Here is a 72,089-nt window from a genome sequence, read left to right on the forward strand (position 1 = left end):
GGAGCAATTAAAATACTCAGAGTTTCCTCCTCAAACAAACACATAAAGCAGCACGACTCAAGCACTGTTAAGGTCTTTTATTAGACAATGTCCTAAAGCAGGATATCTAAGTGAATATGCAGAAGACAAGCAACCTCTCTTAGACTCATAATTTATACCCTAGCAGTTGCCTATGGACTCTTTTTAAAGCCTGTTAGGATCAGAAAACATTGAGCAATAGAAGTAATTTCAGAGGTGCAATTTTGAAAACGCCCTAAAGGCTTGCCTATACGTAGAATACTGATGTCTATATTAATGTAGAAAAAAATAGGTTTTGAAATGGACCCCTTTAATACCTATAGGCATGATATCTAATGAGATTGAGGCAATTTGAAAGAACTTGTTTCATTAAATACTTAATACTTAATAAAACCAATTAACAAATGAACTAAGCGTGATCAAGTTGATTTATTAAACTAAATTAGATAAACAGACAGAATTGCAAGTAGGGCTCCCTATAGTCATGATATCTAAGCGTAACACTGATTTTAACGATTTGCAGGTATGGAAACATACATAAATACTCTTTGTAACTGAATTTGGACCAGGTTCTATAGGCATGACATCTATTATTAAACCGATTTTAAGACATGATTGTTTGGAACCTATAAGCATGGTTTCTAAACATGACATAATATAAAACCTTATAAACCTGGTTTCTACTTGATGAGACACTCGAATTTAAGCAGGAAGTCCTAAGAGCATGATTTCTATTTTAAAAACAATCAGATTTAAATGTAATGTCCTAGGAGCATGATTTCTACTTAGTAGAGCAAATAGATTTAAAAAGCAAAGTCCTATGAGCATGATTTCTACCCGAATTACCCCATAAAATATGTATCTACCCACCCTTTTTTACTAAATACCCCAATATCTGTTTACAAATTATTACAAGCCAATGAATGAATTACATAAGTAAAAATAAAAAATCAAGAAGCTATTTTATAGGGAGCCTTCAATCAGGCCCAGATTTTCCAAAGCCTCTAATGGCCTCATATGCCTCAGTTCCATGGACAAATCATAGCCTAGGTGCATCAAAGTTCCCTAAGGATTTCAAGGATCCTGGACATTTCTTACACCTAGACTTAGTAACCAAAGATTGAATAAGTGCAGTGTGGAAAGGCCAGCCTCAGTATGCCAAAATTCAGAGGGTTCTCAAAAGTATCCCAAGGCAGTACACATACTAGAGGGGACATAACTTATTGACTAAGAGTATAGTGAAAAGTGATGGACACAAGTTGAAAGGTTTTAGTAAGAAACTGTATTTATCAAAAGTCTTTTTGAAAGTAAAGCAACAGAGATTGTTTGAAAAAGAGATTGGAATAGTTAACAAAGTTCAAACACCTTAGGATAGGTTCATACACAGCCAGGAGTCACAGCATCAAGGCATGTTTGGTAGTCACAAATAGTGGTAAAGGCGGTTTGGGAATAGGACACACATAGTTAAGCAAAGGCCTGGGAATTAGTAGTCATGCCCAGAAGTAGCTAACTAGACATAGTCACAAATTTAGACATAAAAAACAGATTCACATGCAAAGGGGATAGGGATTTGGGAGATCCATGGTGGTAAACATATAACAAGTAAGAGATGATTAGTGTAGACATGCTCAGAGACAAACAGAAGGGGAATTAAACTGATCTCAAGGGGAGGGGAAGACATGATAACATGCTAATAATGTAACCCTCAACAATAAGTTTTACAACAAAACCACAAATAGAAGCAAACCAGAAATAAGAGGAACCGAAACAATAAGAGAGAATCATATTATTGTTGGAACTTTGAATTGAAACTAGGACATACCAGTGAAGATGATAGTAAGCAGAGTGAAATAATAAGAGAACACAAATGATTAGACTTGGCTTGCAGCCGGCTAACTCAGAGCAGTAGCAAGTAGCACAAGTGAGAGAGCAAAAATTTTTAAGTATGAGAGATAGTTTTTGAACCAAGTGTTTGTGTCTGTGCTAATGAAAGACTAAGGTTTATATAGTTTGAAAGCAGGTAGTAAATAAAGTAAAAATCACAGTCCATTAGTGATTAAGGAACTTGAGATCAATTAGTTAGGAAATCAAGGTAAGTCCCCTTTAATTGAGGAGTTAACTTTGAACCGTAATAGACATATGACAAATAAGGAAAGAAATCTTGTAAGGCTGGACATGCCAATCATGGAAATATTTTCTGCATAGTACAAGAATACAATATGTAATAGAGGCCAGGTTCAGCACACATAAATCAAGGAAAGACTTGAGCAATCAATTAACAGCATAATTGACCATCGAATAAGGTCAGAAAAATGTTATACAAGGTAAACATCAGTAGAATAATCATAAAAGATCAATCACAAAGATTTAGGGATGCAAAAATAGGAGGTAACACTGATTTAGCAGCACTTTATAAGAACAAACACATAGTAAGCAAAATCAAAACCTTAAGAGGTCGAGTAGGGAAATAATCACACATAAATTTAGGGATTCATGTCGAGCATAGTCTGAATTAGTAAGCTAAGCATGATACAGGTAGGAGAAGTGAAGAATTAGAAACATTGGTGAACCAAATAGGCAAAACCACACAATAGGTAGGGATAACCACAACTAAGAACCATAACAAACAAACGTAGGGCAAAGAATCACAGAATCATAGAAACATACAGATTATTGAACATATTATCAAAACAAAACTCAGAACCCCCAGGTTGAGGCTAAGAAATTAGGGTTTTCAACATAGACGAGTTGAAAAAGGAGTAAAAGCATAGAATAGTTCGAGATATGTAGAGAATAGAAGTTAAAACATGAAGAATCGATTTAAACAAAGTAAAATAACTTGAAATCACTGATTTTTGCAAGAGAAATTCAAGAACAGTGTAAAACATAAAATGAGCAGACTTGAATCGTTTAAAAATAGCCCAGATCTAGGAGGTGTAAACAAAAATTGGGGTTTCAGAAGAAACCCAAATAGAAACGGAAGAACCTGTTATAAACTACAAAGATCGTAACAAATGTAGCATGATTTTGCTCAAAATCACACAGGAGAAGCTATGAACAGCCAAAGAAGTAACCCTAGATGCAAGTCGGCATGGACCAGGGCCCTTGAAGGCCTAAGAGATGACGAGCAAGGTGATGAAGGAACCATTGGAGTCGTGGGGTTGAAAGGTGGTCACCGGAGAGGATCGGAGAAGGAGGCGGCGGTTGAAGAGGGATTAGGGTTAGGTTGAGAGAAGAGAGGAGACCAGAGGATTCAAAGGCGGCGGGGGTTTGGAAATGAGGTAGGGTTAGGTGGTTTTTTGAATTAAAAAAGGAAAGGGATCGTGTCGACTGTTGATTTGGGAGATCAACGGTCAAGATTTGACCGGGTAGATGGGTTTCGGGTTTAGGTAGGTGTATATAGAGTCTGGGTCGGGTTAATTGGGTATGAAATTGGGCTAGAGAGTAGGTTCAATTTGGGCTACAATTGAAAGCCAAATCTGCCTATAATTTAAATAGCCATTTTTCCTACTTAATTTATAATAAATAATAAGAAATTTTTGAAAATAAATTGATGTGGAAAAATGATTAAAATATATAATTATCATTTTAAAAATATAGGGACCAATATTAAGCATATGAAATGTAATTATACTCTAAATGGGCTAACATTGCAATTATATGCAATTTAGCTTAAAAAATTCTAAAATGCAATTATAAATATGCATAAAAAATATATTAACCAAATTTTGGTATATGTATAGAAATTATATGAATAAATCATCATAACAATAATTTGGGAAATAATTATTAGGGATTTTATGAATAAAAGGGGAGAAAATAAGTCAATTTAAACCATTAAAATTATGGGAAAAATTTTAAAAACCCTGTACATGCTTATATATGCATATATATGGTATTTCAAAGGTATTTTGCATATAAAAAATATATAAGGAAAAATTGGGTATCAACAACTGCCTCTCTTTACCCGAGAAGGATGGAAGAGTTTTCGGGTAAAGAAATGATGGCCAATTTTGACCGGATTGGGATGTATTGAAAGACGGATGCCGAACTCAGGTTCTCGAGTTTCTTACATATCCCTGGTTTTACAAGAATTAGGCCATGTGTAGTTCTGGATTCACCCGCGGAGTAGGCCGATGAAATTATTGCAAGAACGAACACGAGATGCGAAAGCGTCTATGGTGAGCGGTTAAAGCTCGAGACGGTTGGAGGGAACTGGAGCAAGATTGCTCCTGCTAGGATATTGATTGCTTAATGGTTACCTACAGATAAAAGATGCTACAAACATGTATTTTGCGAAAATTTAAACATGATGCAAATTCACTTCGGACCGTGAAGGTTGTCTTCGGGCGGTTAAAGATGACGTCCTTGGACCATGATGTCTTGGTCTATGAATTGTTTAATGAGGGATTCGCAGACCATGAAATGGTGTTCTCGGACCATGAAAATGGTACCTCCAAACCATGACGCCTTTGAATAATGATATGCAAGTTTGAGAAATCCTCAGGCCATGGCATGGTGTCTTCCGGCTATGAGAATGATTCCTTTAGACTATGATGTCTTCAGATAGATTGGCGATATTTCATCCCATGATATGCAATAATATGATGCAACAAGACAAGGCTTAGTCTTGTGAAATGGAGGGCATGGCTTTGCCCGATTGAAAAGCAAGTAGATAGTAGTAGAAATAGAGCAATATCTGTGTAAGGAGGGACAGTGCTTAGTCCCGTTCAAGTGGGGAGGCAAGGATTAGCCTTATGCAAATGGGGATGCAAGGATTAGCCTCGTGCAAATATGGAGTCAAGGACTAGACTCATGCAAATATGGAGGTAAGGATTAGCCTCATGCGAATATAGAGTCAGAGATTAGACTCATGCAAATATGGAGTCAAGGATTAGACTCATGCAACGTGGAGTCAGATATTAGACTCATGCAAATGCGAAGCAAGGGATTAGACTCATGCAAGATTTGAGACAGAGCTTAGTCTCATGCAAAGAGAAGGTAGTGCTTAGCCTTATGCAAATATGGAGGTAGAGCTTAACCTCATGCAAAGAGAAGGCAGTGTTTCGCCTTATGCAAATATGGAGTCAGGGATTAGACTCATGCAAGGATTAGACTCATTCAAACGTGGAGTCAGAGATTAGACTCATGCAAACGTGGAATTAAAGATTAGACTCATGCAAATATGGAGTCAGATATTAGTCTCATGCAAAAATGGAGTCAAGGACTAGACTCATGCAAGTATGGAGTCAAGGATTAGACTCATGCAAGCGTGGAGTCAGAGATTGGACTCATGCAAATATGGAGGCAAAGATTAGCCTCATGCAAGTATGGGGGACATGGATTAGTCCCATGCAAAGTGCGAGTAGTAGATAAGAGTAGTGTATTTCTTAGCTAGAGATGTATTCGATGTCTGATGGGTTGATGGATAGTGAATTGTCTTTATGTACACATGTTTTGCGAATGCTACCGTTACGGCAAATGTGCCTGCATTCAAAGAAAAATCGTAAGTTTTATAAGGGGAGGTTAGTTCGTGCTCCTGTCTGCTGGCTTTGCTTTGCTCTGTTCTGAAAGCCTTTCGATTCCCCTGGGTGACACCTGGCTGTTATGGAAATAGAATTTTCGAAAAATATGCAATCATTGATAAAATAGAATCATTTTGGAAGCGTTTTGATATATCAAGTAATTTTTTATGAACTAGCGACTGTGACACATTTCAAAGGCATTGCAGCTCTCTTGTGTTGGAATTTTGAGGGTCCTCCTCAAAATTTTGCCCCAGTTTGATAGATAATTTTTAACTATTTGAGGATGGCGGACCCTGCTGAATCTTCTTCGGAATTTTGAGAATCCTTCTCAAAATTTTGCCCCAGTTCTTGACTAATTACTGACTTCCTGGCATGTGATGGCGCTGGCTGGACTTGCTCCAGAATTTTGAGGACCTTCCTGAAAATTCTGCCCCAGTTTTTGATTTTTGGGGGAAATGAAAAATTTTACTATGATATGATCGAACCCATAACGCTGCCTATGTATCCCTTCTTAAACGAGAATCAAGTCAGCGTAGTTCAATTACATCAAAAAGAAAGGTGAAATAATCTACGCATAGCATATCTTGACTGCGTCTGAATTGATTGGTTTTGGCCAGATTTCTCCATCCATTTCTGCAAGTATGAGTGCTCCTCCTGTCAGGACCTTGTGAACCATGTATGTACCTTGCCAGTTGGGAGAGAATTTCCCTTTGGCTTCATCTTGATGCGGGAAGATTTTCTTCAATACCAGTTGCCCTGGTGCGAACTGTCTTGGTTTGACTCTTTTGTTGAAAGCTCTAGACATTCTACTCTAGTAAAGTTGGACGTGACATACTGCGTTCATCCTCTTTTATCGATAAGGGACAATTGTTTATAGCGGCTTCTTATCCATTCTGCATCGTTGAGTTCAGCTTCCTGTATGACTCTTAAAGAAGAAATCTCCACCTTGGCTAGGATGATAGACTCGGTACCATAAACCAGCATGTAGGGGGTTGCCCCGGTTGATGTGCGAACTGTGGTGCGATACCCTAACAGACCAAAGGGTAACTTCTCATGCCACTATTTGTGATTCTCTACCATTTTCCTTAGTATGTTCTTAACGTTATTGTTGGTGGCTTCTATGGATCCATTCATTTGAGGTCTGTAGGCGGTGGAATTCTTGTGCTTGATTTGAAAGTTTCACATATAGCTTTCATTATATCACTATTGGGGCTGGTAGCATTATCAGTAATATTGGACTCAGGAACTCCGAATCACCAGACAATATGATCCTTGACAAAATCTGCGATGACTTTCTCGGCTACAGCTTTGTAAGATGCAGCTTCTACATATTCTGTGAAGTAATCAATGGCTACCAGAATAAACCACTGTCCATTCGAAACGGTATGCTCAATCAGACCGATAACATCCATTCCCTAGGTGGCGAATGGCCAAGGTAAGCTTTTTGCATTGAGCTTGTTTGGCGGCACTTTTATCATGTCGGCATGCACTTGGCATTGAATGCATTTGCGGACATACTGAATGCAATCTGTCTCCATGGTCATCCAAAAATAACCGACTCTGAGTATCCTCTTATCCATAACAAAACCATTCATATGTGGACCACATGTCCCAATATGCACATCCTCAAGTAGCTTAGAAGCTTCATTTGCGTCGACAAACCTTAGTAAACCCAAATCTGGAGTTCTTCTGTACAAGTTTCCTCCTCTATGGAAGAAGTGATTTGACAATCTCCGGAGTGTGCCTTTCTGATTGTGATTGGCATGCTCCGGGTATTCTACTTTTGGTAAGTACTCCTTGATGTCAGGGAACCAAGGTTTTCCATTTGCTTCTTCCTCAACATGAGCATAATATGCCGGCTGATTATAGATTCTCACCGGAATGGGATCAATATAGTTCTTATCTGGATGTTGTATCATTGATAACAAAGTGGCTAATGCGTCGGCAAACTCATTCTGAATTCTGGGACATGTAAAAATTCTATCTTTGTGAACCTCTTTCTCAATTCTTGCACATGGTGCAATTATGGAAATATCTTGGAATTCTTGGTGGCCCACTCTCCTTATACCTGGAGCACAAGAAAATCTACGTCACTGATCACCAACAACTCCTTAACGTTCATCTCGATTGTCATGTTGAGCCCTAGTATATATGCTTCGTACTCTGCCATGTTGTTGGTGCAGGGAAATCTGAGTTTAGCAGATACGGGATAATGCTGACCCATTTTTGATACCAAAACTGCTTCAATGCCTACTCCTTTGAAATTTGCGGCTCCGTCAAAGAACAACCTCCAACCGTCATATGCTTCAGTAATGGCTTCTCCTACGAATGATATTTCTTCATCAGGAAAATACGTTTTCAACTGTTCGTATTCTCCTCCCACCGAATTTTCAGTGAGGTGATCTATCAATGCTTGTCCCTTAACAGCCTTTTGAGTTACCTAAACGATGTCGAACTCATTCAGTAGTATCTACCATTTAGCCAACTTCCTAGTAGGCATAGGCTTCTGAAATATGTACTTCAGAGGATCCATCCTGGATATGAGGTATGTAGTGTAGGCACAGAAATAATGCCTCAATTTCTGGGCTGTCCAGGTCAAAGCACAGCAAGTGCTTTGAAGCAGAGAATATTGTGCTTTGTAAGGTGTGAATTTCTTACTCCGATAATAATGGCTTTCTCCTTTCTTCATGTCTCATCATGTTGTCCCAAAACACATTCGAAGGCCCCATCTAACACGGATAGATAAAGTAGCAAAGGTCGTCTAGGTTCTGGAAGGACCAGAACTAGAGGTGTAGACAGGTATTCCTTGATCTTGTCAAAAGCTTTCTGACAATCCTCGGTCCAAATTTTCTTGGCATCTTTCCTGAGCATCTTGAAGATGGGTTCGCATATTACTGTGGACTGTGCTATGAATCGAGTGATGTAGTTGAGCCGTCCCAGGAAGCTCATCCTGTCCTTTTTGCTTTTAGGTGGTGGTAACTCCTGAATAGCTTTGACTTTAGTCAGATCTAGCTTGATCCCTTGGCGACTGACAATGAATCCCAATAACTTTCCTGCGGGAACCCCGAATGCACACTTTGCGGGGTTCAGCTTCAAATTATACCACCTGAGCCTATAGAAGAACTTCCTCAAGTCTGCTATGTGATCTGCGGCCCTTTTGTATTTGATAATGACGTCGTCCACATATACGTCTATTTCCTTATGCATCATATCATGGAGGATGGTTGTCATGGCCCTCATGTAAGTAGGCCCAGCATTCTTCAGACCGAATGGCATCATCTTGTAACAGTATATACCCCAAGGCGTAATAAAAGCTTTCTTCTCAGCATCTTCTTTATCTATCCAGATCTGGTGATAACCTGCAAAGCAATCTACGAAGGATTGGAGTTCATGCTTGGCACAGTTATCGATCAGGATATGTATATTTGACAATGGAAAAATAGTCCTTAGGACTTGCTCTATTTAAATCCCGATAATCAACACATACCTTGACCTTCTTGTCTTTCTTCGGAACCGGAACAATGTTATCTAACCATGTTGGGTACTCAACCACCCTGAGAACTTTGGCTTTGATCTGCTTGGTAACTTCCTCCTTGATTTTCAAACTCATGTTTGGTTTAAATTTTCTGAGTTTTTGCTTTACTAGCGGGCACATGTGATCGATAGGTAACTTGTGAGCCACTATGGAAGTGTTTAAACCGGTTATGTCATCATATGACCGGGCAAAAATGTCCTCATACTCTTTTAGGAAATGAATGTACTCTTCTTTCTCTGTTGGCAACAAGTGAATGCTGATGTGGATCTCTTTGATGGTCTCGGTGTCTCCCAAATTTACTGCTTCTGTTTCGTCCAAGTTGGACTTAGGCTTGTTCTCAAAATTCTCAACTTCTCTGACAATTTCCTCGGGTATCTCATCTTCTTCCTCTGAGTCACTATTATCATGTTTCATTGCCTCGTTACATGTCACAGTCACTGGTTCATCAGAAAAAGTAATAATAACACTGTAGAAGGGAAAGGTATAAAAATAGTAATGAATAATGATAAAGGATAAATGTATTTGATTAAAACTAAGAAAATTGTTCAGACAGAGCTTGGCTCGACAAATTGAGCATTTATTTTGAAATAAATATATCTTAAAACAAAATTACTAGTAATCTAAAATGCCTAGAACGGCTATAGAAGTAAATTCTGCCAAGCTACCCAAGGACTCGGTGGGCTCGGGATGGTGTGGCGGTCCAGTTTCTGAGAACAACTCCATTTGCCACAGTTTGAATGGTAAGGCCTTCTTCCTCCTCCTCCTTAATTATGGCACAGCAATCCATGTCCTCGTCTTCCAAGAACAGATCCTTCAGCCCCGCTAGTGCTTCTTCTTCTGCAGTTCCCCATATTGTGTCAACCTGATGGAAAGCTTGTTCCAAATGTGGTACCGGTTGCTCGAGAGGGTAATACGGTCCATGCCATGGAGGTGACCAATCATTGTACTCTTGCCATGTATACTGGTATCCGAGCCCAAAGGTGGTACCATGATTTTTCAGCCGTATCGGCTTGGTGATACCTTGGAGGTTCTTTCCCAACCCTTTGCTGGGTTGATATCCGGACAATGCTAGTATGCTTTTTATTTTGTTACTCCACCACTTATCCTTCTCGAAGGCATTGACCCGTTCAATATGATGATAGGTTTCCCCTCCTAGCCTCCTTCTATGTCCAATGGTCGGGATGGTTTGACTAGTGTAGATGGGGTTACTCCCATCTCCATGAATGATTACCTCCTGACGGTTCCATTCGAATTTTATGGCTTGATGTAGTGTGGAGGGCACGACTCCAGCAGCATGGACCGATGTGCGGCCCAACAAAAGATTATATGAGGCTGGTATGTCAAGCACTTGGAATTCAATGTCGAATCAAGTTGGTCCCATCTGCAAGCAAAGGTTGATTTTGTCACCACCCAAATTGATGGGCAGCGACGGGCACCCGGTACCTTACTCAATCGAGTACCAACGTAATGTATCTTTCTTATTACATTATCATATACACATGATATACAGGCCAAATAGGCCAACATAATTATTTATAACTCAAGACATAGGCCGACAAGGCCGTACAATCTTTCACATACACGATATATGTCTACAAGCCTCTAAGAGTAAATAAATGTCATAAAGGTCGGGACAGAGTCCTGCCATACCAAACAATATATGTCTAAATCATACCAGTCAAACAAGCAACTTCGAAGCAAATGGAGCGCACCAACATCTTCCACTGAGCTGATAGCCTAGTTGGAGGGCTCTCGACCTATCTATTGGGACCTGCGGGCATAAAACGCAGCGTCCCCACGCTAAAGGGATGTCAGTACAAAAAATGTACCGAGTATCTAAGGCACATAAATAAGTACATAACAGACATGGAAGAAATATAAAGTATTTGACTTAACCTGTAAGTCTGAATAACTCTGTAAATCATGAAATACTTTTAGCATCATGCATATGCGTATGAATGTCATGTCGTGCATAGGTACATGTCTCATAACATCATCAGCCTCTGAGGGCATCCTATCATATCATATCGGCCATTGTGGGCAAAATCATCAATGTATACCAGCTGATTAGATGGTGGTGCATATATAACGCCATAACCTTTCCCATATCCCATATACATATATATATACATACATATATACGCATATCTAACGCCGTCTGAGTCATATTTCAGCCACTGTGGGCAACATCATCATCATATACCAGCTAATCAGGTGGTGGTGCGTATATAATGCCATAACCTTTCCCATATCTCATATAGATATATATATATATACGCGTATATAACATCATTTTGTCGTGTGTCAGTGCACATGAATGCAATGCATGAAAAGTACATTAATAAAATCTTTCGAAGCTTCATAAGACCATTTTGCCTTTGTGCAATAACATAAAGTAAACTCTTTTCAACTTTCGTATTTTTCCGAGACCCATGAACAGATGATAAAATATTACGACAAACGAAAATTCAAGAACATAGATATCTCTAATACTTCTATGAATAGAGTCATTCATGGAACTTGTGCATTTTGCACGTTTTATTCATATCGTACAAATCATACCAAAAGTAAGAAGGAATAGCCTTAATATACCTGTTCCTTGCATTATTTGCAAGAAATTAAGCTTCTGCTTGTTTGAATTTGAACGAAATTTCAAGGTTCTTGCTTCTGGGAATGACCACGTTAATTTGGTCTCATTTTTTATTCATAAGGAATTGTAAATTCACGTTTCATTAGCCATAAAATTTGATTCTTCAAGTGTTGTTTGAGAATGTAAAGTTTGAAAAGTCTAATGTTTCCTTTTTATCGATTAGGTAAATGTAGTATTTATACAAAGCCCCTAAGGAAATCATGAAAATGATGAAGGAAGATGATATGATATCACAAAGCCAAATCCAATTGTTTTGACCAAGAATTGGAGTGATGGGATGAGATCGATAAAAAAAGGAATTGTAAAAGTCTAATGTTTCCTTTCACTCTTTAATTCAAGACTTTGTTATGCAATGTCTTGGGAATGAAAAGGTTTTGTAATTTTGTGACACCTAATCAAGGAATGACTTACTCATTTCTTGATAATGTGGCTAGCTGCCACGTATTTGGGTGATGATAATTATTAAGTTTTTATCCACTTATTAGTTAATCGAGTAATGTCCCGTTACCCGGTAATTAACTAATTACCCGCATAATTTAAACAATTATCACAAATTACTTAAAATTCTATTTATTTTCAAAATACTTCATATATACTTTATATATTATACTACTGTGGTCATATAGTACCTTGCATGTACTAGTTTATAGTTATCGGGTATTATCGCTCGACCCGTATTTTATCCTAAATTGGCCACTTTCGACGAAACTCCTTTTCTTTAATTCGTGTACCCCTTTATCCTTCATAACACTTATTTATCGCTTGTTATAAATAGCGTAATACTTATGATCCCAAAATGAATCTCATTCCCGAATTTACGTCGATTAATCTTATGATGAAGCTTTAACGTACGACGATGCTTTAACGTACGGAAATGCGAAATATAATATCTCATTTTTGGACTTTCATCACTTTACTTATGGCATACTTTCACGCAGGAAAACCTGAAGTGTAACAGATTTCCCCGATCGTGGCCCTTTGGAACCCATCGAAAGCCTTCACATTCATGCTTCCGGTCCGTATTTCATGGAAACCTTTGTCCAACCTTTTTAGTGTATCCAGTGGACAAATATTTAGACTCGAACCTCCATCAACCAGGACCCAGGAAATGAGCTTGTCTTCAAATTGTACTGTAATATGCAATGCTCGATTGTGATTCAGACCTTCGGGCGGTAGCTCATCTTCGTGGAAGATAATTTATGGCTCTCTAGCACCTAACCGACCATGTTGGCTATTTCTCCGCCAGTGATATTATTGGGTACATAAGTCTCGCTTAGTACTTTCATTAGAGATTTCTTGTGTGTCTTTGAATCCTGTAATAGTGAGAGGATAGATATTTGAGCAGGGACTTTGTTCAGATGGTCAACAACAGAATACTCTTTTGCATGTATTTTCCTCCATAGGTCATCTGGCCCGATCTCAATGATAGGCTGTATAGCAGTGGCATCCTTACTTGATCCTCCCAAATGTTCAGGTGTATAGACTCTTCCAGTTCTAGTAATCAGCGTCAGGTTCATCTATCTTAGTCTTCCCTTTTTGCCGAGCCTCGGCAACATAATACCAAGGTATTGCTTTTGAATTGAATGGGGGTGTGGTTGACACCGTCACACTAAAAGGGGTGACCACTTCTACTTGAAATGTAGCGGAGGTGGCTGGGGCGAAGCTACTTCTACCTCAAATGGAACGGATACAGTTACCTCAACATCAATAGGTGCCTGAGTCTGAACCACGATAGGAGTAAGTGTAACTACAACCTTAAAGTCATCGCCTTCGGGATAAGCCCGATAGACTGCTCAAGGTCCCATTCCTCATTTGTTTCTATAACATGTACACCATCACCACTGTGATCAGGGAGGGAATTATTGGAGACATTAGGTTTGGCTTCCTTCGCTTGTATGACCTTGTTGTCAATGAGTGTCTCGATCTTATCCTTCAATGTTCAGCACTTAGTAGTGGTGTGCCCTTTCATACCGGAGTGGTATGCACAAATTTTGTTCGGATTTACCCATTGGGATAGATTTTCTAGTGCCACAATGGGAACATGAGTGACGTAACCTGCGGCCTTTAACCTTTCATACAATTGGTCGATGGGATCAGCAATGGCGGTGTATTGTCTGGGCAGTTTGCGATCGAAGTTGGGTCTTGGTCTTGAATAATTTTGGCGAGTTGGTGGTGATTGGAAGTGGGATATTTGGGAATTATAGGTGTGATGGACAGTGGCTGGTTGGGGTTATATAGGAGATAAAGGTTGATATGTAGGTGGTAATGCTTAGTATGTTAGTGGAGGTGTTTGATATGTGGGTGGAGGTGTTTGATATGTGAGTGGAGTTTTTGGGCCCTGGCCACCACTACTGCCCCGACATATCTCTTCTTCGATATGCCTCCTGATTGGAGTTCCTTATTCGTGGCTTGCAGTGCCTCGAAACTCGTTACCATCCCGCTCTTAATTCCTTCCTCGATCCTTTCCCTGAGCTTGATGATATCAGAGAATTTGTGACTTTCGATGACCATCAGTCTCTCATAATATTATGGATCATGTGCCCTGACGAAGAATTTATTCCTTTGTTCTTTATACAAAGCGGGTCTGACCTTGGTGGCTTCCGACCTCCAACGAGTAGCATATTCGCGGATAGTCTCAGTAGGTTTCTTCTTTAGATTCTGAATGTAGAAGAAATCCGGTGCATTCTCTATGTTAAACCTGGACCGGTCCATGAAATCCGACGCCATGCTTTCCCAATTGGACCATTTCTTGGGATTCTGGATGATATACCAAGACAAAGTGTCCCCAGTAAGGCTCCTCATAAAGAGCTTCATCCTAATATTTTCATCTTTTCCAACCCCGACAAGCTTGTCACAGTAGGTCCTTAGGTGAACCCTGGTATCACCTATACCATCGAACATTTCATACTTGAGAGGTTTGTACCCCTCTGGCAATTCCACATCGGGCTGTATGCACAGATCTTCATAGTTCAAATCTTCTATTCCTCTATCGCCTTCAACGCCTTGAAATCGGCATGTTAACTTCTTGAGTTCTTCGGCCATGTTCTTAATGAGCAGGTTCTTTTTGGAGGGTTCCAGTGCACAGGATATTGGTTGGGTAGAATGTGGTATGGTTTCCACATATATGGAGTTGCTCTGATGGGTGCCAGGAAATTGGGTATAGGGGTGGTCATTGGTGGAGTTTTGTGGATCGAGAACAAGTGGTGGTATGTTTTGGGGAGTACAGTAAGTGATGGTTGGTGGGTACTGAATTGGTTGATGATGTTGTGGTGGAGTTGGTATTGGCAATGGATTGATATTTTGGGGTGGAGTTGCGTATTGATTTGGTACGGTAGGATTTTTTCGCTGTTGGTTTTGTGTGTTTTGAAGAGGTGTTGGGTTCTTTGTGTTTTGTTGGTGGATATCAGGGACATAAGTGTTGCAACATAGCCGGAACAGGGCCCCGACATACCCATAATGTCTATAACAAAAATTGCATACCAAGACCAAGGCAAGTCCGGAGAAGGGATCTCGCCAATCACCGCTGATCTACTGTGGTGGGGGAGCTGTACCTGCCTGTCTATCAGGACCTGCAGCACGACATGCAGCGTCCACAAATAAAAGGACGTCAGTACGAATAAAGTACTGAGTATGTAAGGCAAGGAACCATAAATACGATCAGTAATGTAAGCAAGGATAGAGAATATACAACCTGTAACATCTTAGTACCTCTGAGGGCTACTTACATGAAATGCATGATACATATGTATAAATACATAAACCTTTAAAGCATTCGCCTCTGTGGGCATCATCATCATCATATCGTACCCGGCCATAATAGGCTCGGTAGAATCGTACCCGGCCACGTGGAGCTCGGTAAAACCCAACTGATCAGTGGTTGCACAATAGGTGCCGTACCCGGCCAACTATAGCGTGGCTCGGTAGAGTAAAATAGATACATATATATAATGCATGCTCGACTCATGGAATCACATTCTAAACCTTTCGGAGTGACGTAAGGTCGGTATCCTCTATACACGTTATTAGGACTAACTCTTCACTATGAACCTTATAAGATTTAGGAAGTACGAACAACATTGATAACATAAGAATAAGAGAAGTAACATTAACATCAATCGTTCCATAAGAGGGAAAACAATGTAAGTACTGCTAGCTTCTAAGAGTAGAGTATCTTGGAAGCTCGTTCATTACATTATGTACAATCGGAGTCGTGCAAAAGAAGGAAAGGGATAGCCTCACATACCTTGTATATACTGCCCCAATCTCAAGCTATGCAATTGTCAAAACTCCTTAGTCTACAATAAGAGAAACGATACTATCGTTATCATTTAAGCGTCATAACTATTATGTATCGACCACAACCTATTTTACGATGAAACGGACAGCACCTCCCCTATATATATGACCTCACACCATTCAAAACAATCACCAAACAGCCCAAACATCATCAATAATAAACATATTGAGCCTCCCGAAATAAACCACACACAACCTAATCACTCCATACATACGACGACCACCGTAGTCGTGTCAAACAACCTGGAAATGTTACGAATAACTATCAGCCCATAAACCTACATATATATGGTGTTTCTCCACACCCTTCCTCCTCCAAAACTCCACAAGATAGTAGTAAAATACGCAGCCCAACAACAACGCAAAACAGTCCACAAAACAATAACACTACTACCAAACCTTTCGATATATATCTCACAAGTTCTAGCTTCAATGGCTTAGCCGCAACTTGGATAATCTTAAATACATATAGAGTAAGAGGTTCCTTACCTTTATACAGAAAGAACAACTCCAATTTGACCTTAAATTTCCAAGAAATATCCCTCCAATGCTGCCACAACAACAAAAAAATGAAACTAGCGATCAATTAGTGTTTTTCGGCACTAGAATCACTTTAGAAGGCTTGAAATCACCTAGGATTAATATTAAGAACATTAGGGAGTATTTACAGAACATATACCCTTTAAAACAACCTCCCACACGAGTTGGAACGACACAAAAATGAGCAACAACAAGAAGAACAAGAGACTTACTAGCGCCACGGAATTCCCGACACTTGATTTGTGTTGTTTGCCCTTTTTTTGGGTCTTGAATCTTGAGAGAACCTTGAGAGGATGTTCCTAGGGTTCTAAGTTCTGAAAATAGTGAAAAGAAATGACTAAAAACGGGTTGTGGTCATCCTATATAAGTCCAAATATCTTAAACCGACTTAGTGGGCCCCATAGAGAGGTGCTTGGCGCAGTCTCGCGAAAACGCGAATATCTCTCTACTCCGAGATCGTATCGATGAACGGTTTAATGCGTTGGAAACTAGACTCATAGATCTTTAATTTGGTGGGTAGATCACCCCGTAATTCCTTGTAAATTATGAGAAAAGATTAGAAATATTTGACCTAATGTTTAAGTAAAATTATGAACCTAAGTTGCGACAACTTTTGTCGACTTTTGTTTCATAACTCGTTTGACTTCAAGACTTATGATACGGATATTATATGATTAAAATACCTTAATAAATGACCTCTTGAGTGTATTAAGCACCGCTAGATTACCTGAAAATACGAGTTACAACATCCTTGATTCGTTTAACTTCTAATATTGGTTAATCACCCTTATACACTCTTGTATCACTTAAGACCAATAGGATTGACTTCTTATCATCTCAAAGATAATTCCTTCTTGGATTTATGTTAACTAATATATGGCATGAACTAACACATGTGGATATGGGTTGTAACAGGTACCCTCAAGCGGACAACTTAAGGGGGAAGGCATGGAACCGTCGACTGCATCGTTGATCGACTGGTTTTACCGCAAATAAGCATTTCCAAATTTAAGGGTAGTAAATAGGAAGAGTGCATCCACTCATTAAAGTGTTGCTATAGGAGTTGAGACGCACGAGTGGAATATGATGCGGAGCATGATTTATGCAGCAATTAATAACATGTAGTCAAGTATTTTCACGTAGGAAAAAATAAATACAGTAATTAAATAATTGAAAGACAGTTGTAGGAAAAAGGAAATAAAGAGACAAGTTAGTTTCAGGGCAATAAAGGAAACATAAATGCTTCAAAAATAGACAGTTAAATTCAAATAAGGGAGTAGGGTACGGGATAAGCATGCTTGGACTAATTTGTAAAAGACAAGTTCATTATGGTAAGAGACTAAACATATCCCCAGTAGAGTCGCCATGCTGTCACGCCCCCTTTTTTCTTCCTTTTATACGGGGAAGAAGTTCGGGTTTTGACATTCACGGTGTGTAATGACTCATTTTCCTTTTGGGAATTGGGTATTTGAAGAATCACCACCTAACAGATTATGGTGCGTTAGGACACCTAGAGTGATTAACTCTTGGATTGGTTTGCATTACGAGAGATTAGGGTAAGGGCTCGAAGTATTCTCGAGGGGAAGGTGTTAAGCACCCCTTTTGGTCCACAACTGTGGGTCCCGACCAAACTTATATTCAAAAATTAGTCCATTACAAGTAAACAGTTGAATCAAATAGGTTGTAAGTAAAGCACGTTAGAACAACTCAAGTAGTAAGATAAAGGTTTGGACAAGTTGTAAAACAAAGGTTTAAGTAAAGAAGGAATTTGGTAAAGAGGGGTACTAGGTTGGTTATCCTATAGGATTACCCCACACAATGTCCGGTAAACACTCCTCAATGAGGGGCTACACGTGACATTAGCTAGTAGTCATCATATCCCATATCTACCTTTCCCATCCCCTTATTGGTCATGCAAAGCGAGTGTTTGGTCAACGATTTCTATTGTGTGCTGCTACCCGTCCCTTTTTAATAGTCCTGGAGGGAGTTAATACCTCTACCTACAGGTGGTTCTAGACGTACACTTAAGGTTTTAAAAGGCGAAAATTCTAAGGCGATAGTCAAAAGCATTTAGGACTTTCAAAACATAAAGGGAGCAATTAAAAGGCTCAGAGTTTCCTCCTCAAACAAACACATAAAGCAGCACGACTCAAGCACAGTTAAGGTCTTTTATTAGACAATGTCCTAAAGCAGGATATCTAAGTGAAAATGCAGAAGACAAGCAACCTCTCTTAGACTCAGAAGTATACCCTAGCAGTTGCCTATAGACTCTTTTTAATGCCTTTTAGGATCAGAAAACATTGAGCAATAGAAGCAGTTTCAGAGATGTAGTTTTGAAAACACCCTAAAGGCTTGCCTATACGCAGAATACTGATGTCTATATTAATGCAGAAACAAAGAAGGTTTTGAAATGGACCCCTTTAATACCTATAGGCATGTTATCTAATGAGATTGAGGCAGTTTGAAAGAACTTATTTCAGGAAATACTTAATACTTAATAAAACCAATTCACAAATGAACTAAGCATGATCAAGTTGATTTATTAGACTAAATTGGATTAACAGACAGAATTGCGAGTAGGGCTCCCTATAGGCATGATATCTAAGCATAACACTGATTTTAACAATTTGCAGGTACAGAAACATACAAAAATACTCATTGTAACTGAATTTGGACCAGGTCCTACAGGCATGACATCTATTATTAAACCGATTTTAAGACATGATTGTTTGGAACCTATAAGCATGGTTTCTAGACATGACAGAATATAAAACCTCATAGACCTGGTTTCTACTTAATGAGGCACTTGAATTTAAGTAGGAAGTCCTAAGAGCATGATTTCTATTGGAAAAAAATCAGATTTAAACGTAAAGTCCTAGGAGTATGATTTATACTTAGTAGAGCGAACAGATTTAAAAATCAAAGTCCTATGAGCATGATTTCTACCTGAATTACCCCATAAAACATGTATCTACACACCTTTTTTACTAAATACCCCAATATCTATTTACAAATTATTATAGGCCAATAAATGAAATACATAAGTAAAAAAAGAAAATCAAGAAGCTATTCTATAGGGAGCATTCAATCAGGCCCAGATTTCCTAAAGCCGTCAATGACCCATATGCCTCAGTTCCATAGACAAATCAGAGTCTAGGTGCATCAAAGTTCCCTAAGGATCTCAAGGATCCCAGACAGTTCTTATACCTAGACTTAGTAACCAAAGATTGAACAAGTGTAGTGTGGAAAGGCCGGCTTCAGTATGCCAGAGTTCAGAGGGTTCTCAAAAGGATCCCAAGGCAGTACACATACTAGAGGGCGCAAAACTTATTGACTAAGAGTATAGTGAAAAGTGATGGACACAAGTTGAAAGGTTTTAGTAAGAAACTGTATTTATCAAAAGTCTTTTTGAAAGTAAAGCAACAGAGATTGTTTGAAAAAGAGATTGGAATAGTTAACAAAGTTCAAACACCTTAGGATAGGTTCATACACAGCCAGGAGTCATAGCACCAAGGCAGGTTTTGGTAGTCACAAATAGGGCTAAAGGGGGTTTGGGAATACATAGGACACACATAGTTAAGCAAAGACCTGGGAATTAGTAGTGATGCCTAGAAGTAGCTAACTAGATATAGTCACAGAATCAGACATAAAGAACAGACTCACATGCAAAGGGGATAGGGATTTGGGAGATCCATAGTGGTAAAAATATAACAAGTAAGAGATGATTAGTGTATACATGCTCAGAGACAAACAAAAGGGTAAATATACTGATCTCAAGGGGAGGGGAAGACATGATAACATGCTAAATGTAACTCTCAACTACAAGTTTCACAAAAGAACCACAAATAGAAGCAAACCAGAAACAAGAGGAACTGAAATAATAAAAGAATCATATTGTTGTTGGAACTTTGAATTGAAACTAGGACATACCAGTAAAGAGGATAGTAAGCAGAGTGAAAGAATAAGAGAACACAAATGATTAGCCTTGGCTTGCAGCCGGCTAACTCAAAGCAGTAGCATGTAATACAAGTGAGAGAGCAGAAATTTTTAAGCATGCGAGAGAGTTTTTGAACCAAGTATTCGTGTCTGTGCTAATGAAAGACGAGGGTATATATAGTTTGAAAGCAGGTAGTAAATAAGGAAAAAATCACAATCCATTAGTGATTAAGGAACTTGAGATCAATCAGTCAGGAAATCAAGGTAAGTCCCCTTTAATTGAGGAGTTAACTTTGAACCGTAATAGACATATGCCAAATAAGGAAAGAAATCTTGTAAGGCTGGACATGCTAATCAAGGAAATATTTTCTGCATAGTACAAGAATACAATATGTAATATAGGCCAGGTTCAGCACACATAAATCAAGGAAAGACTTGAGCAATCAATTAACACCATAATTGACCATCGAATAAGGTCAGAAAAATGTTCTACAAGGTAAAAATCAATAGAATAATCATAAAATATCAATCACAAAGATTCAGGGATGCAAAAATAGGAGGTAAACACTGATTTAGCAGCACTTTATAAGAATAAACACATGGTAAGCAAAATCAGAACTCTAAGAGGTCGAGTAGGGCAAGAATCACACATAAATTTAGGGATTCATGTAGAGCATAGTCTGAATTACTAAGCTAAGCATGATACATGTAGGAGAAGTGAAGAATCAGAAACATTGGTGAACCAAATAGGCAAAATCACACAATAGGCAGGGATAACCACAACTAAGAACCATAACAAACAAACGTAGGGCAAAGAATCACAGAATCATAGAAACATACAGATTATTGAACATATTATCAAAACAAAACTCAGAACCCCCAGGTTGAGGCTAAGAAATTAGAGTTTTCAACATAGACAAGTTTAAAAAGGAGTAAAAGCATAGAAACGTTCGAGATATGCAGAGAATAGAAGTTAAAACATGAAGAATCGATTTAAACAAAGTGTAGAAGAAGTTTCGAAAAACCCTAATTTTAAAAGAAATAAAATAACTTGAAATCGCTGATTTTTGCAAGAGAAGTTCAAGAACAGTGTAAAGCATAATAGGAGTAGACTTGAATCATTTAAAAATAGCCTAGATCTAGGAGGTGTAAACAAAAATTGGGGTTTCAAAAGAAACCCAAATAGAAACAGAAGAACCTGTTATAAACTTCAAAGATCGTAACAAATGTAGTGTGATGTTGCTCAAAATCACACCGGGGAAGCCATGAACAGCCAAAGCAGTAACTCTAGATGCAAGTCGGTGTGGCCCAGGGCCCTTGAAGGCCTCAGAGATGATGAGCAAGATGATGGAGGAACCATTGGAGGCTTGGGGTTGAAAGGTGGTCACCGGAGAGAAGGAGAAGAAGGCGGTGGTTGAAGAGGGATTAGGGTTAGGTTGAGAGAAGAGAGGAGACTAGAGGATTCAAAGGCGGCGGGGGTTTGGAAAAGAGGTAGGGTTAAGTGGTCTTTTGAAATAAAAAAGGAAATGGGTCGTGTGGACCGTTGATCTGGGAGATCAACGATCAGGATTTGGCCGGGTAGATGGGTTTCGGGTTTGGGTAGGTGTATTTAGGGTCTGGGTTGGATTAATTGGGTATGAAATTGGGCTGGGGAGTAGGTTCAATTTTGGCTACAATTGAAAGCCAAATCTGGCTATAATTTAAATAGTCATTTTTTACTACTTAATTTATAATAAATAATAAGCAAATTTTGGAAAATAAATTAATGTGCCAAAATGATTTAAAATATATAATTATCATTTTAAAAATATAGGGACTAATTTTATGCACATGAAATGTAATTATACACTAAATGGGCTAACATTATAATTATATGCAATTTAGCTTTAAAAATACCAAAATGCAATTAAAAATGCATAAAAACATACTAACCACATTTTGGTATAAGTATAGAAATTAAATGAATAAATAATCATAACAATAATTTGGGAAATAATTATTGGGGATTTTATGAATAAAAGGGGAGAAAATAAATCAATTTAAACCCTTAAAATTATGGGAAAATTATAAAAACCTTGTGCATGTTTATATATGCATATATATGATATTTCAAAGGTATTTATGCATATAAACATATATAGAGAAAAATTCGGTATCAACAATAACTCTTGAATAGCTTTGACTTTAGACGGATCCAGTTCGATCCCTCGATGACTGACGATGAATCCCAGTAACTTTCCTGTGGGAACCCCGAATGAACACTTTGCGGGGTTCAATTTTAAATTGTACCTCCTTAGCCTGTCAAAGAACTTCCTCAAGTCTGCTATGTGATATGCGGCCCTCTTGGATTTGATAATGACATCGTCCACATACACCTCTATTTCTTTGTGTATCATATCATGGAAGATAGTTGTCATGGCTCTCATGTAAGTGGCGTCAGTGTTCTTCAAACCAAATGGCATCATCTTATAACAATATACACCCCATGGTGTAATAAAAGTTGTCTTCTCTGCATCTTCTTCATCCATCCAAATCTGGTGATAACCCGCGAAGCAATCTACAAAGGATTGGAGTTCATGCTTGGCGCAGTTATCGATCAGGATGTGTATGTTGGGCAGTGTAAAGTCGTCCTTGGGACTTGCCCTATTTAAATCCTGGTAGTCAACATATATCCTGACTTTCCCATCTTTTTTCGGAACTGGTACAATGTTAGCTAACCAGATTGGATATTCAACCACCCTGAGAACTTTGGCTTTGACCTGCTTGGTAACTTTCTCCTTGATTTTCATGCTCATGTCTGGCTTGAACTTTATGAGTTTCTGTTTTACTGGCGGACACATGGGATTAGTAGGCAACTTGTGAGCCACTATGAAAGTGCTCAAACCGGTCATGTCATCATATGACCATGCGAAAATATCCTCATATTCTTTTAGGAAACGAATGTACTCTTCCTTCTTTGTTGATGACAAGTAAATGCTGATGCAGGTCTCCTTACCGGTCTCGGCATCTCCGAAATTTACTACTTCGGTCTCGTCCAGATTGGACTTAGGCTTATTCACAAAATTTTCAACCTCCCTGGGAATTTCCTCAAGTATCTCATCTTCTTCCTCCGAATCACTATTCGCATGTTGCGTTGCCTCATTACATGTCACAATTACTGGTTCATCAGGAAAAGTAATAAAAATGTTGTAAAAAAGAAAATTGTAAAAATAATAGTGAATAACAAAGAAAAGATGCATTTGATTAAAACTTGAAAAATTGTTCAAACAAACTATGGCTCGATGAATCGAGCATTCATTTTGAAACAAGTAAAACTTAAAATGAAATTACAGGAAATCGTAAATGCCTAGAATGGCTTATAGAAGTAAATTCTGCCAAGCTACCCGGGACTCGGCGGGCTCAGGATGGTGTGGCGGTCCAGTTCCTGAGAACAACTCTTTTCTCCATAGTCTGAATAGTAAGGCCTTCTTCTTCCTCCTCCTCCTCCTCAATTATGGCACTACAGTCCATGTCTTCATCCGCCAAGAACAAATTCTTCAACCCAGCTAGGGATTCTTCTTCTGCGATCCCCTATATTGTGTCAGCCTAGTGAAAAACTTGTTCCAAACGTGGCACTGGTTGCTCAAGAGGGTAATACGGTTCACGCCATAGAGGCGACCAATCATTGTACTTTTGCCATGTATACTGGTATCCGAGACCAAAGGTGGTACCATAACTATTCAACTATATTGGTCTGGTGATACCTTGGAGGTTCTTTCCCAATCCTTTGTCGGGTTCATATCCAGACCATACTAGGATTCTTTCTATTTTGCTACTCCACCACTTATCCTTTTCGACGACATTGACCCGTTTGATCTGATGATAGGTTTCCCCTCCTAGCCTTCTTCTATGTCCAATGGCCAGGATGGTTTGACTAGTGTAGATGGGGTTATTTCCATCTCCGTGAATGATTACCTCCTGGCGGTTCCATTCAAACTTCACGGCTTGATGTAGTATGGAAGGCATGGCTCCAGTGGCATGGATCCATGGCCGGCCCAACAGAAGATTATATAAGGCTGGTATGTCAAGCACCTGAAATTCAACGTCAAACCAAGTTGGCCCCATCTGCAAGCAAAGGTTGAAACCCGTTGAAATCCTTCACATTCATGCTTCCTACCCATATCTCATGGAAACCTTTGTCCAACCTTTCTAGAGTGTCCAATAGACAAATATTTAGGCTTGAACTTCCATCAACCAGGACCCTATCAATGAACTTATCTTCAAATTGCACTGTAATATGCAATGCTCGATTATGATTCAGCCCCTCAGGTGGTACCTCATCCTCATGGAAGATGATCTTTATGACTTTCTAGTACTTGCCCAACCATGTTGGCCATTTCTCCGCCAGTGATGTTATTGGGTACATAAGCCTCGCTTAACACTTTCATTAAGGCGTTCTTGTGTGCGTCTGAATTCTACAATAGTGATAGGATAGATATCTGAGTAGGGAATTTGTTTATATGGTCGACAATAGTGTACTCCTTTGCCTGTACTTTCCTCAACAGGTAATCTGGCCCGGTCTCAATGATAGGCTGCCTAGTAGTGGCCTCCTTACTTGAACCTCCCAGGTGTTCAGGTGTATAGACTCTTCCGGTTCTAGTCATTCCTTGTGCGGTATCAGATTCCTCTACCTTGGCCTTCCCTTTTCGATGAGCTTCGGCAACATAATCCTAGGGTATTGCTTTTGAGTTTAATGGGGGTGTGGTTGATATTGTCACAGTGAAAGGTGTGACCACTTCTACTTCAAATGGAGCGGGGGTGGCTGTCGGCGGAGCCACTTCCACCTTAAATGGAACTGATGCAGTTACCTCATCCTCGATTGGTGCCTGAGTCTGAACCATAATAGGAGTGAGTATGACTGCAACCTTAAAGTCATCGCCTTCTCGAATAAGCCTGATCGACCCCTCAGGGTCCCATTCTTCATTTGTCTCTATCACGTGTACACCATCACCTCTGTGATCAGGGAGGGGATTGTTGCGGACATTAGGTGCGGCTTCCTTTGCTTGTATGACCTTGTTGTCAATTAGCGTCTGGATTTTATCCGTCAAGGTTCGGCACTCAGCAGTGGTGTGCCCTTTCATACTGGAATGGTACGTACATGTTTTGTTCAGATTGACCATTGGGATGGATTTTCTAATGCCACAACGGGAACGGGAGTGGCGTAACTCGCGAATTTCAACCTTTCATATAACTAGTCGATGGGTTTAGAAATGGCGGTGTATTGCTTGGGTGGCTTGCGGTCAAATTTGGGTCATGGTCTTGGATAATTTTAGCGAGCTTGTAGTGATTGGAAGTGGGATGGTTGGGATTTATAGGTGTAATGGACAGAGGTTGGTTGGGAATATCTGAGAGATGAAGGTTGATATGTAGGCGGTGATGCTTGGTATGTGGGTGGAGGTATTCAATATGTGGGTGGAGGTGTTTGATATGTGGGTGAAGTTGTTTGATAGGTGAGTGGAGATTTTGGGCCCTGGGCCACTATTACCGCCCCGGCATCTCTCTTCTCCAATATGCCACCTGATTGTAGCGCCTTATTCGGGGCTTGTAGTGCCTCGAAGTTCGTTACCATTCCGCTCTTGATTCCTTCTTCGATTCTTACTCCAAGTTTGATGATGTCTGAGAATTTGTTATTTTCGATAACCATCAACCTCTCATAATATTGTGGGTTTTGTGCCTTGACGAAGAATTTATTTATCTGTTCTTCGTCCAAAGAGGGCCTGACTTTGGCCGCTTCCGACCTCCAACAAGTAGCGTATTCAGGGAAAGTCTCAGTAGGTTTCTTCTTAAAATTCTGAATGTAGAAAATATCTGGTGTGTTTTCTATGTTGAACCTGAATCGGTCCATGAAATCTGATGCCATGCTTACCTAATTGGACCATTTCTTGGGATTCTAGCTGATATACCAAGACAAAGCATCCCTAGTAAGATGGAATCACTTGTACCATCAAAAATTTTGAACTTGGGAGGTTTGTACCCCTCTGGCAATTCGACATCCGGCTATATGCACAGATCTTCATAGTTCAAACCTTTTATTCCTCTATCGCCCTCAACACCTTGAACTCGGCTTGTTAACATCTTGAGTAGTTCTTCAGCCATGTTTTTAATGAGCAAGTCCTTTTCGAAAGATTCCGGTGTACAGGAGATTAGTTGGGTAGAATGAGGTATAGTTTCCACATATATAGGGTTGCTTTGATAGGTGCCAGGAACTTGGGTGTAGTGATGGTCATTGGTGGAGTTTTGGGATTGGGAATGGGTTGTGGTGTGTTTTGGGGAGTGTGATAAGTGGTGGTTAGTGGGTACTGAATTGGTTGATGATGAAGTTGCGGTTGAGTTGGTATTGGCAGCGGATTGATATTTTGGGGTGGAGTTGTGTATTGATTTGGTGCGGGAGGATTTTGGTTTTGTTGGTTTTATTGGTTTTGTGTGTTCTGAGGAGGTGCTGGGTTCTTTGAGTTTTGTTGGTGGATATCGGGGACATTGAGGGTGAGTGACAGGTTTTCCAAGTTGCGAACCTGCTCAATTTCTCCTTGTAATTCTAGTATCTTTTGTTCTAGTCTCAAGACTAGATCATTTGGGGCTGGAGTGCTACGACCATCTGAAATCTCTGCGTTCCCAATATTTTCTTTTCGGATTCCACTTAAGTCATCCATCTTTCTTTTCCTCTGCCTTTTGTGTTACTTGGAGGAGAAGGAGATGGAGGGCCTCTAGATTTGGTGTGGTATACTGATGAGGCCAGTATGAGTGAACCAACCTAAGGGGATGGGACTAACAATAATAATAAATAATAATTAGCAAAAACAAAAAGGTTACAAGTTAGTGAGGATTTTGAAATGTTTGTAGTATTTAAACACATATTACGGAAATGAAACTCGCATCTTAATTTGGGAATCTCATTTTGCCCGAGGTAGGCCTAGCCACAAATAGATTTAGAGAACTTTAAATGCCAATAAATGCTTCATTTCATAATATAAAAATAGACGAATCCCAAAATGACACTAAGATAACTGAAAATATGTCACTTCTGGCCCTTGGCCTTATTATATTTTGGAAAGCAAATAAATCTAGCCTATTTGGTCCCAGAAGGACATTCCAAGATTCGATCTTCCGGACTCCATCATATAGATCCCCCAGCTCGCGCAACCCCAGCAGCAAGTAGGCTCTGGCCAGATGTCCTGCTTCAGCTCCTTCAACGTTCTGGCAACTTTTAATCCTCTTTATGACTTTACCTTCCAGCTCCACTATTCCTCGCTCCAGATATTCCAGTTTCCTGTTGGAAGTGACTACCATCTCTTTCCACTCCTCGATCAACCTCACATTCCTCTCATGTATTTCCTGGTGCTCATTTTCAGAGTCGTAGACCCTCTTGTGCAGCCTGTTGTATTTAACTTGAGCTTCAGCTTCCTCATCTATAATTTTGTTCCCTCGACCGGCCCCTGGTGTCACCATTCCTTTCAGATTGTCCTCCAACCATGCCGGGTATAGAGGCTCGCACGCTGCATGATACCTGTCTGGCTCCATAGGTTTCTTCACCACAATGATTTTGCAGTGCCACATGTGCTGAGCTTGGCACTTGTAAGGGACATCGTCATCTTGAAAGTCTACCCTGAAATGACTCATCTTGAAAACCCTTGGTACAACCTGTTTTGTACCTGATTGCCTCATAACTCATATAGGGACATATGGGTATATTCCTCTTAACCCGATCAACACCAAGTGCGGAGCATCCCTGGATATGATAATAAATTCGTCTGCTGGGAACCATTCAAACATCTACTGCACTTGTTCCTCGGTCAGATTGTCGAAGAACTCCACCCATTCTTTGGTGTTTTCTGGCTGAGCAAATCTATCAGGAATGTACGTCATCTACTTAGGGTGATGGAAGGCAATATGGTCGTTCCAAGCCCTTCGCGGAAATTCTTGGTGATAGCGACCCTTTAGGAAATGCTCCAACAACCATAACTGCAGCAACAAATTACAACCCTCGAAATGCTTGACCCCTCTTTGACAGCACTCCAGAGCCCTATAGTGTTGGCTATGATCATGTGGACTATGGTATATGTATGTCCATTAATCCCTTCCATCAAAGTCTTAGCGACCATGGCCAACCTAGTGTGGATTATTCCCTTTCTCATTGGGAATACTATCAAGCCTAGGAATCACACAATGAATACAAACACTCTGCGGTGGATGTGACCCAGAGAAGTGAGAGAGATATCATCATGGTAAGTACGGAAAGACTTGCTATGGCCATACCTCTCGTACAGGTATTTGAAAGGTATGTAAGATCCTTTTAAGCACACTAGGTCGACATTCTTATTCAGCCCCATCATCTTCAAAATTCCCCTACCCGTACGATTTTCTGGTACCAATAGCCCGGGACTGTCCCAAGTCAATCCCGCAAGCCCTCTAATTTCTTCTAGAAGTGGTGTCATTTCTATGTCGCCGAAATGAAACACAACCCTTTCACTATCCTAGAATAAAGTGGCAGCTTCGATCAATTTGTTGTTTTGCTCAATATCTAGCAAGGAAGGCAGGTTACCCAGGAACTTTCTCACATGTTTCTTGTCACTTGAGGAGAGGTCCTCCCATCGATCTAGCAGCAATGGTGGGATATTGCTAACCATACCGAATCTGGGGACCTCGAGCCTCATTTTCTGCAAAACAAAAGGGTTAGACCTTACCCCCACTAGACTCGACTATTTATACATTTATGATCAACATATCAGCATTTAGTTCTCCAAATTAATGCACAAAATGAGGTTTTGTCCGTTGGGATTATGAAAAATCCAATGGACTTTAGATAAGGCTTATCTTAAATGATCATTATGTGGAGAACATAACTGATCTGACTAGGTTTGACCATGATGCATGCACAATTTTAACCAGAGTAAGGTTTTTATGGGGTTTTAGACTGGTACCCTCAAGTGGACAACTTGAGCGGGAAGGCACAGAACCATCGATTGTACCACTAATCGACTGGTTTTACCATAAATAAGCCTTTCCAAATTTAAGGGTAGTAAATAGAAAGAACGCAACTGCTCATTAAAGTGTTGCTATATGATTTGATATGCACTAGTGGAATATGATGCGGAGCATGATTTATGCACCAATTAATAACATGTAGTCAAGTATTTGCACATAGCAAAAATAAATACAGCATTTAAATAATTGAAAGACAGTTACAGGGAAAAAGAAAATAAAGAGACAAGTCAGTTTCAGGGATAAAGAAACATAAAGACTTAAAATGGACCGTTAAATTCAAATAAGGGAGAAGGATATGGGATAAAGAATGCTTGGACTAATTTGTAAAAAGACAAGTTCGTTATGGTAAGAGCCTAAAGGTATCCTCAGCAGAGTCGCCATGCTGTTGCGCCCCCTTTTTTCCCTCCGCGGAGAGGTCCGGGTTTCGACATTCATGGGGGAAATAACTCATTTCCTTTTGGGAATTTGGGTAATTGAAGAGTCTCCACCTAATGGGTTATGGTGCATTAGGGAACCTAGAGCTATTAACTCTTGGATTGGTTTGCATTACCAGAGATTATAGTAAGGGCTCGAAATGACCTCGAGGGGAAGGTGTTAGACACCCCTCTTGGTCCACAACTTTGGGTCCCGACCGAACTTATATTTACGAATTAGTCCATTAACAAATAAATAGTTTAATCAAATAATTTGCAAGTAAAGCACATTGTATAACTCAAATAATAAGGCAAAGATATTGAACGAGTTGTATACATATAAAACAAAGTTTTTACAAAAGGAATTTTGGTAAAGGAGGAGTCCTAGGTTGGTTAGCCTATAGGATCACCCACACAATGTCCGGTAAACACTCCTCTATGAGGGGTTACACGTGACATTAGCACGTAGTTATCATATCCCATATCTACCCCTCCCACCCCCTTAGTGGTCATTAAAGCACTGTGAGCACGTGATTTTTGCCCAAAGCAAATTATTCCCAGAAATTCAAACAAAATAATTTCTTTATTATTTTACAAGTTTTTTGAATTTTGGTGTCATTTTCTGTTAATTGTTGCATTTTATCTGTGCATTTTAATTCATATGAAAAATACAAAAATATGCATTTGCATTTTGGATTTAATTTCATATTTTTAGTATTAATTAGGGGTTAATTTGTTTTAGAACAAAATATGAAGAAAATAACAAAAATAGTTCACTTTTGCATTTCTAAATTGTTTAATTGTGAATTCGTCTCGAAATAGTTTTTAATATAATTTTAGAAATCAATTATTTTAATTTTGAAATATATTAGGACTTTATTTTAATTGTTGCAATTTTATAAAATCTGAAAAATACAAAATAAATACAAAATGAAATACAAAAAAAAATTAGATAAAAGAAACAAATAAAAAAGGGAAAAATAAAAATAGAGAATAACGCTGCTGAATTGGGCTTGCCTTGTTTATCAATTCAGGCCCAAAATAATTTAATGGTGACCGACCCAGCCCAAAGACCATTCCCCACCTGGTCCAGTTCTCTATCAAAACGACGTCATCTCGTCTTTATTTGATCTTGGCCATTGATTTCCTTTGATCCGACGGTTAGGAAATTTCCCCCTTTTACATATTATTGTCTGAATAAGGCAATTAACCCTAAGACCAAAGTTGTCTTCTTCGTACTTTCCTGTAACACCACTGGAGCCGCCGCCAGCGGTGAACGACACCTACGCCAATCCGTCCCAAATTCACACCATAGATTCCCCATGAATCCCTCTTTCTAACCAAGTCGTTTGTGTCCCTCGAATCGTGCCGGAGCTCATCGAATATCCAGTTAAAGTTTTTCGGCCACGACGTCGGTTACGCCAAACAGCCCCAAATTAACACCCCAGTATCCTCTCTTTATCCTTTATCGAACACCCTTAACCCCGTCCTTCAACTATGGGTGGAATCATTCGAATTTAGGTTTGAAAATTTTCCGGCGAACCTGGGTTTCATCAAACTTCACCAAATCGGTGCTATGGGACTTTCCCCGCCTTCCTCATGATATTTCTACCATCACTGGGGGTCAAACGACAACAGGACTACTTGAATATTCGAACCAAGTGTTAGCAGACCTTAAGCCCATTAGTGAGTTCTCGAGTGGTTTAATATTCTTTTGTTTGTTCCCTTTCTCATCTAGGTTAATTTCCAATTGTAATTTGCATGTCTATCGTTCTTTTCTCATCTTGTGTTCTGAGTCTTTCGGTTGTTCGCCTGACTTACCTGGGCTTGTTTAATCATAAGTTAATGGTTAGTTCTTAGTTTATGTAAATATCCCTTTAAAATTCTGATTCCGCAAAAGTATAATCAATATTTGTTGTTTGATTCTGTTAGATTGGCTTCAAGATTTTCTTTAGTTTAGCGTAATGATTTAGTATTACCTCCTTGTTATAATTTTTCCACTTTCTGGGTAATCGAGTTGTTTAAGGGAATTTAGGGTAAATTGTTTGGTTTGATAGTTTAATTTTGTTTGGGGGTTTGGGGTTGATTTAATTAGGGAATGTTTAAATATGCAGTTAATAAGTTCCAGATAATTCCAAGGGGGTAATTCAGGGAAGGGGTAAGGGTAAAACAGGGAATGCATATTAGCATTTTCTAGAAGCTTCTAGGTGTAGGTGTTAAGGCATATTTTAGTTACCATAGAGGGTTGACTTGAGTCACAAAGCAAGAAGTAGGGAATTGAAGTTGAAATTAAATAGGGACTGACATAGAAAACAGAAAATAAGGGCTGCCCTCAGCTCTGCCTATAAAAGGCATGCCTAAATGCCTTAATAGAGAGGTTTTTAGGGAGCCCCAATATTCCCCAAAGAAAAACTCCCAGTCCAGATCTGAAACTAAAAACTTCATATTCAAATTTTCTTCTAAGTTCTTAGTTTCAAAAGAGAAAAAATGCAGTAAAAAAATCAGCAAAAGTACTGTTACATTGAGCTTTTGGCTCAATCTCGAAATTTCAATAGTTGCTCTTAGTCTCATAGCTTAATTCTAATGTGTTGAAATTCTTCTGAGTTCTATTAGTTCAATTTGGGTTAATTCAAGCTCAATTTCGATTTATTTGGGTGCATTCAGTTGATTTGTGGTCGATATCTCATTTTAATTTGGTTTCGAGTTCATTCTGGGTTGTGATTCCATTTTCTGGGCTGTGCATTTGTGTTTGGTTGATCATCCATTGGTTTGCTGCATTTGAGTTGTTGCTGACTGACCATTCCTCTGTTCCATTTCATAAAACAGGTACCTATCAAGCCTTTGATGTAGCATTTCCTGTTGAAAGTGAAATAAAATGAAGATCCATCATTGCTTTGGCTCTACCATCGCAATAGTTTAATTTTACATTAGATCTCTTTGGCTTTGAGCTGTTTGAATACTGTAATTAAAACTTAAAGTATGAATGGACTGAAACTGTGCTCTATGAGCTATACTGTCATTTGATATGTCTTGAATGTATGAGAGCTTTTGATTTCGCACATTAGTTGTATTTAGTGTTATGTTAGGATAATGGAATAGTCAGGTTAATTGGTTAACAGTTTGTTTCATGAGTTTATTTGAAAGTAACGAAATGGACCTCTAGTAGCTGCGTGCTTTCAATCTGTAATCAAATAAAGATGTGCAAATTTTTTCCTAGTCGTGCTAGGTTGCCCGGGAAAGGGATATAGCTGCTTTTGAGTATTTCATGTCGTTACCATGCTTATAAGTAGGAAGTAAACAAGAAAGCCTGATTTTGTTCGTAAAAATTGTTGTAAATTTCAATTAGAACTGGAGTTGTAGAATTCACACTTTACTTGCAATAAGTGGTTTGAGTAACCAACTGTGGTTTGTGGTAAGAAGTCCAGCGTTGGCTGGGCAAATTAATAGGCCTGCCGGCTTAGAGGATTTGATCCCTCAACTCTCTTCCCACACGGCCTGGTTAGCTGTGAGTTTGGGCTGATCTCAGGCCCAATCCGGGTTATTGGAGTTTCCGCTTGGGATGCTCGGCATGGGCTGTCTGGGCCCAATGCCCAAAGGGCGATTAGTTTGGTAATACAAAATTGACGAGCTTTGGTTTTGCTAAATAATAACTAATTAGGACTCTTTTCTTTATTTTTTTAAGAGACAAAGTAAATAAATAAAAATCATAGTCACTTCAGGGTTGACCTTTAAATAAAAATGACGGGATGAGCCTCGCCAAACAAAACACATAAATTGTGGGGGCCTCAATAAATGGCTATAATAAGAATACGTAGAATTCGGAAGGGTCGTTCAGCGAATTTCACGGTTTTCCCAAAATAATAATACGCTAGACTCTTTAAGCATGACTTTAATAAAACTACGTTCCTAAACTCGGGTGCGCATTGATGCGACCCAAATCCAAATCTCAACGGAGTCGAAATGTGTTGAAAATCACGGGTGCATTGATTACGACGTGGTTTGAAACGCGTTTTCACGACGTTGCAATTCTTTTAAAATAACGATAAAGCAGTTTACGAGTAAAAGGCACATAAGCTAGCATGTATTAAAATCAGATAAAATCAAATACAATAGTTGAGCGACCGTGCTAGAACCACGGAACCCGGGAATGCCTAACACCTTCTCCCGGGTTTACAGAATTCCTTACTCAGATTTCTGGTTCGCGGACTGTTAACACAGTCATACGTTTCCTCGGTTCGGGATACAACCGGTGACTTCGGACACAATTAATCTCCCAAGTGGCGACTCAGAATAATAATAATAAATCTCGTTCTGGTTGTCCTTTAATTGGAAAAACTCTTTTATGCCCTTACGGGGTGTAGTGAAAAAGGAGGTGTGACAGCTCTGGCGACTCTGCTGGGGATCGAACCCAGAATCTCTGGTTCAGGGTTCAGAATTCGAGCTTATATAAATTGTTGTATTTGGTTATATCTGATTTTCCTACATGTTTTGTGCTGAATATGCTAAATGCTACCGCTTTGATATCATTTGAACTGTATATAAACTGTGTCGACACCCTTCTCTCTTCACCTTCGGGGATGTGCTTACTGGTTGAGACTCCATATTCTGTTAGTGTCATACCCTGAAATAAAAAAGAGGCTCGGATAAGTTGCAAAGTCGGACGATCTCGCAGGTCCCCAGTACGCTGCCCCCTCCTCGACTCGAGTTGCCCGCTCGAGTGCACTGTTTAGAACACATACCCAGGTTTTGAACCTAGAATAACTTGACTTCATGTCGAATCCCTAGTAGGAGCGCTTAATTGCATCATGCTGCATTTGACTTAGGAGACTCAACACAAGGGTTGGGTCCGTCTAGGGCTAGCAACCTGAAATGAAAAGACCATCCTGATGCATCCTATTTGTTCTGTACATATATTTGTTTCGAACCAGCATGTTGACCGGCTTTTGAATCTTGGGAATGTTGGAAAATTGAGAAAAAGAGGAAAAGAGAAAAGAGAGAAATAACAGTTAAGGGGTTAATTGATTATTTTAGAAAAACCAATGACCAAATACTGTCGAAACTCTGCCGAAATTTTGAGAAAATGAAAAAGAAAAATGCTTTATTTTTAATAGTCTGTTTTACTAAAAGCAAAAGAAAAATAGAAAAAGAGTCTTTTATGGAAAAGGAAAAGAAAAAAAAAGAGTTTCTATTTTAGTTTGGGAAAAATAGGTTGTTTATTGTTTGTCGAAAATGAAAAAGAAAAAAAAAGTCGTTATTTTGTCTTGTTTTCAAAAAAATAGAAAGGGAAAAATAGTTTGTCTTGCCATTGAAAATGAAAAAAGGGTCTTGTTTTCAAAATATAGTTAGTTTCTCGGCCCGAACTACGCAGGTTTGATTCTCACAGGGCGTGAGATACATAGGCAACCCTCATCGGGTCCAATCTCCCCTTTGCAAAAAATAGTCAAAAAAAATATATCAAATTTTTAATTTTCATCGTAAATAAGTTAGGTGATGCCGTTTTTGTCAAAAAATAGTCGAATATTCCCGAAAGGCTGACTTTGCAAAGACGGTCATTTTTGGTCATTTTGATTTTTGACCGGTTGACTCTCACAGCCTGAAAATCTTCATTCTTGGGAGTGCTGAAATGCCATGTTCGAAAACCGAGTCTTTCATTTTACATTTGAAAAAAGGAAATAGTTAATTTTGTGCTGAGTCAAATAAAAGTTTTGTTTTTGCTTAAATCACTTTAATAAATGTGCAGGATGAGCACGATGCAAAACGAACCTTTCTCAATAATGACTAAAATCCCTTTCGAGTTGCGGCTATGGTGGAACGATTTAGGCAAAGAAGGACAAGATGAAGTTAAGAAATATCTGAAAGGTCTTAAGGGTTTATTGAAAATCAAGCCTCGAGGTGATATTATAAGAGCGTTGGTCACTTGTTGGGACCCGGCGCACAATGTATTCCACTTCTCAGATTTTGAGCTCACCCCAACTCTGGAGGAAATCGCCAGGTATATCGGAAATGCTGAGGTTCCATTAAGAGGAAAACATCTGGTTGCTCCAAGAGCCATCACGGTGCATCGGTTTTTAGACTCATTAAAGATACCCAGGACAGTCCATAATCCAGATTTGGGCAAAAGGCTTTTGCACTCTGCGCTTCATATACGACAGGTACGGCCACATGGGAGGGTTTAACAAGACGGACATCAAGCTATGCAGTAAAAATAACCGTCAAAATTGGGATGAGCACAGATGGGTGGCTTTCATGATAACCTTTTTGGGCCTCCTAGTGTTCCCAAGGAAAGAAGAGAATATTGATATAAAAGTAGCCGGGGTCGTCAGTACCTTGCTTACTCAAGATGAAAGCACTCTTGTGCCTATGATCGTGTCTGACATTTTCCGAGCTCTCACTGCCTGCAAAGCCGGAGACAACTTTTTGAGGGGTGTAACTTGTTGCTACAAATGTGGATGACCGAGCATCTATGCCACCGTTCCCATCTCTTGAGTTATGGTTCGTCTAACAAAACATGTATATGAGAGTTTTACACAAGGATTGACGGGGTTAGTCTGCCTTAAGGAGTAACAACATGGATATCATACTTTCGTACTCTCACGGACAGTCAGATACAGTGGACGTTGGGATGGTTTCCTGTTGAAGAAATCATATACGTGCCAGCAGCTAGGTCGTATTTTCTTTTGATGGACTTAAGAGCATCCAGCCTTATGCTGCATGTCGGGTTCTGAGACAACTCGGGAGATGCCAAATAGTGCCACGGGAGGAAGATCTTAGTGCTCAAGTAATTAAGATTAGCCCTGACGGACAGTTTCCCGAAACAAAAGTCCGCGAGATTTGGAATGAATGTCAATGTCTACAAGCAGATACGTGTGTGCAGGATCAAGCCAAAGGAGAAATGTCGCCAGAATACCTCGTATGATACAGAAGAGAGCTTGAGCATCAGAGGCTAGCTAAAAGACCCCACATCCACGATTTCACTGAATCATCACAAGAACAATGGGGTTGGCTAGCAAAAGAAGAAGGCTATCAGGCTGAAATCGGCAAGCTGAAACAATAGATTGGAGCTCTGAAATTTGAGAACAGTGTGCAAGTTGCTGCTGATCAGGGAGAAAAGAACAGGTTGGCCCAAGAAAATAAGGCGCTTAGGGCCTAAATCCAGCAAATGAGGATAGCTGCCAATAACCAACAAAGGAGCGGGTAGGACGAGCGGTTGATAAAGGGGCTGAAAAAGGAAATTAGTGAGTGCCGGGATGAGCTGAAAAAATCCGAAGGCACCATAGCAGAAGTCCAGGCAAGGTGGAAAAAAAGAACAGAAGAACGCACCCATTACATGCAACAATTAAAGAAGGATTATGAAAAGACCATTGCTAGTCTGAAAAGAAAAGTGGTCACCCTCGAGGATAAGGCAGCTAAGCAAGCTAAAGCTTTTGAGACCGAAAGTGGACACTGCTATGACTTACTAACCCGAATGGAAGTAGAAATATAGCAGTTGCAGGACCAGCATCTTCAGTATTCTCATGAGTTGGAGGCTCACAATAATCAAGTAAGGTGATTGCTTATAGAAAAGGGTCGAACAAGAGATAGGATTGAGACCATTGCTCACGCTATCTTTAGGAGATGTCAGGCATGTGAAGACATGACCCGCACTACCTTCTTTTCGGCAGTAATGATTTATGTCAAGCGAACCATGTATGAGCTGGAGCAACTTGAAAGGGATTTGGCACCTAAGCCCGCGGCGAGGTCGAACGATGCCCCGAGGGCACCTACTTTTGAAGCACTAATGTATTGATAGATCGAGTCTGTATTTTCCATTCTAGAGTTTGTTGTTTGTCAGTCTGTTTTCTTTTCGCGTCCAAGTATGCTAGTATGTTCGGAGTTTGTATTTGAGTTTAGTTGGAGTCCGTTATTTTCCATTTCAAAATGTTAGTTTGTAATAGAATGTTGTGGTAATGAAAATCTGAAAATTCCCAAAATTTGTTCCTTTATTTTGGCACATATTTTCACAAACTACGCCTGGTCTGATTCGTGCGGGGTCATGATACGTAGGCAATCTCCATAGGATTCGACCGTAACCAAGTAAAGAAAAGAAAACAAAGAAAGGGAAAGAAGAAAGGGAAAAGCGGAGATACGAGGAAAAAATGAATGAAAATAAGAGAAGAGAGAAAAGAAAAGAGAAAAGAAAACAAAAAGAAAAGAGAAAGCTTACAGTTGGAACTAAGGAAATGCCGGTATGACGCATGCGGTTGAACAAATGCATAATAGAAATGGTTAACTGTATAGGTGCATTCATGCCCAATGTGCGGTTATCCAATCTGTTAAAGCCTAATCGCTAACGGAATTGTTGTCTAAATGTGTGAGTCCAGGTAGGTGATTAGTTGTTTGGCATTCTGGCAACTCATCCATACAACACCCGATCTAAAGATAAAGTGAACATGACTGGCCCGGAATCTGATACGAGTATTGTTGACCCATCGAAAGAAGTAGAAGAAATGGACGTTCATGCAATGAGGGAGGAAATGTATAAGTTGAAACAACAGATGGCTGAAATGTACCAAGCCTGGGCGAAGGGGCATCCACCGCCAGTTTATCCCTCTAAGCCCGCTTATATCCCACCATTGGCTCAGCCTCAGGAGCCACCCACTGTGAATTCATCTCCAGCATTTCCACTCTACCAACAATGCCAAGGCACCACTTCTCATACATAACAGGCTCCTTCATCCAAACAAGTCTCATACCCTCATCCACCAATCACTCTCGTTTTTGTAGCACCTCCGCCAGCTACCCTACACCGATCCCCCAGTGAACCTCTATTCCAGATGCACGACAACCAGTATTATCCCCCTGAGACTACCTTTAAAGTACCAGAACCCTACTCTTATACCCCTCATCTTGATCTCACAGCAGGCACCGAGAATCCGCCCAAAAACCCTGAGCAGGAGGAGATGATCAGAAAGGTCAAAAGCCTGGAGCAATCATTCTGAGACATGAGGGGGTTAGGGGGCCAAGTAAGTGTGGCCTATAAAGATTTATGTATGTTCCCAGATGTTCAGTTACCGGCCGGGTTCAAGATACCTAAGTTTGATTTGTACGACGGGCATGGCGACCCAGTGGCACATTTAAGGGGATTCCGTAGCAAGATGAGAGGAGCAGGAGGGAGAGATGAATTGCTGATGGCATATTTCAGCCAAAGTTTGAGCGGATCGGCGTTGGAATGGTACACTAGACAAGACCATAGCAGGTGGTACACCTGGGATGACTTGGCCCAAGCCTTCGCCTGTCAGTTTTAATACAATCTTGAAATCATCTCAGATCGACTGTCATTGACAAAGATCGAGAAGAAGCCCAGTGAGTGCTTTCGAGAATATGGGTTCCGTTGGAGAGAGCAAGCGGCGAGGGTTGACCCCCCGATGAAAGAGAGTGAAATGGTTGATTATTTCTTGCAGGCTTTGGAGCCCACCTATTTTGGTCATTTGGTGTCAGCAGTGGGCAAGTCCTTTAATGAAGTCGTGAAAATGGGAGGCATGGTTGAGGAGGGACTCAAATCCAATAAGATCATGAGTTATTCAGCAATCAAAGCAACCACCCAAGCCATTCAAAACGGCACTGGGGGTGTGCTTGGGAAGAAGAAGAAAGAAGAGGTTGCAACTGTTGAATCCGGAGTATGGTCCAGGTCTAGAAGCCCTTCACCCTATTACAACCAACCTAGACCCCACCACCCAAATTACCCGTATACCCCATATGGCCCTCCTCAACACTATTATCCACCACCAGAGCCACATTTTTCCGTCCATCATGCCCAAACTTATACCCAGCCTCCGGCTCACGTGCAATGGCGTGCCCCGGCTACCCAAAACACATACCCAACTCCACAAAACACATATCCACACCCGAGACCTTATAGGCCAGGATTCGGCTTCCTCCCAAACCAGGCTTTCAGAAAGGAGAGAATGCAAAAACAGAAAACATTCACTCCGTTGGGAGAATCCTATACCACTCTTTTCCACAAACTGAGACAGATAGGCCTGTTGAACCCGGTTGAAGCCAAAATGCCAAATCCCCTTCCTAGAAATCTGGACCATTCAGTGAGCTGTGAATATTGTTCAGGGGCTCCCGGACATGATACTGAGAAATGTTGGAGATTGATAATTGTTGTGCAAGAGCTTATTAACACAAACAGAATCGAGGTTCAGGCCCCGAAGGCGCCCAATATCAACCAGAACCCGTTGCCAGCGCATCATGAGGCCAACATGATTAAACTGATACATAAGGGAGCAAAGTTTAAGAAGCCCTCACAGACAATCATGTTGATCCATTCTAGTGAAGCCAAAGTGAATAAAACGTCAGCTAGTGTGAAACCATCGGTTCAGTTGAAAAGAATAGACAACAATCCAGTTGTGGTGATGGGGAAAGGATCTTCCGTTGTTGCGAAGAAACCAGAGCTGATCAAGGTAGTGGTTCGGGGAGTATCAAGCACACATGCAGCAGTCGTGAAGGGAGCTCACATAGAACCAGTTGTTATAAAGCCAGTAACCCAGTTACTAGTAATTGACAGTAAAGACGTCCCGTGGAAGTATGATCAGGTAGTTGTGACCTACAAGGGGAAGGAAATCAAAGAGGAAGTCTGTGAAATACAAGGTTTAACTCGCTCAGGACGTTGTTTTCCCCCCGAAGAGTTGAGAAAGGCTAGGGCTCCCAAGGAAAATCCGGCGCCAGTTAAGAAAGCTATTACGGAGGAAGAGGCAGAAGAGTTCTTGAAAAAGATGAAAGTGCAAGATTATTCTATTGTTGAGCAGCTAAGGAAAACGCCAGCCCAAATCTCGTTGCTTTCGTTGCTTATCCACTCGGATGAACATCGTCGGGCTTTGATGAAGATATTGAACAAAGATCATGTCCCCGATAAAATTTCAGTGAATCATTTGGAGAAAATCGCGAACAAAATCTTTGAGGTAAACAGAGTGACATTTTCTGATGATAAATTGCCCGTGGAGGGTACAGAACATAATGGAGCTCTTTATTTAAACGTGAAATGTGAAGATTCGGTAGTCACTCGAGTACTGATTGATAATGGGTCAAGTGCCAATATATGTCCTTTGTCTACATTGAACAAGTTAAAGGTTGATGATGAAAGAATTCATAAGAATAGCATCTGCATTCGGGGGTTTGATGGTGGTGGTACAGACACAGTGGGTGACATCATACTTGAATTGACAATTGGTCCGGTCGAGTTCACCATGGAGTTTCAGGTGTTAGACATGGAGGTGTCTTATAATCTTCTGTTGGGGCGACCATGTATCCACGCTTCCAAAGCGGTGCCTTCTACACTACATCAGATGGTCAAATTCGAGTGGGATAGACAAGAGATCGCAGTACATGGGGAAGACAACATGAGCATTGTAAGTGATGCCATCGTACCCTTCATAGAAACTGATGATGATAAGGGGTCGTGGGTTTACCAGGTTTTCGATACAGTCTCAGTAGAAAAGGTTCCTGAGGGGAAAAGCATCCCGGTCCCCAGAATAACAGCTGCAACTATCATGGTAGCCTTTGAAAAGTTGAAAAACGGGTTTGTACCAGGCAAAGGGTTGGGTGCTGATTTGCAAGGTATTGTTCAGCCAGTTTATTTGCCCAAGAATCTGGATACCTTTGGGTTGGGTTTCACGCCTACGGAGGCGGATGTAAGACGAGCCTGCAAGATGAAGAAAAGAGGCTGGGTTCTTCCCAAACCAATTCCACGTCTGTCCGGGTCCTTCGTCAGGCCAAGTATCGGGAAGCAATTATTGGCAGAGGTGTTTGGTCCACTGATTGGTGCGGATGGGAACTTGGAGAAAGGTCTTGAGAAGGTATTTGCTGAGGTGAACATGGTTGAGGTCGGGGAAGGGTCGAGCAAAGCAGATATACAGTACATCGGGACACATGCTAATGTCAACAACTGGGAAGCCACTCCTATTCCATCTTGGTGGGAGTCGCGGTAGTGGGTTTTGTTTTCCTTTTGTTCACCTGAATTATTCCAGGGTTTGTAATTCAGTTGCTATGTTTCGTCCATTTGGATGAGTTAAAACCATGTTATCTTTACAATCAATGAAATGCAATTCTGTTTCTTTCTTAATTCCTAATTTTGTTTCCATTTCTTTTTCTTTTTCTTTCTGTACAGTTCTTTTTATGCTGATATCGATGACATGACATGCATGAGGAATCTTCGGCCCATTTTTAAAAGCCAATCTAATTCAGAAATAATAATGCAAGAAATTGAGTGTCATGATGAGGTGGAATATGATGATGACAAGGCCTATGAGGAAGTTAGTAAACAATTAAGTCACTTTGAAGAAAAACCCAAACCTAACCTAAATGACACAGAAGCAGTTAATCTAGGGGACCCAGACCATGTTCGTGAAACTAAAATAAGTGTTCATGTGGAGCCACAGCTCAAGGAGGGGATAATCAAAGCATTGTTAGAGTACAAGGATGTTTTTGCATGGTCATATGATGATATGCCGGGTCTAAGTACCGATTTAGTGGTTCACAAATTACCCACTGACTCGGCATTCCCTCCTGTCAAGCAGAAGTTGAGAAAGTTCAAAACGGACATAAGTGTAAAGATCAAAGAAGAGATTATCAAGCAGTTCGATGCGAAGGTCATTCAGGTTACACGGTATCCCACCTGGTTAGCTAATGTTGTGCCTTTGCCAAAGAAAGATGGCAAAACCAGGGTGTGTGTCGATTATCGGGATCTTAACAAGGCAAGTCCAAAAGACAATTTTCCGCTGCCGAATATCCACATATTGATTGATAATTGTGCCAAGCATGAGATTGGTTCTTTTGTGGATTGTTACGCGGGTTATCATCAGATTTAATGGACGAGGAAGATGCAGAAAAGACGGCATTCATCACGCCATTGGGAACATACTGCTATCGGGTCATGCCGTTTGGTTTGAAAAATGTTGGGGCAACTTATATGAGGGCAATGACAACAATATTCCATGATATGATACACAAGGAAATCGAGGTGTATGTGGACGATGTGATTGTAAAGTCTAGACAGCAATCTGACCATGTCAGGGATTTGAGAAAGTTCTTCCAAAGGCTTCGCAGGTTCAATCTCAAGCTTAATCCTGCAAAATACGTATTCGGGGTGCCGTCTAGAAAGTTGTTGGGGTTCGTAGTCATCCGCCGGGGTATTGAACTGGATCCATCAAAAATCAAGGTCATCCATGAATTGCCACTTCTGAGGAACAAGACCGAGGTGATGAGTTTGCTGGAGAGATTGAATTATATCAGTAGGTTCATCGCCCAGCTCACGACAACTTGTGAGCCTATCTTTAAGCTGTTAAAGAAAGACGTTGTGGTCAAGTGGACAAACGAATGTCAGGAGGTGTTTGATAAGATAAAGGGGTATTTTTCAAATCCACCCGTGTTGGTTCCACCAGAACCAGGGCGACCTTTGATTCTATATTTAACGGTATTGGACAATTCGTTCGGCTGTGTATTGGGTAAACATGATATCAATGGAAGGAAGGAGCAGGCCATCTACTACCTCAACAAGAAGTTCACACCCTACGAGGTTAAGTATACTTATCTTGAAAGGACATGTTGCACCCTAACTTGGGTGGCACAAAAGCTGAAACACTATTTGTCATCTTATACTACTTACCTCATATCTCGTTTGGACTCGTTAAAGTATATCTTTCAGAAGCCTATGCCCACAGGGAGGCTTGCAAAGTGGCAGATCCTGCTCACAAAGGTTGACATTGTCTACGTGACTCGGACCGCGATGAAAGCACAGGCCTTGGCGGACCATCTGGCCGAGAATCCGGTTGATGAAAATTATGAACCTTTGAAGACTTATTTCCCTGATGAAGAGGTGACGCATGTTGAAGAGTTGGAACAAGTTGAGAAGCCAGAATGGAAACTTTTCTTTGATGGGGCCGCAAACATGAAAGGCGTGAGAATAGAAGCGGTGCTTATTTCTGAAACAAGGCAACATTACCCTGTTACAGCTCAACTTCGTTTTTATTGTACGAATAATATGGCAGAATATAAGGCATGTATCTTGGGGTTGAGATTAGCTGTAGATATGGGTGTCCAGGAAATCTTGATCATGGGTGACTCGGACCTACTGGTACACCAAATTCAAGGAAAATGGGAAACACAGGACTTAAAGCTTGTACCGTACCGACAATGTTTGCATGAGCTTTGTCAGCGGTTTCAGTCAATAGAATTCAAGCACATTCCAAGGATTCATAATGAAGTGGCCGATGCGTTGGCTACTCTGGCATCGATGTTACACCATCCGGATAAGGCTTACGTGGACCCTTTGCAGATTCAGGTCCACGATCAGCACGCTTATTGTAATGTAGTAGAATAGGAACTTGACGGTGAGCCATGGTTTCATGACATCAAGGAATATATCAGGATGGGTGTGTATCCTATACAGGCCACAGGTGATCAGAAACGAACAATTCGACAGTTGGCAAGCGGGATTTTCCTTAGTGGAGGAGTGTTGTACAAAAGAACTCCAGACCTCGGGTTGTTGAGGTGCATGGATACGAGGCAGGCCATATCTATCATGACTGAGGTACATTCGGGAGTCTGTGGACCACATATGAGTGGATATGTTTTGGCAAATAAGATCCTACGGGCAGGTTACTATTGGCTTACTATGGAGCGAGATTGTATCAGTTTAGTATGTAAATGTCATCAGTGCCAAGTGCATGTAGACTTGATTCATTCTCCGCCATCAGAACTACATACGATGTCCGCACCATGGCCTTTTGTTGCCTGGGGCATGGATGTTATTGGGCCAATTGATCCAGCAGCGTCAAATGGGCACAGGTTTATTCTGGTAGCTATAGATTATTTTACCAAATGGGTGGAAGCTAAGACGTTCAAGTTTGTGACCAAGAAAGCTGTGGTGTATTTTGTGCATTCGAACATTATTTGTCGGTTTGGGATCCCAAAGGTGATTATCACCGACAATGGGGCTAATCTCAATAGTCATCTGATGAAGGAGACATGTGAGCAGTTCAAGATTACTCATCGTAATTCCACTCTATACCGCCCTAAGGCAAATGGTGCGGTTGAGGCAGCCAATAAGAATATAAAGAAAATACTCCGGAAAATAGTGGAAGGATCTAGACAGTGGCATGAAAAGCTGCCTTTTGCATTATTGGGATACCGCACCACTGTTCGTACCTCGGTGGGGGCAACTCCTTACTCTTTAGTGTATGGCACGGAAGCAGTGATACCCGCAGAAGTGGAAATCCCATCTCTCCGAATCATAGTAGAGGCTGAGATCGATGATGATGAATGGGTGAAAAGCCGCCTTGAGCAGTTGAGTTTGATTGACGAGAAGAGATTGGCATTAGTATGTCATGGTCAACTGTACCAGCAAGGAATGGCAAGAGCGTACAATAAGAAAGTGCGTCCGAGGAAATTTGAAGTCGGACAGTTAGTGCTGAGACATATTTTGCCTCATTGGGCTGAAGCAAAAGGAAAGTTCGCCCCGAACTGGCAGGGGCCATTTGTTGTAACTAGAGTATTGTCTAATGGTGCACTATATTTGACAGGCATAGAAGGAAAATGTGTAGAAATGACCATCAATTCTAATGCGGTCAAGAGATACTATGTATGATTTGTTTATTGTTATTGTACTTGTTTGTATTTGGCACCTTTTAAAGATTGAAATGACGAAGGCGTTTTGTTCTGCTATCCAAACACTTTAGCCCTTGTTATCCCCTTTGAGCATTAATTATTTTCATTCATACCCCTCTTTCGGAATCAAAGGCACAATCAAGAAACGCAGGTGCCGGACATAAGGAAAAGAAAAAAGAAGAAAAGAAAGTGAAAAGAAGAAAGAAAAGAAAGGGAAAAGAAAAGAAAATGAAGAAAAGAAAGGAAAAGAAGAGCAGAAAAGAAAAAAAACAACGTAGTCTCTATGACGTGAACTACGTTTGACTTGATCCCGAAAGGGTACGTAGGCAGCCTCTCTTAGGTTCAGTCATACCAAAATAAAAATCCAAAAGTCCCCAAGCAAGAAACTGAGGCAGAAGTCATGGTTGTTGTAAGAAATCTGATTTCGAAAGTTGTAATTTTAACCCATTTTGAAATTATTTTGAGACTTTCATACCCTTTCTTTCTAGCCCCGTCCAAAGCCCACATTACGGTCCAAAGAAAGGCCTTCTGATCAATCTTTGAGAAATGCCAAGTCAAGCAGGTAAATGTAATTCATGTCTGAGGCAACACTCTGGTTCAAGCAAGAAAAGCAAAAAGATAAAAATGAGAGAGTCTTATTGGTGAAAACCTGCACAGGCACCGTAAGGCGACGGGAGTTGAGAGAAAGAATAAAATGAGAGAGTCTTATTGGTGAAAACCCTTGCGGGCACCTTGAGGCGAAAGTGAGTTGAGAAATGATTGATGGAGAAAGGTCTGTTGGTGGAAAATTGTTTCGAGGAACCATAGGACGAACAAGGCTAAGGTTTGGATAAAGTAATGAAGTGATGGAAATTCTGGGGCAACAAAGGGTGGCGACCAAGAGTTGGTTAGTTGGACAGATTGGGCCGATTAGTCCGAAATGCATATCATGACGATTGGTACCGGCTGTTCCGGTAAGATAAGTTTCGTTCCCCTTTTCTTTTTAGCAGTCATCCAGTTTTGGATTCTTCTTATCCTTAACTCGTAAACTCATTGCATTTCATTTTCTTTGGGGGTTTTATCTATCTAAAATGTTTCAATGTCAGTTTTGTTCAAAGCAAGTGGAAAGGGATTTCAAAACTCACTACCAGATTCCGGAAAGTGTAAAGCGTGATGTGGTCAGAGCATGTCAAAAACAATGTGATGAAAGGTGGAATACAGGGAATCACCGGAAATGTCATCGGTGGAATGATTGGGAAATGTCGTGGGAAGTGCAAAGGTTCAGAAAAAGGGTCAGAGGTGTGAAGCAACAATATGGATACAGAACACTCGGTTTGCCAGAGTCAGGGGTTCGAAGATCAGTCAGAAAGTCAAAGCGGTTCAGGGCCAGTTCGGGAAGCCAGTCGGAACAAAACAATGCAGCAGAAAGATCTCCAGCAAGAATGCCACCAACTAACCACCATTTTGAACTGACAAATTTTCTTTGATTAAAATAGGGGCAGAAAAGTTCGTTGGTTTCAGAGGAACTCTCTGTGGAGAAAGGCATTCACCAAAAAGGTTTGCTTTTTAATTTTCAGGACCCTCTTGGAAAATGGGACCTAGTTTAAAGTTCAAAAATAACATAATCTAGCATAAACGTACCCTAAAGGAGTATAAGTTGGTTTAGAAGTGTGCATGTTTGAGACGGGATTCAATTAGGAGTTTCCAGGACCCTCCTGAATAATGGGACTTAGCTTTAAGATTTCAATTAGATAACCACATTTAGCGTAAACTCTGTTGTAGGGTAGTGTAATTCAGACATGAAAGTTGTCACCCTTAAGATAAAATTTGACCTTTGATTTTCAGGACCCTCCTGGATAATGGGGAGTAGTTTAAAGATCCTCTTAGATAGCAAGATTTAGCAGAAGTCACACCTGTAGAAGATATAACTTAGATTTTAATCCGTCGTTTAGTTAAGGGTTGTCAGGACCCCCCTGAATAATGGGACCTAGATTTCAAATCCTTAGTAATACTTGGTAATATGGTTTAGTTTTACAATCACATCTGCCCCCAGCCACCAAACTGGGGCAGAAACGTTTCTTTGTTTTGTCTATTTGAAGTCAGGAGCCCGCCTGAAGAGCAGGGAATACTTTCAAACGCAGCAGTCAGGAGCCCGCCTAGAGAGCAGGGAATACATCTCAAGTTAGAAGTCAGGAGCCCGCCTGGATAACAGAGGAATACATTCAAGTTCAAGTTCAGCAGTTAGGAGCCCACCTGGATAACAGAGGAATACATTCAATTTCAAGATTCAGAAGTCAGGCGTCTGCCCGGAGAACAGAGACATACAGTTCAAGTTTCAGTAATCGGGAGCCCACCCGTACAATAAGGGAATACATTCAAGTTCAGCAATTTGAAGAAAGGAACAACACTTCAGTTTGTAGTTTGCAATGGCAACAAGGGATTTTACCAAGAAAACACAAGACAACAAGGCAATGAGGAAGTACAACAACAAGTTTGAAGAATTTAGATAGGATTTTGTAATTCATAGGTCATAATTTAGTTTAGCTTCTTTTATTTTGCCATGGTGTAATAAGGAAGGTCAGCAAGCAGTAGCAACAGCAATCGCAGTGAAATCATAGCTCCTGGTTGTCCCAGCTACCAGCCACTCCTGAACTACACTGACCTAATTCCTGTTTAGTCCAGGATATGTAAGCAACCTCCGAAGCAGGGTGCGGTCAAACTTTTAAAAAATGCTTCACACGGAATATTCAAATGGGCAAAAATCGCTCATTTCCGCTCACTTATCTTTGCACGAAAACTCTTTGTGTTTCCGGGTAAAGAGGGGCAACTGTGAGCACGTGATTTTTGCCCAAAGCAAATTATTCCCAGAAATTCAAACAAAATAATTTCTTTATTATTTTACAATTTTTGTGAATTTTGGTGTCATTTCTGTTAATTGTTGCATTTTATCTGTGCATTTTAATTCATATGAAAAATACAAAAATATGGATTTGCATTTAGGATTTAATTTCATATTTTTAGTATTAATTAGGGGTTAATTTGTTTTAGAACAAAATATGAAGAAAATAACAAAAATAGTTCACTTTTGCATTTTTAAATTGTTTAATTGTGAATTCGTCCCGAAATAGTTTTTAAAATAATTTTAGAAATCAATTAATTTAATTTTGAAATATATTAGGACTTTATTTTAATTGTTGCAATTTTATAAAATCTGAAAAATACAAAAAATATACAAGATGAAATACAAAAGAAAATTAGATAAAAGAAACAAATGAAAAGGGAAAAATAAAAATAGAGAATAAGGCTGCTGAATTGGGCTTGCCATGTTTATCAACTCAGGCCCAAAACAATTTAATGGTGACCGACCCAGCCCAAACACCATTCCCCACCCGGTCCAGTTCTCTATCAAAACGACGTAGTCTCGTCTTTGTTTGATCTTGGCCATTGATTTCCTTTGATCCGACGGTCAAGAAATTTCCCCCTTTTACATATTATTGTCTGAATAAGGCAATTAACCCTAAGACCAAAGTCCTCTTCCTCGTACTTTCCTGTAACACCACCGGAGCCGCCGCCAGCGGTGAACGACACCTACGCCAATCCGTCCCATATTCACACCATAGATTCCTCATGAATCCCTCTTTCTAACCATGTCGTTGGTGTCCCTCGAATCGTGGCGGAGCTCGTCGAATATCCGGTTAAAGTTTTCCGGCCACGACATCGGTTACGCCAAACAGCCCCAAATTAACACCCCAGTATCCTCTCTTCATCCTTTATCGAACACCTTTAACCCCGTCCTTCAACTATGGGTGGAATCGTTCGAATTTAGGTTTGAAAATTTTCCGACGAACCTGGGTTTCATCAAACTTCACCAAATCGGTGCTATGGGACTTTCCCCGCCTTCCTCATGATATTTCTACCATCACCGGGGGTCAAACGACAACAGGACTGCTTGAATATTCGAACCAAGTGTTAGCAGACCTTAAGACCATCTGTGAGTTCTCGAGTGGTTTAATATTCTTCTGTTTGTTCCCCTTCTCATCTAGGTTAATTTCCAATTGTAATTTGCATGTCTATCGTTCTTTTCTCATCTTGTGTTTTGAGTCTTTCGGTTGTTCGCCTGACTCACCTGGGCTTGATTGATAATAGGTTAATGGTTAGTTCTTAGTTTATGTAAATATCCCTTTAAAATTCTAATTCCGCATAAGTATAATCAATATTTGTTGTTTGATTCTATTAGACTGGCTTCAAGATTTTCTTTAGTTTAGCGTAATGATTTAGTATTACCTCCATGTTATAATTGTTCCACTTTCTGGGTAATCGAGTTGTTTAAGGGAATTTAGGGTAAATTGTTTGGTTTGATAGTTTAATTTTGTTTGGGGGTTTGGGGTTGATTTAATTAGGGAATGTTTAAATATGCAGTTAATAAGTTTCGGATAATTCCAAGGGGGTAATTCAGGGAAGGGGTAAGGGTAAAACAGGGAATGCATATTAGCATTTCCTAGAAGCTTCTAGGTGTAGGTGTTAAGGCATATTTCAGTTAACATAGAGGGTTGACTTGAGTCACAAGGCAAGAAGTAGGGGATTGAAGTTGAAATTTAATAGGGACTGACATAGAAAATAGAAAATAAGGGTTGCCCTCAGCTCTGCCTATAAAAGGCATGCCTAAATGCCTTAATAGAGAGGTTTTTTTGGGAGCCCCAATATTCCCCAAAGAAAAACTCCCAGTCCAGAACTGGAACTAAAAACTTCAGATTCAAATTTTCTTCTTTAATTTAAAAAGAGAAAAAATGCAGTAAAAAAATCAGCAAAAGTACTGTTACATTGAGCTTTTGGCTCAATCTCGAAATTTCAATAGTTGCTCTTGGTCTCATAGCTTGATTCTAATGTGTTGAAATTCTTCTGAGGTCTATTAGTTCAATTTGGGTTAATTCAAGCTCAATTTCGATTTATTTGGGTGCATTCAGTTGATTTGTGGTCGATATCTAATTTTAATCTGGTTTCGAGTTCATTCTGGGATGTGTTCCATTTTCTGGGTTGTGCATTTGTGTTTGGTTGATCATCCATTGGTTTGCTGCATTTGAGTTGCTACTGACTGACCATTCCTCTGTTCCATTTCATAAAACATGTACCCGTCAAGCCTTTAATGTAGCATTTCCTGTTGAAAGTGAAATAAAAATGAAGATCCATCACTGCTTTATCTCTACCATCACAATAGTTTAATTTTACATTAGATCTCTTTGGCTTTGAGATGTTTGAATACTGTAATTAAAACTTAAAGTATGAATGGACTGAAACTGTGCTCTATGAGCTATACTGTCATTTGATATGTCTTGAATGTATGAGAGCTTTTGATTTCGCACATTAGTTGTATTTAGTGTTATGTTAGGATAATGGAATAGTCAGGTTAATTGGTTAACAGTTTGTTTCATGAGTTTATTTGAAAGTAACGAAATGGACCTCTAGTAGCTGCGAGTTTTCAATCTATAATCAAATAAAGATGTGCAAATTTTTTCCTAGTCGTGCTAGGTTGCTCGGGAAAGGGATATAGCTGCCTTTGAGTATTTCATGTCGTTACCATGCTTATAAGTAGGAAGTAAACAAGAAAGCCTGATTTTGTTCGTAAAAATTGTTGTAAATTTCAATTAGAACTGGAGTTGTAGAATTCACACTTTACTTGCAATAAGTGATTTGAGTAACCAACTGTTGTTTGTAGTAAGAAGTCCAGCATTGGCTGAGCAAATTAATAGGCCTGCCGGCTCAGAGGATTCGATCCCTCAACTCTCTTCCCACACGGCCTGGTTAGCTGTGAGTTTGGGCTGATCTCAGGCCCAATCTAGGTTATTGGAGTTTCCGCTTGGGACGCTCGGCATGGGCTGTCTGGGCCCAATGCCCAAAGGACGATTAGTTTGGTAATACTTAATTGACGGGCTTTGGTTTTGCTATATAATAACTAATTAGGACTCTTTTCTTTATTTCTTTAAGAGACAAAATAAATAAATAAAATCATAGTCACTTCAGGGTTAACCTTTAAATAAAAATGACGGGACGAGCCTCGCCAAACAAAACACATAAATTGCGGGGGCCTCAATAAATGGCTATAATAAGAATACGTAGAATTCGGAAGGGGCGTTCAGCGAATTTCACGGTTTTCCCAAAATAATAATACGCTAGACTCTTTAAGCACGACTTTAATAAAACTACGTTCCTAAACTCGGGTGCGCATTGATGCGACCCAGAGATTTGGAATGTGTTGAAAATCACGGGTGCATTGATTACGACGTGGTTCGAAACGCATTTTCACGACATTGCAATTCTTTTAAAATAACGATAAAAGCGGTTTATGAGTAAAAGGCACATAAGCTAGCATGTATTAAAATCAGATAAAATCAAATACAATAGTTGAGCGATCGTGCTAGAACCACGGAACCCGGGAATGCCTAACACTTTCTCCCGGGTTAACAGAATTCCTTACTCAGATTTCTGGTTCGCGGACTGTTAACAGAGTCATACGTTTCCTCAGTTCGGGATACAACCGATGACTTGGGACACCATTAATCTCCCAAGTGACGACTCTGAATAATAGTAATAAATCCCATTCTGATTGTCCTTTAATTGAAAAAACTCCTTTATGCCCTTACGGGGTGTAGTGAAAAAGGAGGTGTGACAAGCACGTGTTGGTCAGCGATCTCTATTGTGTGTTGTTACCCGTCCCTTCTTAATGGTCTTGGAGGAAATGTAGGACCCCTACCTATGGATAGTTCTAGACAAACCCCTAAGGTTTAAAGGAGAAAACACTAAGGCAACAGGCAAGAACAATTAGGACTTTAGCATATAAGATAGAAAAGGAGCAATTAGAGGCTCAAGTTTACCTCCATGAACAATGCACATAGGCAGCACGACTCAAACACAGATAAGGGCCTTTTGTTGAACAGTATCTTAAGGCATGATGTCTAAGTGAATATCAAGACACAGAAGATAGGCAGTTTATTTATTTTATAAACTCAGAAGTAATGGTCCTATCAGTTTACCTACTGATTTTTAAGCATGTTAAAATCAGAACGACATTAAGTAACAGAAACAGTTTCAGAGTTACAGGATTTGAGAATGCCCTATAGGCTTGCCTACACATGGAATAATGATAACTACGTTTTATATAGTAAAACAGGCCAGATTTTAAAACAGACGTTTGAATCCATATAGGCATGCTATCTAATAATAGATTAAGGTAGTTTTGGATAGAATTCATTTCAGGGAAAACAAACCGTTAATTAGACTAGTTTCGAAGTGAACTAATCGTGAACTGGATTGACTGATTTTAGATCTAGGCAGAGTTTCTAGTGTTGTTCCATATAGGCATGACATCTAATTGTTTAAGAACTGATGTTGGAAACTTGTAGGCACGATAACAAACGAGAATACATGTAAACACTCATTATAACAGAAGTTGAACTGGACCATATCCTATAGGCATGGTATCTACTTGTGAAGTTGATTTTAAGACCTATAAACATAATTTCTATTATTGGAACTACTTGAGACTTATAGGCATGATTTCTAACATGGTAAGGCAAAACATAGCAAAATATAAAGTCCTATATGCATGGTTTTCTACCCGTATTACCCCACAAATATGTAACTACCCACCCTTTTTCACTAGTTACCCCAATATTCATTTACAATTATTACAGACAATATGAAATGAATTACATAAATAGATAAACAGAAAAGAAGAAGTTATACTATAGGTAGCCTGAAGCAGGACCAAGTGATTTCCCAAGACCTCCAATAGCCTCAAATGCCAATTGCATAGACAATATTATTGTCTGGGTGCGTTAGAGTTCCCTAAGGATCTCAAAGATCTCGGGCAGTGCTCACACCTAGACTTTGTAACCAAATTGAGTAAGTGCAGTGTGGAAAGGCCAGCCTCAGTGTGCCAGAGTTTAGAGGGTTCTCAAGAGGATCCCAAGGCAGTACATACACTAGAGGGGGCAGGATCTAGTGACTTAGGAGTAGAGTGAGAGTACTTGACATAGTTTGAAAGGTTTTAGTGGAACAGTGTTAAAGAGGTTTGCTTGAAATAGTTTTATAAATAATAGGGTTGTTTAGTAAAACAATTTTTGGAAAACAATCATATAACTCAACAAACAACAGGTCAGTCAAGCAAGTTCAACAAACACTCAGGGAACAAGTCTCCACACAGGGTCAATTGGTGGTTGGGGACAATTAGGGTAGGTATGATGAACACATAATAGGCAGAAGTCCTTTGCCTTTAGTGTAGGTAGTAAGACATAGATTTAGGAGTGTTAATTAGAACACAGCTACAGAACTAAAGATACCTATGGGGATTCATAGGAGTTGGGAGATAGTAGAGTATAAGACTTTATACTAAACATGGCAGAGCATAATATTAAAACAACTTGGGCAATAGCCCAACAAGTGCATACTAGAACTAGTAGACAGGCATTAAACAGAGTAGAGCCAAGTTACTAGTTCATGAGAGCATGTTGAAGCAAAGAGATTAATTACATGTTGAACAGCAAAGCCATAGGTAAAAACAAATCGGGAACATGATGAACTGCAGTATTAAAAGAAACATATTATTTTTGGGGCTTGAATTGAAATCAGAGCATACCAGTATAGAGATAGTAAACACAAGGTGAAGAACAGGAGAGCACAATTATTAGCCTTGGCTTACAGCCGGCTAATTCAAATAGTAGCGAGTAACAAAGAAAGAAAGCCGAAAGCTTTTAGGGTGAGAGAGAGAGTTTTGAACCAATGTGTTCGTGTGTTTGTGTTAATGAGAGAATGTGTATATATAGTAGTTCGAAACTAGGTCAAGTAAGGCAAGAATCGCAATAGTGCAGTAATTATGGAACTCAGAATCAATTAGAGCAAAATCAGTACCAGCTCTCATAAGTTAAGGGAATTAGTTCAAACGGTAAGAACAAATAACAAATAAGGAAAGAAGTCACTGTATGACCAATAAGGAAAGATTTCAAATTCATTAAGTATAGGGTAAACAATTAGGGCTAAGTTCAGAAAACTCTAATTAAGGAGATAATTAGAATAAAGTACTAATGCAGACAAGGTAGCAAATCAATCAATTTGAATAGAAAGAGTAGGAATCGAAGGTTTAAAGGAAGGTCTTCCAATCATACCATGAATTAGGGAATCTTGAATCAATCAAAGAGAAAGTCATGATTCGGTGTTCAGCATATGAATAGAGTGAGATAAGAACAACCAGACATAGCAAACACAAAGGTGAAACATCACTGATAGAAATAATCAAGTCTTGAACAGTCAAGATGGACACAAGCACATAGAAGTGATATAAGTTAGGCTAAAACTCAGTAAGAACATAATCGAGGCAAGATAGTCAGAGAAATTCAAAGAAGCAACAATCAGTCATGCTAATACACAGAACCAAACAAAGAAATCTAGAAAATTAGGGCTTTCAATATAGGCGAGTTGAGAAGGTAGTAAAATCATAGAATCAGTTGAAATATGCAAGGAATAGAAGTTTAAACATAAAGAATCAGTTTAAACATTATTTTTAAAAGAAGTTCTGAAACCCTAATTTTTAGAAGAAGACAAAAACATTTGAAATCACATAATTCTTGTAAAGAGTTCCAAGGACAGTGTAAAACATTAATGAAACAAACTCTTCTAGATCTGTACAGATCTAGGAGATATAGGCAGAAATTAGGGTTTCAGAAGAAACCCATATAGAGATGAAAGATCATGTCTAGAACCCCAAGGATCGTAACAATACAACATGATTTTGCTTGAAATCATACTGTAGTAGCAAAGAACAGACAAGTGACAAACCCTAGATGCAAGTAAGTGTGGCCCTGGGCCTTTGAAGACCTTAGAAAAGGCAAGCATGGCATGAGAGAAGCCATTGGAGGCTTAGGAGTCGATGAGAGATCACCGGAGAAGACTGGAGAAGAGAGGTCAGTGGTTGAAGGGATAGGGTTTGATTGAGTTACTAAGAGAGGAGAGGATATGAGAGAATATAGAGGTGGCGGGTTTGGGAGAATGAGTTGGGGTTGGGGTCGTTTAGAATTAAAAAAGGCAAGAGTTAATATAGGTCATTGATCTCTAAGATCAACGACCATGATTTAATTGGTTCTGGGTCAGGTATGCGGGTTTAGGGTTTGGGTCGGGTAATTTGATTAGAAATTGAGCTGGGGTTGGGTTAAAATTGGGGCTAAAATAGAAATGCAATCTGGCTATGTTTTAAATCGCCAATTTAATCCCGTATAATTTATAATAAATAGAAAATAATTTCTACAAAATAATTTCATGTACTGAAATGATTTAAAATAGATATTCAACATTTTAAAAATATAGAAGGTCGATTTTATGCATATAAAATGTAATTGTACGTTAATAAGGCTAATATTGCAATTGTATGCAAATTAGCTTTAAAAATGCAAAATGCAATTATAAAAATGCATTAAAAATATTTTAAAATATTTTGGCATAAATATAGAAATTTAGATGACTAAATTACCCCAACAATAATTTGAGGGATAATTATTGGGAATTTTATGAGTAAAATGGGAGGAAATAATCAATTTAAAATCTTTAAAAATATAAGAAAATTATAAAAATCTTGTGCATGCTTATATATGCTATTTTGAAAGTATTTATGCATATTAAAAAATATATAGTAAAAAATTGGGTATCAACAATACCGGGATCTTTATAGAAAGTGCAGAGTGCAGTATTAGTACAACCGACCCCATGTACTAGTAAATGCCGAGCCTAACCTCAGCGCATTAGTGACAAGGCTAGGTCACGACAAACAATATAAACCTGTGCAGTTAAACAATATACTAATAGAATAACAAGTAATAAAAGCTAAGCAGAAATGAACGGGAAGGGGCAACATGCTATGAGGGTTTCAACATACAGAATCACAGTAGTAAAGGAATCTAAATAGCTAGTACACTTGAACCGATAACAACTAAACATAGCAAACAGAAAATGCACGACATCACCCTTTGTGCTTTTACTCTCAATCCTCACCATGATCAATAACAGAAACGTGCACGGCGTCACCCTTCGTGCTTTATCACTCTTCCTCACCATATGAATAATAGAAATGTACACGACATCAACCTTCGTGCTTTATCACTCTTCCTTACCATATGAATAATATAAATGTGCACGGTATCACCTTCATTCTTTATCACTCTTCCTTACCATATGAATAATATAAATGTGCACGGCATCACCCTTCGTGCTTTATCACTCTTCCTCGTCATAAGAAACAACAGAAACAATAATAACCCGGCAAGGGCATCACAATCTAACAACTTCATTTCATCACTTAATTTCACAAAAGAAATCTCAACTGGAGACAATACTAAACCAATATCCAAAACCAGGAATAAACATAATAAGACTTATTTAACATGAGTAATAACTAGTTTAAGCAGGAACCATACATACAAAGAACACAACGGCCACCAGTATAAGACTTACTCGCATGCTATGACCCGACAACGACGTATAGATACTCGTCACCCACACCTATACGTCATACTTAACAACTAAACAAGTTGCAAATAAAGCATCAACACCTAATCTCTCAAACTAAGGTTAGCCACGACATTTACCTCGATTCCACGGCCAAACTCAAGCCTCAAATACTGTTTTTCCCTTAGTCTCCACTTCCAATCTGCTCGTATTGCATAATTAACATATTAACATCAATTAACGCCAAAGAAACCAATTCTAATGCATGATTATAGATTTCCCAACATTTTCTCCAAAAAGTTAAAAACTGACCCCGGGCCTGCTTGGTCAAAACTCGAAGTTCAGACCAAAACCCGATAACCCATTCACCCCTGAGCCTGAATATGCAATTGGTTTTGGAATCTGACCTCAATTTGAGGTCTAAGTCCCTAAATTTCAAAATTCCTAAATTTTACCCAAGAACACCCAACTTACCGTGAAAATCCCTTGATTTTGTGCTGGAATCTTGTAAAACAATGAAATAGATTGAATACAATGAGTTAGGAATCATTTACCTATGATATGGGTAAGAACTTGCTCTAGGAAAATCGCCTCTTAGAGTTTAGGTTTTGGAAATTTGAAGAAAGGATGAAAAATACCGTCCAAGACCCTTTTACTCAGCTGCAGATGTCGCATTTGCGAACTGAGCTTCGCATTTGTGAAGCTCGCAAATGCAAGGAAAGTATCGCAAATGCGAACCCCTCACATTTCTGCTGCCTTCACAAATGTGAAGGGAAGTTCGCAAATGCGAACATGATCCTTCACAATTGCGACTAAATGATCGCATTTGCGACCAATACCCCTCCCAGCTTTACTTTGCAAATACAAACTCTAGCCTCGCAATTGCGAGATCAGAGGCCAACACCAGAACTGAACCTGCAACATTTGTTTTCCTAAGTCTAAAACACTCCGAAGCCTATCCAAAACTCACCCGAGCCCTTGAGGCTCCAAACCAAACATGCACACAAGTCTTAAAACATTATACAAACTTGTTCATGCGATCAAATCACCAAAATAAAATCTTAAACAACAAATTTAACCCCAAAACTCATGAAATTTTTCAAGATAGCTCAAACTTCCTATTTTCTCAACCAAATGTCTGAATCACGTCAAATTACTTTCGTTTTTCACCAAATTTCACAGATAAGTTTAAAATGTTATAACGGACCTATATCGGGCTCCGGAGCCAAAATATGAGCCCGATACCAACAAGTTCAAGAATTATTCGATTTCTAAAATCATTGTATTTTTCAGTTAACAATCTTCTTCAAAAATTTATTTCTCGGGCTAGGGACCTTGGAATTCGATTCCTGGCATACGCCCAAGTCCCATATTTTACTACGGACCCTATAAAACCATCAAATAACGGGTCCGAGTCCGTTTACTAAAAATATTGACAAGAGTCAACTTAAATAAATTTTTAAAGGCAAACTCAATATTTTTCTTAAATTTCACATAAAGGCTTTCCGGAAACACGCCCGGACTGTGCATGCAAATTGAGGAGAAAGAAAATGAGGTTTTAAAGGCCTTGGAACCCCGAGTTAGGTTTTAAAACACGAGATTACCTTTTGGGTCACCACATTAGTGTTGTATATAGGTCATGCTAAAATAAGTATAGATAATAAGTACTATTAATTACTATAACGACCCGACCTATCGTTTTGATTTGGGAAGAAAATTCTCATTTTGAAAGCTTTAAATTGGTAGAATTGATTAAGATTGGATTTTTGAGTAAACGACCTCAGAATCATGATTTTGGACTTGGGCGTATGTCTGGATCAGGTTTTGGATGAACGGGGAGCGTTTCGGCGCCTATTGTGTAAGTTAGCATTTTGGAAGAATTTCATAAGTTTGGGTTGAAGTGCATTTTAGTGTTATCGATGTCTGTTTGGGATTCCGAGTCTGGGAATAGCTCCATATGGTGATTCTGGTATTGAGAGCGCGATCGGAGGTGAATTTGGAGGTTTGTAAGTCACTTTGGAGTCATTTGGCGAAAGGTAGAAATTTAAAGGTTTTTGAGAAGTTTGACTGTAGTGGACTTTTTGATATCAGGGTCGGATTCTGATTCCGAAAGTTGGAGTAGGTTCGTAATTCCAAATACGACTTGTGTACAAATTTTGAGGCCAATCGGACGTGATTTGATAGGTTTCGGCATCAAATGAAAAAGTTTGAAGTTCTAAAGTTCATTAAGTTTGAATTGGAGTGTGATTCGTGATTTTAGCGTTGTTTATTATGATTTGAGGTCTTGAGCAAGTCCGTAATGTATTTTGGGACGTGTTGGTATGATTGGACGGGGTCTTGGGAGACTCAGGTAGATTCCGAGTGGTTAACGGAAGGAAAAGGCTGAAGCAGCTGGGCTTCTTGTGCAACTGCACCTGCGTGAAGAGGGCCGCAGGTGCGGGCCCGCAAAAGCAGCAAGGGACTCGTAGAAGCAGAATTTTTCTAGAGAGGAGTGGACCACAGATGCAATCGAGATACGCAGAAGCGGGACCGCACCTGAGTGCATGGAGCCGCAGAAGCGGAGTGAGGGCCTGGTGAGAGACCGTAGAGGCGGTAGTGGGGGCCACACCTACGGAACCGCAGAAGCGGTCAAGTGACTACAGGTGTTAAAATCGGGCTGGGCAGTGTTTTCTTTTAAAGTGAGGGTTTGGCTGATTTTCACCATATTCCTCCATGGGAGCCGATTTTGGAGCAACTTGGGAGTTCCATTTTCATCACCAAGTATGAGGTAAGTGGTTTATACTAGTTTTTGAGTTAAAATACATGATTATATATGAATTTGAACATGAAAATTTGTATAGATTGTGGGATTTCTGGTAGAAGACCTAGAATTTGATATTTTGGATTTTGACCTCGAATTTGGGTATGGAATTAGAAACAAAATATATATTCGCACTCGTAAAGTTATGGGTAATCTTTATCTTCAAAAATAATTTCGGAATCTGGGCACGTGGGCCCGAGGGCGATTTTGTCAATTTTCGAGCGGAGTTGGGAATTAATATAAATTAAATTGTTATGAATATTTGAGCATATATTAATGGGTTTGCACAATTATTGACTAATTTTGGAGCGTTGGACATCGGTTTGAGTCGTCGGAAGGGCTTGGGAGCCGAATTTGGAACTTCAGAGCGAGGTAAGTCTCTTTTCTAACCTTGTAAGAGGGAATTGTCCATATAGGTGAATTAATTGAATATGTGCTTTTATTTGTGGGGGGTTACGTACGCACGAGGTGACGAGAGTCCGTGCGTAACTACTAAAATGCTTATGTTCGGGTAGTCTAGGATCCAAAAGCATGCTTATTTGCCGTACTTGTAACTCTATTGTCAATTTAAAATACTTAAATCATATCGAACTTGGCAAATAAATTTCTAAAAAGTTAAACATCATTTTCTTGACCGTTAAAAGAGAAATTGTCATTTCCTTGAGTAATTATTTTCCTGATGAAATCTTGATTGACTGTTTGAATGTGTGCATCTATGAGTACCTGCATCGCATGTATGATTCGCGAGTGGGGTAACTCTTTTATTTATATTTGACCGTGTCGCACGTATGATTCGCGAGCGGTGTAATAGATGCATCTATGGTTCATGCCATTTGACCCTCTGGCAGTGCACATTTTATTATTATGTTGGATCGGGCCGTACGACCTTGACATGATTTGCGCATGGTTGTATTGCTTGCCTTGAGATTTATAAATTTCATATTGTCTCACTGGCCTGGGATAAATTTATAAATTATGAACTATGAATTATTGGAAATCTATTACTATTAAAAGAATTGTTTACCTACTTCATGACTTGATGAGTTTATAGACGCTTTACGAAATTCATGATTTTTCACATTATTGATATTTTATTATTGGACCACTAGTAAGTGTCGAAGTCGACCTCTCGTCACTACTTCTTCGAGGTTAGACTGGATACTTATTGGGTACGCGTTATTTTCGTACTCATACTATACTTGCTGTGTATTTTTGTTGCACAGACACATGTAGGACTAGTGTCCTAGTTGGGCGCAGCGGCATGGTTGATAGAGAGACTTAGGTGAGTTGCATCTCTCGAGACGATCCGCAGCCAGCAGAGTCCCCTTCAGAGTATTATATTTCCTTTTCTGTCCAAATTTGTATTCCGGACAGATGTTGTAATTCAGGTATATTTCTTAGTTGATACTCATGCACTTGTGACCCCGGATTCTGGGATGTCTAAGGGATTATTTAGTATGTACATTTGTTAAAGACATCATTATTACTCAGCGAGTTTCATTATTTAATATTCAATATAAGCAAAGAAATGATTCGAAAATACTAAAATGTGGATTTAATTAATTTCTTGGTGTTGGCTAGCCTGACAGTGATATCTGGCGCCATCACGATCTTTAATGAATTTTGGGTCGTGACAATTACATAACTAAGCACTAAAAAAAAGATAAACTAAGTTATGCATTTTCATTATAAACTAATACAAAACTAAAAAATAGATATCCAACACTATTTGCATTCCTAGTGTTTAATTGAATTTCTTCTGTTAGCATTAGCATTGATTTGAACTTTGTTTGAGTTACTACATTTATCATTGAAGAATATTAAGTCCAAACCTGAAACAATACGTTAAAAAATAAAACTGTGAAAAAGTTTAAAAAATATTTATAAATTATATTACCATAAATATATATATGTATAAAATATTTTTAAAATTTGTATATATGTAATATCGGGTTTGTTTAGTTTCGATTTGACTTTTTTTTTATTTAAAACCATATCAACCCAATTATGGACAGATCTTTTTCAATACCAAACCAACTCAAACCAAACCACAATTAAATTTTTTCCGATCTGACTCAAATTATCATTTTGGTGTGATATATTGATTTTCTCTGTACACCCCTTGCGAGAACGCAAGAATGAGACGCTTGATTCCTTGCCCGCATTTTATTTCCCGTTTAGTTGAGTAGGAACGTAAAGTAACATGAACATTTTAGGATAAAGTGAATAAAGCCAGTGTAATTTCTCATGTCTAATTTATAAGTAAAGTAATTAAGTTATAGATATTGACTGCGTAAATTCTTTTTTATATTAGCAATGTAGTTTAATTTGTAATACCGAATCAAACAATTTTATCAGGTTAACAATTAATGTTTATTAAAAAAATTATATAATCACTTATAAATAATTTAATTATATAAATATCTTTTAAATCGACAATACACAAAATTAAACCCATTTATTAACAGACTCGATTAAAATAGAGAAAATGTGTAGACTGTAATGAAATGTTTGTTAGGGCAGGAAAAGGGGAGCGCTTTGGACTAAAGTTGGAATTAAGAATTTTTATTAAATAACACAGTACAACTAATTTTACATTCCGAAACTTGACATTATTGAAGGCGTTTCGTACGATATCCATGCTTCAGTTTCAATGATTGCTTCAGGAGCAGAAAATGGACATATATAAGGGGATCTTTCTCATGATGCAAGATTTACTTATTTATTTATTTATTTATTTATTGTTTTATTCATTTATTTATACCACCATAATTGTTGTACCTCAATTTAAAATATTCTTTATTTTTGTATACTATAAAATTGATAGTTAAGTGTGTGTATATATATATATATATATATATATATATGTCATTACTTTCTCTAATCATATACAATAACAAAATCAAATATTTATCTAATATAAAATTGAATACGTGTTTTACGTGTCACGCCACACATGTAGATTTCAATACGATGGATGAAAATATACGATGACAAATATATACGAATTAATTAAATTCACCATACTATAATTCTTGTATAACCTTTTCATGAATGGAACAACCCCTAAAATATGTGATGACGGAGAAAAAAGAAGATAACAAATCATAGTTGCATTAAGGTAAAAGGCCTTACCTTTATTATATGAGGATACTCACATGATTTTAGCAACCATAGATTTCTCTTTTTGACCAAGTAAACACAATTAAGCAGTCATTAATGTAGTAAAATAGAAAAATTGGCGTTGTCCCACACGTCTGAATGCGTAGAGCATCCGCGGAAACTGTATATTTGGTGGCAATTTCTGTAGAACTAGGATTCAAAGGGCAGGGGCTAGAGGCGGAGCTACCATGTAATTTGGGGGTGCTCGTGTGGAATCAATAATTGTTGTCAAACTCCGTATTCACTAAACATATTTATAAATATTTTCTTGTAAATTAAATTATTATTGTATAATAATTTAATGTCACTGTAGAAATTTCATAAACATCAAATCCTCAATATCCGTCTCTTGGTAAAGAGTCTAGCACGCGTTAACACTTTTGGAAAAATAGAATTTCACATCTGAAATATTCTGTCCAGTTTTACGTGGTCACAGATGATTGTGTCTTTTTAAAGTAGAATCCTCGGAAACTGAAATATTTTCTTTTGGCTATTCGTGCTGATAATAATAGAAAATAATTGTTCCCCTCCAAATGGAAAGTACACCTCATATTATTAAGATCGGCCATATTCTTGTTGATTTGTCTGAGTCAGTCGCATAGCCACCCTATGTCAAGGTGATCGAGCGTATATTTTTCGTCCAAAAATTATATTGTGTGTATAAGTTAAATATTACTTTAAATAGTTGTAAATTATATTTTGAACATCCTTAACACAATTGAATGAGACAATCCAGCTGCCACGATCCAACTTCTCACATATCGTGATGGCGTCTATCACAATACTAGGCAAGCCGACAACTCATAAATAACTATGCATCTTTAATTTGAAACATACTGAAATAAGCTTAAATAGTAAAATCTTGTAATAACTGATAAGAAAATACCGCAACTCAATACAAAAACCCCAAAAATTTGGGTATCACTGAGTACATGAGCATCTAATGACAACATGGTCTGACTGCTATGACACTGTCTAGAAAGATAGAATATTACTAATACACTGAAAAGAAGGAGAGTCAAGGTCTGCGGACGCCAAAGCAGCTACCTCAATAGTCTCTGAATAGATAAAGCTCCAAAGCTAACAACTGTGAGCACGTGATTTTTGTTTCTCGGAAGCTATTCCAAAAGAAATCGAAAAAATAAATAAAACAAGTTGCCTTCGGGTACAATTTTGAGAATTTGCGTGACGTTTTGATAATTGTTTTGTCCGTAAATGTTCGCCTTGCTATAGTCAAAAAATACAAAAAATACATGTAGCATGCATTTAGGAAAATGGTACATTTGGGAATTAATCAACCGCTATCTGGTTTTTAAAAGCGAAAATCACAAAAATAAGTATTTTATTCTATTTTGTTGTCATGGTAATTTTATTGAATGCTTAATTCGTGCGATAATTGTTGTTTGGTGTTAATTAATATTTATGTAGTCTAATTTTCGTTTTAGGAATTTTTTGGGTTTAATTATAAGAAGAAAATACCCGGTTGGGCCCAAAAAAATGCAACCCAAATCCAGGCCCAAAACAACCAGACCCGGTCCAATTTGGTCAGACCGTGAGATGCCCCAAACGGCGTCGTATCAACCTTCTTTAATCAAAACCGTTGGTTTAAATCAATCCAACGGCCAGGATTCCATCTTCATACCCATTCCAAACCCGACCTACTTACCCGGATCAACCCGGCCCTTCATTAAAACCAAACGACCCCGTTTCTATACCAAACGACCCCGTCTTGTCCCTCACCAATTAATCCAAGTCGTTGAGATCATTTGATCTAACGGCTCAGATTAATTACCACACTCCGTATATAAGCCCCTCATCACACCCCACGCCCCCATCCGAACACCCCCCCTTCATCGTCCCAAACACAAACCCAAACCCTCGGTCCGAACCCTAGCCGCCCCTGTGCACTCTCACCGTGAACCCGGCGGCAACGACGCCGGTGACCACCAAAGTAACACCCCTGATGCACCTCACCACCCTGAACACGGATCTGTTACCCACTTGCCTCGAATCATTCCCCATCGTCTCGAATCTTCGTTTGAAGGTTCGAGCAAAACCCCCGATCTATACCAACCCACCCCAGATTCACACCAGCCATTACCCTAGCCTCACTCGTGACCAAACCAAGCTTGGTTTGGTCCGAATCTACCCACAAATCCCAAAACCACAAATCTGACTGTTCGAACCCTAGAACACACGAATTTTTGGAATCCAACCAGATTAAACGGAAGGTTGGGGTCTAATAGACCTTAATCGAAGTGTTGTCGGTCGAGAACACCTCGATTAAGATCTGTTCGACCTCAAATGGGCAAATCCAGCTCGGGTCTGGGTCGTCTGTGTTTAAGCTTTTCAGAGTGAGTTCACTTTTCCTTTTCTATTGTTTGTTTTAGTTTATTTTAGTTTATCGGCATGGTTAATTAGTTTGTTTGTTTATTTCTGGGATTTTCTGTCAGTTGTTCTCCATCTCCGTAGGACCTTTTATTCGGTCGATTGTTATTCTGTTTATGGTTGAATACGTATAGTGATATACATGTTTCAAATTGATTAATATCGTCGAATCGATAATGTCTGTAGTTTCCCTGTGTCGTGCAAAATTGTCAAAGACAGTTGATGCCTTATTTGTGTTGTTTGTTTGGTCGACTGTTTGTTGTATGTTATGATTAATGTAGTCGATTAGATAAATGATGTCGATTAGTTTCATAAGACTGAATGTACAAAGATTCTGATTTGTATAGCTTCATATGACTGATCGAATCATTATCGTTTAGTTGATTGCTTGACATTATCTGTGAATGGATTGTAGCTGCACTATAATAGCTAGAAATTCAGTTTGGGGCAGCTTGAATTTGAACTTGTAGAAGTTCAAAATGTCCCACTGCTGCAGTGGGGTAATACAGTAATAATTAGGAGCTAACATGGGTAGTTTGGGGTGGGAAAAGAGCAGAAATAAGTAGTTTAAGATGGCTTAACAATAGGGTACTAAAATAGCATTAAACTAATACCATAGTGGGGAACAAAACTTGATAGTATGGGTTTAATTTAAAGGCTGTCAGCTGCCCATACCATTGAGGCACAAAACACTTGTTAATGGGGTATAGGCAGAGTTAAAGAGCTGGAGGAAACAAGGAAGCCTAGGGCTGGCTTGTATTCAGCCTATAAAAGGGCTTATTTAAGGGAGTTTGAGGGGGGTTAGAGATCAAAGGTTAAAAAAAAAAGGGGTTAGACATTAGAGTTTAAGGGCAGAAAAATCAGTTATTAAGGTAGAGGAAAAAGACTTCAGAATTGAAAAGGAAAGGAACAAGAGTGTGAGGGCTGTTTGATCCTCATTCTAGGTTAAGCTTTACATCAAAAGCTTCAACTTGTCTTTGACTTTGAGTGTTTAACAAAAATCAGAAATCCCTGTTGCTTGCAACTGTTTAGTTTTATGCTTGCTGAGTACTGTTCCATTAGGTTACTCTTGGTTTTCTGTTTTTGGTTCAAACCTGTCGCTGGTTTCCCAGTTTGGCTGTCATTGGATTTTTCTGGCTGGGGTTTGTCTTTTGGTTCTTGAATCTGCCTGCTGGGTTTGTTTGGTTGCTGGGTGCTGCTTGTGTTGTTGTTGCACTGCTGCTATCACTGCTGACTTCTTTTCCACTATATCTTTGTTCTTCTACCAGGTACACACCTTTATCATGGCTGTTGTAGGTCTGAAAATTTGAAGCATGAATATGAGATGAAGAACTGAAATTTTAACGTTTGGTTTCATGTATTCTGAAATTTTAAGTTGTGTAAAAGGATATATAGTTTCATTTGTTAGAAGCATGTAGTAGTTTTGCTATGTACAATTGAGTATCAAGCAGTAATAGTATATAGAACTCCTCGCATGTTATTCTACAAGAACCAATAATGTAATGATAGCATTCTGTTATTTCAGCTCATTTCTGTGCAAAGCATGTTTCAAATACGTATAAAGGCTTTAGGCTAATTAATCAGTAGTTTAAACTGTTTTAATTAACAGGTTTATTTATTTAGAGGCATAAAAGGAGTTTTGTATTTGTCGATTCCATTTCCGCCTTATTGTGAATACTAAAAATGTAAAAGTAAGCCGCAGGTCGGACGTAAAAATATATATATAAAAATGGCCCCGGTCCAGTTCCGTGCCCGGTATGCTGGACCTGGGCCCCCAAAACTGTGCTAGCCCCCATGTTCCCGTCTATCTTCGATGTTAACTATTTAGGTTCGAAATTTCTTTTAATAATAACTCTCAACCATGTAAATAAATTAGGTATCTTTTTCTTTCATTATTAGAGACAAATTCAATAGAAACATAACCACTATAGGACGACCTTTTAAATAAAACGAGACGATCCTTTAAAAAATAAGAATGAGATGAGCCTCACCGAATAAAAATACAAAATTGTGGGGCCCTCGGTAAATATTTGCTTTAAAATTGCTTAGACTTCGGGATGGACCGTTTAGCAAAATTTCACGGCCCTACCCAAAGTAAATGATACGCTAGTCGCTTTAGGCACGCCTTTTAATAATTTAATTTTCTTAAAACTCGGGTGCACATTTATGTGACCCAAATCCAAATCTCAACAGAGTTGAAATGTGCCAACAACCACGGGTGCATTGATGTGACGTGGTTGGAGATGTATTTCCATGATGTTGCAATTCTTGAAAAAATATATAAATAATGACGAAAGCGGTTAAAAGTTAAAACTTGCACATTAGCTCATAATTGTATAAAATCAGATAAACAAGCCGAATATGACAGTTGAGCGACCGTGCTAGAACCACGGAACTCGGGAATGCCTAACACCTTCTCCCGGGTTAACAGAATTCCTTATCCGGATTTCTGGTTCGCGGACTGTAATACAGAGTCATTCTTTTCCTCGATTCGGGATTAAATTGGTGACTTGGGACACCCTAAATCTCCCAAGTGGCGACTCTGAAATAAACAAACAAATCCCATTTCGATTGTCCTTTAATTGGAAAAACTCCTTCACCCCTCGCGGGGGCGGAAAAAGGAGGTGTGACAACAACCGTCGTGCCCAGAAGTCCTTTGATCTGCACAGGAAGTGTAGAGTATATGTATTGAGCATTTGCACTTCGCTCGGTAGTTTGAGGGCATGAGTAGCTAAGTATGATGTATTATGACTTATGTGAATCGTCGGTTTTGGTTTTCAGGTTATTCGAAATTGATTTGGAAGAGTGATTCTCAATTAGGGAGCTTTAAATTGGAAGAATTGACCAAATTTGACTTTTTAGCATTTGACCTCGGATTGGAGTTTTGATGGTTCTGTTAGCTCCGTTGGGTGATTTTGGACTTGGGGAGCTTGGTTTGTGTCAATTTTCGTGTTTTTCAAGAAATTCATCAGGGTAAGTGATTTTAACTCGAATTTGGTTAATATACGTGAATATATCATTATTTTCATCATTTAATTAGTATTTTGAGATAAAAATTGGAAGTTTTAGCCCAAAACCTCATAGAGTAAATTTTCGAGTTTTGAACATCCATTTGGAGTCGGATTTGAGTGAAACCAGTATGGTTGGAATCATAATTGAATGGATTATCGGATTTTATGAGTTTTGTTGGGTTCCGATGTGCGGGCTCGGGTTGGACTTTTTAGATGATTTTGAACTTTTAATTAAAGATTTATCATTTATCAATGTGTTTGTTTTCTTTGGCATTATTTGATGTATTTCATTTGCTTTTGGCTAGTTTTGAGCCGTTCGGAGGTCGGTATGCGCTAGATGGCATTTTTGGAGCATCGCTTGTGTTGCTCGGTATTGGAATTGGCTTGTTCGAGGTAAGTAACACTTCTAAACTTAGTGTTGAGGGTATGAAACCCTAAATTACGTATTATGTGGTTGATGTTAAGATGACACACATACTAGGTGACGGGCGTGTGGTTGTGCACCGTATGAATAGTGACTCCGTTATTTATGTGGTATTATGTAATTACCTGATCTTATCTGTAACCATGAAATATCTACGTACTTGTGCTATTGAGCTGTGATACATGTTAGAAACCATGTCTAGGCTACATGCTTATCCTGTTGGGACCCACTAAGGTCATTTCTTCTGTTGAGTTATCTGTTTTAATTACTTTATATATTCAGTCATATGCATTCATATGCATATCATATCTCAATTTTTGTTACCATTTATTGGCATATCATGTCATTATTTTGGGCTATTTTCATGGCATTATGAGCCCGAGAGACTGGAGAGATTAATGACTAAATAAGGCCGAGGACCTGAGTATGAGTGATATTATGGGATCGGGCTGCACGCTGCAGCATGTTATATTGATTACATATATGGGATTGAGCGGCATGCCGCAGCGGTTATACCGATTTATGATAGTGCTTGGGCTGAAGGAGCCCCTCCGGAGTCTGCACACACCCCCGGTAAGCGCGATTGATTATATTGAGGGATGGATCTTCCTTGGACATGAATCTTGTCTGAAGCATTTATATACCTGGGGATGGATCTTCCCCACAGACTAGATTGGGCCCTACTCAATACTGATTGACTGTTGGTCAATTGATGTATGTATTTCGGGATGGATCTTTCCTGGGCCGTATTGGCTATATACAGTACTAAGTGATTGAGCATGATGAGTAGAAAGTGCGAGACAGTGAGATTGAGTACTCTGAGAGTGTGAATACATGATTCATCTCTGAGATACATGGAATTGACATGCACACATGACATACATGCATAAAGTCGCGGCCCTTTTTTCCTCGCGAAGTCCGGGCAATGTTGGCTAGTTTCTGATACTAAAACTGCTCCAGTGCCCACTCCTTTGAAGTTTGCAGCCCCATCGAAGAACATCCTCCATCCGTCATAGGCTTCAACAATGTCCTCTCCTACGAATGATACTTCTTCATCAGGAAAATACGTTTTTAATGGTTTGTATTCTCCTCCCACGGGATTTTCAGTAAGATGGTTTGACAATGCTTGTCCTTTGACTGCGTTCTAAATTACATATATGATATCGAACTAACTTAACAATATCTGCCACTTGGCTAACTTCCCGGTTGGTATGAGCTTCTAAAAGATGTACTTCAGAGGGACCATCCTCGATATTGGGTATGTGGTATAGGCACAGAAGTAATGCCTAAATTTCTAAGTTGTCCATGTTAAAGCACAGCAAGTGCATTCTAGCAGAGAATGTCGTACTTCGTAAGGTGTGAATTTCTTTTTAAGTAATATATTCCTGGCTCCTTTCTACCTGTCTCGTCATATTATCCCAAAACACATCCAAAAGCCCCATCTAATACGGACAGATAGAGTATCAGAGGTCTCCCAAGTTCTGGCGGGACTAGGACTGGTGGTGTAGACAGGTATTCCTTGATTTTGTCAAAAGCCTTCTGACAATCCTCGGTCCAATTGGTTTCAGCATCTTTCCTCAACATTTTGAAGATGAGTTCACATATTTCTGTGGACTGTGCTAGGAAGCGACTGATGTAGTTATGGCATCCCAGGAAGATCATCACATCCTTTTTGCTCTTTCGTGGTGGTAATTCTTGGATAGCCTTAACTTTGGACGGGTTCAACTCGATTCCTCGACGGCTGACAATGAATCCCAATAGCTTTTCTGCGGGAACCCCGAGTGCACATTTTGCGGGGTTCAGTTTTAGATTGTACTTCCTTAGCCTGTCAAAGAACTATCTCAAGTTCGCTATGTGATCTACGACCCTCTTGGATTTGATGATGACGTCATCAACATACACCTCTATTTACTTGTGTATCATATCATGGAAGATGTTCTTCATGGCTCTCATGTAGGTAGCCCCAACATTCTTTAGGCCGAATGACATTATTTTGTAGAAGTACACTCCCTACGGTATAATAAAGGTTGTTTTCTCTGCATCTTCTTCGTCCATCCAGATCTGATAATAACCTACGAAGCAATCTATAAAGAATTGGAGCTCATGCTTGGCGCAATTGTCGATCAGGATGTGTATATTTGGTAGTGGGAAATCGTCCTTGGGACTTGCTCTGTTTAAATCCTAATAGTCAACACACACTTTGACTTTCCCATCTTTCTTCGAAACCGGTACAATGTTAGCTAACCAGGTTAGGTACTCAACTACCCTGAGGACTTTGGCTTTGATCTTCTTAGTGACTTCCTCTTTGATTTTTAGGCTCATATCTGGTTTGAAATTTCTAAGTTTCTGCTTCACCGGCGAACATATTGGATTGGTGGGCAACTTATGAGCCACTATGGATGTGCTCAGACCGGTCATGTTATCATATGACCACGCAAAAATATTCTCATATTCTTTCAGGTAACGAGAGTATTCTTCCTTCTCTGATGGTGATAAATGAATGCTTATACGAGTTTCTCTGATGGTTTCAGAATCTCCCAAATTGATTGCTTCGGTTTCATCCAGATTTGACATAGGTTTGTTCTCAAAATTCTCAACTTCTCTGACAACTTCTTCGGGTATTTCATTCTATTATTTTGAGTCACTATCCTTATATTGTGTTGTCTCATTACATGTCACAATCATCGGGGTTCATCAGGAAAAGTAATAATAACGTTGTAGAAAAATGTGAAAGATAATAATAAATACTAAACAACAATGCATTAATTAAATTTTAAATTATCCAAAATAGGTACGGCTCGATGACTCGAGCAATTATTTCGAAACAAAATACGTCTTTAAAACAAAATTACTGAAAATATCTTAAATGGCTAGCATGGCTGCTAAAATAAGTCAAACTAATTGTCAGGATACCTAGGAACTCGGCGGGCCCAAGATGGTGTGGCAGTCCAATTGTTGAGAACAACTCCCTTTTCTACGGTCTGAATGGTGAGGCCTTCTTCCTCCTCCTCCTCAACTATCACATTGCAATCCATATTCTCCCCTTCTAGGAACAAATTTCTCAACCCAGCCAAAGCTTCTTCCTCTGCAGATCCCCATATTATATCGGCCTGATGAAAAGTCTAACTCAGATGTGGCACTGGCTGCTCGAAAGGGTAATAAGGACCACGCCATGGTGGCGACCAATCGTTATATTCTTGCTAGGTGTATGGATATCCCAGCCCAAAAGTTGTGCCTTGACGTTTCAACTTTATCAGTT

The sequence above is a fragment of the Nicotiana sylvestris genome, chromosome 8 (genome assembly GCF_000393655.2).
Source record: "Nicotiana sylvestris chromosome 8, ASM39365v2, whole genome shotgun sequence".
In the NCBI taxonomy this organism is placed as follows: domain Eukaryota; kingdom Viridiplantae; phylum Streptophyta; class Magnoliopsida; order Solanales; family Solanaceae; genus Nicotiana; species Nicotiana sylvestris.